We start from the raw sequence: 72,089 nt of genomic DNA, 5'->3' as shown, positions 1-72,089 counted from the left end.
TGACTGAATCACTTTGCTGTACACCTAAAACTAACACAATACTGTAATCAACTATATTTCAATAAACACAATTATAAACATAGAACAAGTTAGTTTTGAATAGTGGTTCAAGCTCTACTAAAATTTGGGTTGGAATTAGATCTGGGTGCACAGCTTTCCAAGATTAATTTAGTAAAACAGAGAGATAAATCTACCATATTTTCTCATTTGGGTGAAGAATTTTGTTTTTTCTAAAGATACTTCCTTCTCAGAGAATGAACTGAACAATAACATATAGTTACTATCTGGAAAAGCAAATTTGTACACAACCATTTTATTTTATTTATTAAGTAAAAAATTAAATATGAGAAATTTGTTTTCCAAGTGGCTAAGTGTAAGGAAATGGCAACCCACTCCAGTATTCTTGCCTAAAGAATCCCGTGGACAGAGGAGCCTGGTGGGCTGCTGCCCATAGGGTCACACAGAGTCGGACAAGACTGAAGTGACTGACCATGCATGCACGAATTGGAGAAGGAAACGGCAACCCACTCCAGTGTTCTTGCCTGGAGAATCCCAGGGACAGAGGAGCCTGGTGGGCTGCCGTCTATGGGGTTTCACAGAGTTGGACACGACTGAAGCGACTTAGCAGCAGCAGCAGCAGCAAGTGGTAAAGGATCTGTCTTCCAATGTAGGAGACAGAAGAGACATAGGTTCTATCCTTGGATTAGGAAGATTACCCTGGAGAAGGGCATGGCAACCCACTCCAGTACTCTTGTGTGGAAAATCCCATGAACAGAGAAGCCTGGTGTCACATGTTTCAATGGCTCTCTGATTTTATTTAGCCTAATGCATATAAGCATTCTAACAATTTTTACTCTTTGCAGAAAATATTTCCTTCAACAAGTGCTATATATGCATGTCATTTCCTCACAATTAAAGTTAAAATAAAAGCAAAAAGCCACTAACACAGGGCTAATTTTACAATGCAAGCAGATGTTGCTCTTGAAACATCTTCCACCATTAGCCTGTAGCTCCAGTGACTACCGTCCAAAAAACAGAGAGGAAGAAACGATTTGGAGAGCAAGATAAGCTGTTTGCTGGGGGCACAGAATGTGATAACTAGTTGGAAGTCATTAAATTATAAGTGCCTGTAAGTGCCACTCATAATCTCTTCATTATATGTGTTTCAACTACAGCTCACCTTTTATAAACATCATTTCTCATCATGGGATTACTTCAAATATTTTAGAAATTAAAGAAAATGTGATGTCCTTAACTAATTGATATAATTTAACCTGAACTTGAAGTTTTATTTAATTTAAAGCCTTCATTGGAATTTTTTTTTTCCATTTCACTAGAAAGAATATGCAGGTTTTTACATGTAAAATAATGAACAACACTCTTGAGATTTGTTTTAACTTTGCATACATGAGAAGAGAAAAGACAAAAATATTCCCCACCTTCGGGAACACATGCACAGATAACCTAAATTTTCAGTCCTATATGACTAGGTATTCCTCAGGATTGATAATTTATTGAATTAAACATTATATTCAAGTATGCATAGAAATAATAATAAATGATTCATAAATGCCATAGTCCATTGCAAGAGATGGCCACAGATCATTTTTACATCTATACACATATTTCTTTGTAATGTGTCTACTAGCACTTTTTTTCATCAAGTGGTAAAGTCTGTTTCCACTCTTCTTGAATTTGAGCTGGCCCTGAGAATATTCTTTGACCAAGAGAACATGGTGAAATTGATGCTGTGTGATTTCTGGATCCAGACTTCAAGAGTAATTGTAGCTTCTGCTGGAACTATCTTAGAACATGCTGAAACCTTGTAAACAAGCCTGAGATAAGTTCCTTGAGGGTGAGATACTACTGGACAGAGAGACCCAACCAACAAAACACCAGATGCCCAAAATGTGTAGGGCTATTAGTATTTTGGACCATCTGTCCTTCTGGAGCCACCAGAACACATGACTTAGGTGAGTCTAGCAGAAGAACTACCAGCTGAACCCAATCCAATTGCCAACTCACAGAATCATGGACAAACAGAGGTGCTCTTTTAAGCCACTATGTTTTCGGATGCTTTGCTTTGTAAAAATAGATTACTGAGACAACAGCATTTTACCAAAGGTGTAATGTATGGAATATCTTACAATCACCCTAAGAGATGACATTATGCATATTGCTTTTTACATAATTTATAAACAGTATATTTATAATGTTCTAATTTAGAATTCATTAAAGATATTGGTGCTTGTGGTAAAAAAAACAAACAAACAAATGAAACACTGCTTGCCAAAGCAGGAGATGTTAAGAGATGCAGATTTGACCCTTGGGTCAGGAAGATCCCCTGGAGGAGGGCATGGCAACCCACTCTATTATTCTTGCTTGGAGAACGTCATGGACAGAGGAGTCTGGTGGGCTGTTAGAACCCACAGGGACACAAAGAGTGGACACAACTGAAGAGACAGAGCACGCACACATGCAAAGATATTGTTCAGTTCAGTCGCTCAGCCTTGTCTGATTCTTTCCCACCCCATGGACTGCAGCACACCAGGCTTCCCTCGCCATCACCAACTCCCAGAGCCTGCTCAAACTCATGTCCGTCATGTTGATGATGCTATCCAACCATCTCATCCTCTGTCGTCCCCTTCTCCTCCCCCCTTCAATCTTTCCCAGCATCAGAGTCTTTTCCAATGAGCAGTTCTTTGCATCAGGTGGCCAAAGTATCGGAGCTTCAGCTTTAGCATCAGTCCTTCCAATAAATATTCAGGACTGATTTCCTTTAGGATTGACTGGTTTGATCTTCTTGCAGTCCAAGGGACTCTCAAGGGTCTTCTCCAGCACCACAGATCAAAAGCATCAATTCTTCAGCTCTCAGGTTTCTTTATGGTCCAATTCTCACATCCATACATGACTGCTGGAAAAATCATAGCTTTGACTATACAGACCTTTGTCGGTATATCATACTGGCTAATATATATATATATATACATATATATATATATAAGATACCATTTTAAAATCATATCTGAATGATTCTCATCATTAATTCTTTTTCTGATTTCCTTATTCACAACGAAGCTTTTTTCATATTGAATTTGTTCAGCTTTATTTTCTTCTGGTTAAGTATATTGTCCTGAACTCTACTTAATGAATTTCATTATACTGTTGTAGAATGTTGTTTCTAGGGTCATTTGGGACACTCCTGTCTTTCTTAGATGTGCTGCTCACACTCCATAGTTCAGTGTCATTGGCATTCTGTCATCACGTTCATTGTTTAAAACGTGAAATCTCATTGAGTATAATGTTAATTACAGAGGAATACTTCTTGGTTTTCTCCATGCAGAAGACACAGCTACAGTACTGCCTGCCCCAGCCCTGTCTCTATCAAGAATAATTTGTTCCTGTGGAGCACATTGTCAGACATGGTACAAAGGTATTGCCCTATATGCATTGTGCCTGTGGTGAATAGAGCCCCACATCATTATGTATATTTAGCAGAGACATATTACTTAATCTCTTTTAGTATTTCTCATATTATCTTGGATAGAACATTGATCTAAAAATATGGATATTCTTTATCCTAATAAAAGTCTCATCTCCTAGATAACTCACCACTAAGCCAGGTCTAAGACTACATGAAACACACCCCTTCATTAGGGATGTTGAACAGAATCAGATTCAATCATGTAAGGGTTTGAAATTTGCAGTTTTGCAATGTGCAGACAAAAATCTATATTTGTTCTTTCTTTGCAGCATGACTACACAAGCTAAAGTAAATAGCCGCTTCTTGGGAAGAAGCTTCTTGATTTATTCTAAAGGATTATATGTTAATTATGATCCTAGGAAGAAACAGGTTGTACCCTCGAAGGGATAATTGAAGGGAATTTAACAGAAGGATGCTTTTCAGAGCTAGAGATAAGATAAAGCCATTACTGTCCCTGAAGTAGTGAGTGTAGGCTGTGGCCTTACACAACTGGACTAGTTACAGTCATGGAAAGTGAACCACTGCCAAAACATTAGTCATTCAAAGAAGGAATGGATTTGAATAGTATCTTAGATATTATTTCCTTCACACTTCTCATCTTCAGTTGATTCCTTCCATTTTCCAAGTCCAACAGAAGTCAGAGGGCAAGACGGCTCTGGACTCTTGGGGCAGAGAACAGGGCAGTGAATGATAGAATGGATATGGGAGAACACAGAATATCCATCACAGCTGGGGTAGAAAAGCTATTTAATACAATGTTCTAGATTGAATTGAGGCTTTTTTCTCCTACTAAGCAGATCAAGTGTGCTCAAGTACTGTTAAAGAACAAGATGTCCTCTCAGTATACCAAATATGAAGTGTTAGAAGGGAATTTAGCTTCACTGTATATACAGAATAAATACATCACATTAATACCTTTGCTTCCCTGGTGGCTCAGAGGGTAAAGCAGCTGCCTGCAATGTAGGAGACCTGGGTTTTATCCCCGAGTAGTGAAGATCCCCTGGAGAAGGAAATGGAAACACACTCCAGTACTCTTTTTTTTTTCATTTTTTTCCCTTTATTTTTATTTGTTGGAGGCTAATTACTTTACAATATTGTAGTGGTTTTTGTCATACATTGACATGAATCAGCCATGGATTTACATGTATTCCCCATCCCGATCCCCCCTCCCACCTCCCTCTCTACGCAATCCCTCTGGGTCTTCCCAGTGCACCAGGCCCGAGCACTTGTCTCATGCATCCAACCTGGGCTGGTGATCTGTTTCACCCTAGATAATATACATGTTTCAATGCTGTTCTCTCGAAACATCCCACCCTCGCCTTCTCCCACAGAGTCCAAAAGTCTGTTCTGTACATCTGTGTCTCTTTTCCTGTTTTGCATATAGGGTTATCATTACCATCTTTCTAAATTCCATATATATGTGTTAATATACTGTAATGGTATTTATCTTTCTGGCTTACTTCACTCTGTATAATGGGCTCCAGTTTCATCCATCTCATTAGAACTGATTCAAATGAATTCTTTTTAATGGCTGAGTAATATTCCATGGTATATATGTACCACAGCTTCCTTATCCATTCATCTGCTGATGGGCATCTAGGTTGCTTCCATGTCCTGGCTATTATAAACAGTGCTGCGATGAACATTGGGGTACACGTGTCTCTTTCAGATCTGGTTTCCTCGGTGTGTATGCCCAGAAGTGGGATTGCTGGGTCATGTGGCAGTTCTATTTCCAGCTTTTTAAGGAATCTCCACACTGTTTTCCATAGTGGCTGTGCTAATTTGCATTCCCACCAACAGTGTAAGAGGGTTCCCTTTTCTCCACACCCTCTCTAGCATTTATTGCTTGTAGACTTTTGGATAGCAGCCATCCTGACTGGCGTGTAATGGTACGTCATTGTGGTTTTGATTTGCATTTCTCTGATAATGAGTGATGTTGAGCATCTTTTCATGTGTTTGTTAGCCATCTGTACGTCTTCTTTGGAGAAATGTCTGTTGAGTTCCTTGGCCCATTTTTTGATTGGGTCATTTATTTTTCTGGAATTGAGCTGCAGGAGTTGCTTGTATATTTTTGAGATTAATCCTTTGTCTGTTGCTTTGTTTGCTCTTATTTTCTCCCAACCTGAGGGCTGTCTTTTCACCTTACTTATAGTTACTCTTGCTTAGAGAATTCCATCGATGGAGGAGCCTGGTAGGCTATAGTCCATGGGACTGCAAAGAGTTGGACATGACTGAGCAACTTCACTCTCATGAATACCTTTGCTAGACTTGCCTTTCCTTACCTAGAGAAAGATGAGAGGAATAAGACTAGGCTCTGAACATAAAAAAATTTTGCTTTAAATCCTGGTATTGCCACTTCAAATCCTTGTATGACAAACTTATTTTTTTGTTCTTTTTTTCTTCACCTCTATAAAATGGAGATATCTATACCTGCTGTATAGAATTACTATAAAGATTAAACCAAAAGATGGTTGTAAAAAAATTGCAACATGCTCAGAATTTAGTAAGCTCTGAATAAATTTAATGCATTGATTTTAGCTGAAAGCCTGTTAGAGTTAGTAACCTTGATTATTGCTACTTTTTTTCTTACTTAATGACTGACAATGTTCCTGAATACGTGGGTCTCTGGACTCCTGCATGCACTAATAATTTTCTTTCAAAAACTGTGAGCTCATCTTTAAAAATAAATAAATAATTGACAATAATACACTTAAGAGCTATTAAACAAATAAAATTTCTTTTAATCTAGTGTTAAGTTAATAACATTAATAATAATATTATAACTATTAATAATAAGATGTATATTAGGCACATTGACCTGCCACTTGATAGAATTTTATGACTTAGGTCCTAGACCAAGATGGATTAGATTCTTCACTCATAAGCGTTACTCAGCATGTTTTAATTAAAATTCTTATGGCCAATTCCATAAGCTGGGATGGCTGGAGCAACATCTTACTAAGAAGATATTTATGGCAGCTGGAGACATAATGATAATATTACCAAGAAATTGATCAAAGCATTTATTACAATGAGAGTTTTTTCATCTGAAATTTTAGTAAAACAAACTCACATTTGTATAGACGGCATTTTTACAATCACAACTTCAATCAGATATTACTTTTTTCTCTTTCCTGAAGATTTTGAAAATGAAAGTGAAAGTCACTTAGTTGTGTCTGGTATCTGACTCTTTGCAACCCCATGGACTGCAGCCTGACAGGCTCCTCTGTCCATGAAATTCTCCAGGTAAGAATACTGAGTGGGTAGCCATTCCCTTCTCCAGGGGATCTTCCCACTCCAGGAAATGAACCCAGGTCTCTTGTATTGCAGGCAGATTCTTTCCTGTCTGAACCATCAGGGAAGATTGCTTTCCTATCACATCCACATGCTCTATTTTATGATAAGCTCTCATAGCTTTCTCTTTAAGAAGAATCAATGGTACAAGATAAAAAACATTAGATGAGTCCAGGACTAGAATAAAAAAGTGATGGTCCAAAATGTTATACTTCAAAAAAATCACTAGATTGTTAAATGATGATTTATAAACACAGCCAAGCTTTCAACATCAAAGAAAATCTGGGAAACATTTATCAAAACCAGTAAATAGTAATTTCTTCAGGGTACTTTTCAAATGGTATTTCATCACTAGTTTTATTTTGATCTATTTTTTAAAACTTCAGTTCCTCATGAAAACAAGTTGTATAGCTTATGGTATTACTCTAGCAAAATGATTTCCATAAATAAAGCAAGATGCAATGGAAAGGAACATATATAAAGATTAATGCATCAGACTTATAGGCTTATGGTGACTGACTATAATTCCTGAGCCTGAAGTTATTGGAAAGAAAATCTCTCTTAGGGAAACAGGCAACAAATACCAAACTATCTGGGCAGCACAAGCAATTTACTTTCCCTTGACTTAAAGAATTGTCATTTTATAGCCATTTTCCCTGAGTTTATTGATTTCATATGCAGTTTTGTACAATGACATAATGTATCTGGACTTCACACACAGAGACAGAAAGGATAACTAACATTTGTGTCATTTGTCAACCCAAAGTAATCAATGGGACCTGTCTCAACTTAGATGTGCAAAGCAACAAGGCAAATCCTCTTCAATCAAAGTGTCTCAGGGACAAGAAACGTAAGAGTACTGAAGAAAAGAAGCAAAAATAAGACAAAAAAATCCTAATGTTAAATGCTTGTCAGAAAATACGTATAAGTTTTTTTGGCATCTTTCATCAAATGTCACATTAGCAGCATTGTAAATGCTAGTCATTTGTCTGTGAATGTTTGCTCTATACACCAAGAAAAACTGTGGGTTTCTTAAGGTTATTAATGTGTGTACTCAAGGAATGTAGATGAACTTTAATAGAATATAATTAGACAGGCAAATCTGCTGCAACATCAAAGTGCTATTACATTTTATAAACTAAAATATAAAGTTTTTCAGCTCAGTTCAGTCACTCAGTCATGTCCAACTCTGCAACCCCATGCACTGCTCACACCAGGCTTCCCAGTCCATCACCAACTCCCAGAGCTTCCTCAAACTCAGGTCCATCGAGTCAGTGATGCCATTCAACCATCTCATCCTCTGTTATCCACTTCTCCTCCTGTCTTCAATCTTTCCCAGCATCAGGGTCTTTTCCAATGTGTCAGTTTTTCACATCAGGTGGCCAAAGTATTGCAGTTTAAGCTTCTGCATCAGTCCTTCCAATGAATATTCAGAACTGATTTCCTTTAGGATGGACTGGTTGGATCTCTTTGCAGTCCAAGGGACTCTCAAGAGTCTTCTCCAACAGCACCTTCAAAAGCATCAGTTCTTCAGCACTCAGCTTTCTTTATGGTCTAACTCTCACATCCATACATGACTACTGGAAAAACCATAGCTTTTACTAAATGGAACTTTGTTGGCAAAGTAGTGTCTCTGCTTTTTAATATGCTGTCTAGGTTGATTATAGCTTTTCTTCCAAGGAGCAAGTTTCTTTTGCTTTCACGGCTGCAGTCACCATCTGCAGTGATTTTGGAGCCCAAGAAAATAAAGCCTGTCACTGTTTCCATTGTTCCTCATTTATTTGCCATGAAGTGATGGGACCAGATGCCATGATCTTACTTTTTGAATGCTGAGTTTTAAGCCAGCTTTTTTACTCTCTTCTTTCACTTTCATCAAGAGGCTCTTTAACACTACATTATGTTTTATTTTTCTATATCAACAAACACATTCATCATGTCAGAAAAAATAATAAAATATTCAGTAGAAATGATAGCACTCAGAGGCAGACCTAGTCAGAATTCTAAAGTTGGTAAAATTGTTTTTTCTCCTTTCTAACCTTTTTCTGCCTGTGCTTTCTTCCATGACTCCACTGTGCCCAGGGTCCAGTGCCTTCATGTTATTTCACTGCTGCTCTCTTGTTATGGACTGAATGTTTGTGTTGTCCCAAAATTCATGTGTCAGAATCCCATAATGTGATGGTATTAGGGAGAGGTGATTAGGTCATGAGGGTGGAACCCGTATGAATGAGATTGGAGCCCTTAAAAAAGAGATCCCAGGCAGTTATCTAAGAATCAGGAAGTTGGACTTCAGCAGGCTCTAAATCCACTAGTACTTTGATTTTGAACTTCTCAGTGCCAGAGCTAAGAAAAATGTGTCTTGTTTAAGCCACCCAAAATAAGTATTTTTGTTATAGCAGCCCAAACATATTCTCTAGATTGCACAAAGTAATCTAGCAAAGATTCTCTCTGTGTTGTAAACTGCTCTTTCTACTCTACTTTTTCTCAAAGAACTTGCCCCTCGGCGTAGCCACTGTAAGTAGTCAGGGGACTTCTTGACCACATTGCTCCAGCTACAGATAATAAGACCGACCACTGAGGAAGTATGATTTAAATGGAGCTAATGGACAGACTGATGGTTCATGATTTATATGACCATCTTCATCATGAAGAACAAGTTCAACCAGATCCCTATCTCAGAAATTTAAAGCAACTGGTAGATAGAAGAGATTCATAGTGGTAAGTATCTGCTTGAGTTTAAAAAAGAGAAAAAATAAGAGTTAAAACTGCAAATATGAGGCATTGTGCACAAAAGGTTATGAGGAAGGAAAACAACTAAAAGAGAGATAAATAGGATAGACCAACAGAAATCAGAGCACTAAGAGAAACCCTATGACCCAAGAGATATGACAGAAGATCTTTAATACTTAGTTTTCATTCTAGTTCCTATTTCCATGAGACCTAAATTCTGATTATCACCTGAACTTTGAAATCAATGATCTTGCTATATTCAGAAAATGCCATTCCATATTTTTTTTGAAGCTAGTATTATTAGGTCTTTGTTCCTTGTTACAAAGCTATTGAATATATTATTCATCAAATTAACTTGGAAAACAATAATGCTTGCATTTGTAAAGCATTTTATAATTTATCAATCACTTTCATAAGCATTATTCTGTTTTATCCATACAACAATAAAGTGAGGCAAGCAGGACAGGCATTGACATGTTCAATTAAAATGAGAAAATACAGTATTTGAAAATAATTATATAAACTCTCAGGCCTTATAGGAGTAAAAATAGGACCAAAACCTTGAATTTACTGTGACAATTATGTCATTGAAGCATAGATGAACACACACATATACACACACATACACACACACTTGGCTTCCTAGATCATTTAATCCTTTATTTCTAAAATAAATTTGATCATAGTTATAAGCATAAAACTTCTTTGTAGCTCTTTCTCTTACATTATCTAAAAAAAATTTGGACTCTTCTTTAAAACCTCTGATTATCTCCATACATCAGTCCTACAGTCTTCCACATAACTTCTCAGTTTCCTCTCTTCTTCTTCTAACTTGCTTGTGGACATATTCTGTTGCCACTGATAGTGAAAGCAGCAACTGTACCAACAATGGTCCCTAATGGTGCAGCTGTGATGTGGATACTAGCTATCCAAAGCTCTACCAGCACTGCTGATGCCCTATGAAAATGACAATGTCCACAGTCATTCTGTAATATCTTCATGGTGGCTGCTCACAGTTTGAGTTTGAAGAAGCAAATACCTGCATGCATATGTGCATACATGCTCAGTCATGGCTGGCTCTTTGCGATCCCACAGACTGTAGCCCACAAGTCTCCTCTGTCCATGGGATCTCCGAGGCAAGAATATTGGAGTGGGCTTCCATTTCCTTCTCCAGGGGATATTCCTGGCCCAGGGATTATAACCACATCTCCTGCTTTGGCAGGCGGATTCTTTACCACTGAGCCACCTAGGAAGTCCAAATATCTGCATATTGGGCACCTATTGCCAGTGTTAAAACCTCTGAAGATGTCAATAAGCAATGAAAATGCTGTCATCAATTCCCTTTTAGTTTTTCTTGGAAACGGAGAGCAAGTCATAAAATTGGGACAGGAGTACACCAAGGCTGTATACTGTAACCTTGCTTATTTAAGTTAAATGCAGAGTATATTGTACAAAATGCCAGGCTGGGTGAATCACAAGCTGGAATCAAGATTGATGGGAGAAATATCAATAAAGTCAGATATGCAGATGATCCCCCCTAATGGCAGAAAAGGAAGAACTAAAGAGCCTCCTGATGAGGATAAAAGAGAAGAGTGGAAAGCTGCCCTGAAACTCAACATTCAAAAAAATTAAAATCATGGCATACAGTTTCATCACTTCATGGTAAATAGAAGGGGAAAAAGTGAATGCAGTGACAGACTTTATTTTCTTGGGCTCCAAAATCACTGCAGATGGTGACTACAACCATGAAATTATGACTACCACAGTGTATCTGGTGGGGGTATATGTGAGAAAGAACAGATAATTTAATAGAAAAATTAAGAAGCTATATAACATAACTTGGTGTAGTGGAAACAAATTTGTAAACCTCTATGTTATATTTAACTCAGAAGAAAAGAAATAAATTTGTGAAATGCGGATCATTGATTTTTATCAAAGTTATGTGTGGGCTTTTATTTCAAGTACATTCTCAAAAGTACTATTATTGCTTCATTAAAAAATTGAAGGCTAAATCATATTTGCAGCTAAACCACATAGTAATTAAAACTTTCAATCAAAACCATTTCAATATATGCCTGCCTATTTATACACTGTCATTATATAAGGTCTCTAATGCATATAGAGATTGCTCATGATTCCAGGTTACAGGTGATATTTATGGCATACAAAACTCTGAAATATTATGTGCAATTTTCCTTTTTGATGTCCAGTGGCCCTATATGCATCTCAGCTAGCTGGGCTACCTCCAATGGCCAGTCTCAGGTAATGGGTGCAAAAGCAGGACCTGAGCCCAAGGAGAATAGTTCCTAGTGTTTTTAATTTCCAAATTTAAGCTCTGAAGTTAAGGTTTTAAGAGAGCTGTACTAGGTAAGGCTCAAATGTCTAAGCCCTAGAATCTCTATGATGACAATCATATCACAAAAATAGAGAAGAGGAGCAGCAATGTCAGACTCCTACTTCCCTCATGCCCATAAGAAGCAAAAATTCTGAGAACCCAGGAAGAAATGACAGAGTACTATACAAGGTATAGAGCTATGTGGGCTTCTGCTGGAGAGAGAAAATTAACGATGTCGTGGACATGACCGAGTCTGCAGTGAGGGTCTGTGCTCCACGCAGGTCACAACCACTCATCGCAGGCTCCCAAGGAGAGATGTGGAGACAAGCCAGTTTCCCAGACCATTCCAGGAGCATCTATACCAAATCACCAGTGCTAAGGATGATATTATTCAATATTATTCAAAAAAGACTTCACATTTTGCAGCAGCCAGAATATCTCTTACTGTTCACATAGTAGCACTGACATCTTCCTGAACCCTGAAAATTTGCTCAACCAGAAATGAACTACCCTTCCAGAACAAATGGCCCTGTCTATTCAATACCTTGCTGCTGCTGTGCTGTCTTCAATTGTGTCCAACTCTTTGCAACCCTATGGACTATAGCCTGCCAGGCTCCTCTGTCCATGGAACTTTCCAGGCAAGAATACTAGAGTGGGTTGCCATTCACTACTCCAGGGGATCTTACTGACCCAGGGACCAAAGTTACAGCTCTGTGTCTCATGCATGGCAGGCAGATTCTTTACCACTCACCACCTGGGAAGGCTTCAGTGTCTTGGGACCCTCTTAAATTCTAAAGTAGGGAATGGAAGCCTGGAAACCTGTGCTTACAGGGATGTGCTGGTTTAAATCACTTTAAACCTCCCCTGAGCCTGATTCCATGATGTATCTTTACAAAATTAACTGTCTTTGGAAACAGAGCTGACAGCTTGACAACGGCATTTAGTGAGCAACAAACATGCCCCTCATATATGTAGGAAAGAAGAAAGTGTTAAAGAGAATTTTCTCCTTTTGGGGGGGAATAGTAGTTATCCTTCAAAACTTTAAGTAGATAGAGATAATGACACTGGGAAAATGAGAGCTTATAACCTTCTTTTGTAGCTAGTGTTAAAGTGCTCTCTCAATTCTTAAGAATATGATCCATCTAGACAGTTGTCTCCTTTGTGGGGTTCTTCCTTGCCTTAGGGTTTTCCATATGTATCATGGCTGACAAAGTGGGTGCTCCTCTCATATCTCTTGGTCCACCTTTGAAGTCAGATTCTGTTTTGGTGAACTGATTTTACTCATACCTACAGCTTTCTGCTCCCCTTTCCCTGAGGTCAGTCTTTGGCACTGGACTGTGTTTGGCAGGAAGTTATGCCACCCTGAGTGTCTATCAACCAATGAATAGCAGTAGGTATATAGCTTCTTGCTTTCCTCCCTTGATTGCAATAATTTTACAAAATCTCTTCAAGGGTCCAGAGCAGGACTGACCTCCAGTTCCCAACAGCAGTAATTCACTCATTAAGGAAACATTAATGATTGCCTTCCCTTTTGTTTCTTATTTGTTCATTCCTTCACTATCCAGATATATTTGTGTTAGTATTTGCTTTTGAGGGACTCAAACTAAGAAATAGGTAGTGTTAGTGGTAAAGAACCCACCTGCCAATACAGGAGACATAAGAGACACAGGCTTGATCCCTGCATCCAGAAGATCCCCAGGGAAGAGAATGGCAACCCACTCCAGTATTCTTGCCTGGAGAATCCCATGGACAGAGGAGTTTGAAGGGCTGTTGCCCATGGGGTTGCAATGAGTGGGGCACAACTGACGTGACTTAGCATGCATGCAACTAAGAAACGTACATTGTGGAGTCAATGTACTTATGCATCACAGTCCCTGATTACTTCAATTGTAAGAAATGCGATGTGCTGATACAAATTATCCCTAAAACAAAATATCATTTTTATAGCTTCATCTTCATGGATTTGCTTTATTATGAGAAAAAAGTTTTGCTCTTAACTTTGTAAGGAAATTACAGTGAATGTCAACTAAAGGAATTCTTTAAAAATTGGAATCTCAAATACAGATTAAGAGCAAACCTTTTGCTTGAGTACATCATTTTATAGTGTTTATTACTTGTTTCAGTTCAGGTTTATCTCTAAGCTGGGTGCCTATCATTTTTTATAAATAGCCATCAAAATTGTCCTCTGGATCCCTTTATAGCACTCCAAAGATATGAAGTTCTCATCAGAGTAAAGCACAAGGGGATGTGAGCTTGATTTTGTTCAGTTGAGAGATCTGTCCTTGGGAAATGTTTGTTATGTTTAATTATGTACCTGTGTGTCTTCATGAAGCACTCTCTCTGTGAAAGCAATATTGATCTACTTTCCCTTTCTACCTTGGCATTCTATTTCACAGATCATTGTAGACATGTCAGGCATTCCAAGAAATTTAAGTATAGAGAAAAGTATATAGGGCCAAAGGGGGAAAATAGAACTAGTTCCTGTTCTTATAGTTTTGCATTATTTTGTTGATCAAATATGATGAAGCAAGGGTTATTTTTCACATTGTACCCTCTAGAGTTCTTAGAGTTTGTAAGGTGAAATGAAAAAAAAATCAAATGAAAGCAGATAGTGCATTTTTGGATCAATTTACCTAGCTCTACACCTGGGACCAGCTTGCCGTGGTTATGATGGACAGGTGTCTGTTGGTTCTTTTTTGAATTCACCTTTGCTTATGGATCTGAGAAGGCACTTGTCATTCCAACCACATCTAATATCATTTGTAGACTATAACAGAAAATAAAAGAAAAACAAATACTGAAATAGGAAGGCAGCTGGCATAATTCAAGGTGAATCTCACACCTGGGGACAGTCTGCCTTTATAAGAAGGTAGTGTAAACAATAGCTATAATTTGTGTCAGGGCACATTCTTGAGAGATTTCAAATTGTCTGATGGCAAAAATGGGAATGATATTAATAAATATGATTAAGGTTTAACGGGAAAAAAACTGAGGGCAACTGGCTAGCTAAGACATTTAGTAATGGAATATGACACTGTTTGCTTCTAGGTCACTAGTTCCAATTCAGTCAAAATCAGAAGCAGCTGAAAGCTGTGATTATGTAACGTGTGCCTGGTGGCCTATGTGAAATAGTGTAATGGTCACAGTTCAGGGAAGATGTGCCCCCTGCAGCCATAAATATATCGAGCATCAGTTAAAGCTTTTCAACATTTTTAATCATTCTGCAATTATTATAAAAAGACCAAATATTACTTAGGACTAGACTCTATCTTGATATTTCTTACTGGAATCTCATTGTTGTCAAAAGTGGCTCCTCAGAATGTGAGTAGTCCATCCTCCCTATCTACAGACACAGATACTGATCTCACAGATACATAGAGACGTCTGTACTACGCCATTTTCTACAAGGGATCTGGGCATCCATGGAGTTTGGTATTCACAGGATGGGGGAGGTGCTGGAAGTTTTGGAACTGATCCCCTGCAGATATCAAGGGATTATTGGAACAATCTTTTCCCTTGGAGACTTTGGGAACTGACTGGTGACCTAAAAAGGTGCCATCAAACTCAAGAGAGAAATATTGAGTTCCTGACCCAGGTCTAGTGTTTTTAAAATTTTATTTTGATCATTTTTGGCTGCATCACGTGACATGCAGCATCTCTGTTCCCCAACCAGGATGGAACCTATGCCCCTTGCAGTGGAAATATGGAGTCTTAACCACTGGACCACCAGGGAAGTCCCCCAGGTACAGTTTCTGCTTTAAAGTGTGGAAATCACTTTACATCCCTATGCCTCAGTTTCCTTATCTATAAAGTGGACATGACTAAAGCAATATTATACAGGGCTATTTGGAAAATTACATGAGTTAATGTTTATAAAACTTTAGGAGTCACTGTCTTCTTACCTACATGTGAGAAGTGGGATGGGATGGGTACATATTTTAAGAGCTTAGATACTAGTGTAGTTCTTGGACTAACATAAATCAATAACCTTAGCTACAATGTTGAAGAGTATGTAAGGAGTGGAGAGAGAAGCTACACGTGTTCATATTCTTATTGCTCATTCCTGGAATAAAGCAGACCCTGAGCCCTCTAGTGAAAGAGGAGGAATGAAAACAGTGCTGCTCTCTAACCTCAAATAATCATGTCATCAACTTTCTGAAGTTCCAAGGTAAAAGCATGTCTTTGGGTATTGTGAAATACAGCACCTGAAATGTGTATCTGCCACATTCATCTCTCTATCCTTGGAAGAATAGAGAAATGTACACTTCAGAGAAAGGAGTCTAAAAAGAAACTGTTCCTGTCTGGGTGTTCCATTATTTATGAAAAAATTTAAAAAGTATCTCCATAAGATCTTCCAGAATGAAAATTTCATTTACATCCCAGAATCATGATTAAGTTTTTTTTTGAGTCTTCACTTTCACTTTTCACTTTTATGCATTGGAGAAGGAAATGGCAACCACTCCAGTGTTCTTGCCTGGAGAATCCCAGGGATGGGGTCACACAGAGTCAGACACAACTGAAGTGACTTAGCAGTAGCAGTAGTTTTTTTTTTTTTAAATAATAAAATTCATGGACTCAGTAACAGATCCAGATGAAGTGCTACATAACTGCATTATTTGAAAATGTGTACTTATAGAAATCACAGAAGACTAATGGGTTGAAGTTACAAATATTTTAATACATTGCATTTATAAATATTTAAGTATGTTGAATTTACAAATATTTGAATATTTGAATCTATGACTTATAGGAAAAAGTTAAATTCAAAGAGATTTCCTATAGGCAAAAGCTGAATCCTCCTGGTAGTAAAAGTTAACAGCAGTGACTAAGTTTTCAGATTATTTTATTATTTTACATATTATTTGATTATTCCAATAGCTTTGGGAGTTAGGGCACTGTTATTGTTTTTTCTTCTCTGCTGTTGCTGCAAGCATGAGAAATTTTTGCCTTAGATAGTTTGTTTTGATTGTCCTTGGTCACATAGCTAGAAAGCAGAAAAGACAGGAGTCAAACCACAGGGCTTCACATCTCTTGCTGGCTCACCATGCCACCACTAAGCAGTTATGATTTCACTTTCCATTTTATTGGGCATTGAGTTAGATGTAAATATCTCTCAGAAATTACAGTGCAAACTGAGAGAGGGTCATTCAATTCAACATATATAAATATATATATTAGGCTATTTCACCTGAAACTCTTTATAGTTTCAGGTACACAAAATGAGATCAGCCTACACTATACACTTGCCCGTGTAAAGAACTGTTACTTAGCATTTCAACTACTGCTGTTCCTGTAGCAAGCACGGATCTCAGGCTAAATGTAAGACCAGAAACTATAAAACTCCTAGAGGAGAACATAGGCAAAACACTCTCTGACATAAATCACAGCAGGATCCTCTATGACCCACATCCCAGAATTTTAGAAATAAAAGCAAAAATAGAAAAATGGGACCTAATGAAACTTAAAAAGATTTTGCACAACAAAGGAAACTATAAGCAAGGTGAAAAGACAGCCCTCAGATTGGGAGAAAATAATAGTAAACGAAGCAACAAAGGATTAATCTCAAAAATATACAAGCAACTCCTCCAGCTCAACTCCAGAAAAATAAATGACCCAATCAAAAAATGGGCCAAAGAACTCAACAGACATTTCTCCAAGGAAGACATAGAGATGGCTAAAAAACACATGAAAAGATGCTCAACATCACTCATTATCAGAGAAATGCAAATCAAAACCACAATGAGGTACCATTATACGCCAGTCAGGATGGCTGCTATCCAAAAGTCTACAAGCAATAAATGCTGGAGAGGGTGTGGAGAAAAGGGAACCCTCTTACACTGTTGGTGGGAATGCAAATTAGTACAGCCACCATGGAAAACAGTGTGGAGATTTCTTAAAAAGCTGGAAATAGAACTGCCATATGACCCAGCAATCCCACTTCTGGGCATACACACCAAGGAAACCAGATCTGAAAGAGACACGTGCACCCCAATGTTCATCGCAGCACTGTTTATAATAGCCAGGACATGGAAGCAACCCAGATGCCCATCAGCAGATGAATGGATGAGGAAGCTGTGGTACATATACACCATGGAATATTACTCAGCCATTAAAAAGAATTCATTTGAATCAGTTCTATTGAGATGGATGAAACTGGAGCCCATTATACAGAGCGAAGTAAGCCAGAAAGATAAAGACCATTACAGTATACTAACACATATATATGGACTTTAGAAAGATGGTAATGATAACCCTATATGCAAAACAGAAAAAGAGACTCAGATGTATAGAACAGACTTGTGGACTCTGGGAGAAGGCGAGGGTGGGATGTTTCAAGAGAACAGCATTGAAACATGTATATTATCTAGGGTGAAACAGATCACCAGCCCAGGTTGGGTGCATGAGACAAGTGCTCGGGTCTGGTGCACTGGGAAGACCCAGAGGGATCGGGTGGAGAGGGAGGTGGGAGGGGGCACTGGGATGGGGAATACATGTAAATCCATGGCTAATTCATTTCAATGTATGAGAAAAACTACTGTAATGATGTAAAGTAATTAGCCTCCAACTAATAAAAATAAATGGAAAAAAAAATAAAATAAAATAAAAAAATAAAACCTACAAAAAAAAAAAAACAAAAACCAAAATGTTCACCAAAATAAGTCTAGTTACTTGTCACCATAAGAATATACTACAGAATTACTGACTATATTTTCCACACTGTATTTTTTATATTCCTGACTCAATTATTTTACAACTTTTAGTTTGTACTTTTTAATCTCCCTCACCTATTTCTTTCTTGTGCCCAGTCCTTTCCCTCTGGCAACCACCTGTAAGTTCTGTGTATAAATCTGTTTTTATTATGTTTGCTTCTTTTGTATTTTAGACATCACATGTAAGTGAAATCATACAGTGTTTGCCATTCTGTCTGACTTATTTCATGTAGCATAATACATTGTAGGTTCATCCATGTTGTCACAAATGGCAAAATTCCAGTCTTTTTTCTTTTTAAGACTGAGCAATACTCCATTGTATAAATGAACTATATCTTCTTTATCCATTCCTCTATCAATGAGCATTTAGGCTATATCCATATCTGAACACTGTAAATAATGCTATATTGAACATAGAGGTGCATTTATCTTTTCTAGTTACTATTTTGGTTTCTTCAGAAAAAATATCCAGAAGTGGAATTGCTGGATCTGCTGGATCATATGGTGGTTCTATTTTTCATTTTTTGAGAAACCTGTGTACTGCTTTCCACAGTGGCTATACCAATTTACATGCCTATTAACAGTGCACGAAGATTCCCTTTTATTACCCACATTCTCACCAACAGTTGTTATATGTTGTCCATTTGATAATAGCCATTTTTACAGGTGTGAGATGATATCTCATTGCAGTTTTGATTTGAAGTTACCTGATAATTAGACTTCCCTGGTGGCTCAGAGGTAAAGAATCCACCTGCAATGTAGGGGACCCTGGTCTGATCCCTGGGTTAGGGAGATCCCCTGAAGAAGGAAATGGCAACCCACTGTAGTATTCTTGCCATGGACAGAGGAGTCTGGTGAGCTATAGTCCATAGGGTCACAAAGAGTTGAACATGACTGAGCAACTAACGCTTTCTCTGATAATTAGTTATGTTGAGCATCTCTGCGTGTGACTGTTGGCCATCTGTATTTCTTTTTTGGCAAAATGTCCATTCCCATCTTCTGCCCATGTTTTCACCAGGTTGCTTTTTGTTGTTGAGTTGTGTGAGATCTTTGTAAATTTTGGATATTAACCTCTCACTGGATATATCATTTGCAAATATATTCTTCCATTCAGTAGGAAGTTCCATCTACTGTTCAGAAGCTTTTTCGTTTTATGAAGTGCCATTTGTTACTTTTTGCATTTGTTGCTTTTGCAGTTAATTTCAAAGAAATCATCACCAAAACCTGTGTCAAGAAGTGTACTACCTATGATTTCTTCTAAGACTTTTATGGTTCAGGTCTTATGTTCAAGTGTCTAACCCATCATGGGTTAATTTTTGTGTATGTTGTCAGATAGCTGAGTGCCAAAGAATTGATGCTTTTGAACTATGGTGTTGGAGAAGACTCTTGAGAATCCCTTGGACTACAAGGAGATCCAACCAGTCAATCCTAAGGAAATCAGTCCTGAATATTCATTGGAAGGACTGATGCTAAAGCTGAAACTCCAATACTTTGGTCACCTGATGCAAAGAACTGACTCATTGGAAAAGACCCTGATCCTGGGAAAGATTGAAGGAAGGAGGAGAAGGGGATAACAAAGGGTCAGATGGTTGGATGGCATCACTGACTCAATGGACATGAGTTTGAGCAAGCTTCGGGAGTTGGTGATGGACCCAGGGAAGCCTGGGTGCTGCAGTCCATGGGGTCTCAAAGAGTTGAACACGACTGAACTGAATTGTCAGAAAGTGTTCCAGTTGTATTCCTTTGTATGTGGCAGTCTAATTTTCTCAACATTATTTATTAAACAGACTGTTTTCTTCCTTGTATATTCTTCCCTCGTCACAGAGTAATTGACTCTATATGTGAGTTTATTTCTGAGCTCTCTATTCTGTTCTAATGATCTATATATCTGGATTTATAGTAGTAGCATTCTGTTTTAAATACATCATTGTATTATAGCTTAAAATCAGGGAGCATGATGTCTCTAGCTTTGCTCTTCTTTCACAAGATTTCTTTGGAAATTCATGGTCTTTAGTGGTCCTATACTAATTTTAGGACTTTTTGTTTTATTTCTATGAAAAATGCTATTGAAATTTGAGAGAAATTGCATTGAATCTGTACTTTGCTTGGTGTAGTATAAAAATTTTAACAATATTGATACTTCTAATCCACAAGGCTGAAATTTCTTTCCATGTATTTGTGTGTTCAGTATCTTTCAATAGTGTCTTATATTTTTCAATATACATGTCTTTCACCTTCCTGGATAAATTTATTCATAGATTTTTTTTTCTTTTTGATGTGTTTGTAAATGGGATTGTGTTCTTAAATTCTCTTATAGTTCATTATTAGTGTATAGAAATGCAAGTGATTTTTGCATAATGATTTTGTATACTGCAACTTTACTTAATTCATTCAGTAGGTCTAAAAATTTTATTGACTGAGTCTTTAAGGTTTTATATCTATAGTACCATGTCATCTTCAAATAGTGACAGTTTTCAATTCTTTCTTCCCAACTTGGATGTCTTCTGTTTCTTTTTCTTGGCTATTTGCTCTGGTTAGGACTTCTAATAGTGTTTTGAATAAAAAGCCAAGAGTGAGAATTATTAGGGGCTTCCCAGGTGGCACTGGTGGTAAAGAAGCTGGCTGTCAGTGTAGAAGAGTCTTAAGAGATGTAGGTTTGACCCCTGGGTCAGGAAGATCCCCTGGAGGAGGACATGGCAACCCACTCCAGTATTCTTGCCTGGAGAATCCCATGGACAGAGGAGCCTGGTAGACTACAGTCCATGGGTCACAAAGAGTTGGTCACAACTGGAGCAATTTAGCATGCATGCAAGAATATCCTAATCTTGTTCTTGATCTTAGAGGAAAAGCTATCAGTTTTTCACTGTTGACTATGATATTACCTGTGAGCTTGTCATATATGACCTTTATTATGTTGAGGTACATTTCCTCTATACCTGCTTTGTTGAGAGGTTTTTTTTATCATTAAAAAATTGATGTTTAATTTTGTCAAACATAGTTTCCCACATCTACTAAGATGATTATCTGATTTTTTTAATCCTTCATTTTGTTGCTGTGGCATATCGCACTTACTGACCTATTACTAAAAACATCCTTACATCTTTGGGATAAATCCTGCTTGATCATGGTATATAATCTTTTTAACATATTGTTGAATTTGCTAAAATTCTATTGAGAATGTTTACATCTATGATCATATCGCCTGTAATTTTCTCTTCTTGTGGCATTTTGATCTGGTTTTAGTTTCAGAGTAATGATGGCCTTGTTAAATGAGTGGAAAATTTCCCTTCCCTTCTATTTTTTGTTAAAATTTGAGAAGGATTAATGTTAATTCTTTTTAAAATTTTGGTAGAATTTATGGGGGAAGTTATCTGGCCCTGGACTTTTGTTTTTCTGGATGTTTTGATCAATGATTTAAACTCCTTAGTAGTAATCTATAAGTAAAAGTTCAGATTTTTGACTTCATCATGATTCCATCTTAGTGGGTTACATGTGTCTAAAAATTTATCTATTTCTTCTAGACTGTACAAATTTTTGGATACAGTTGTTCATAGTAAGCTGTTAGATAGTTTGTATTTCTATGGTATCAATTGTAATATATCCTCTAATTTCTTATTTTATATATTTGATTCATCTTTTTTTTCCTGGTGACTCTAGATAAATATTTTTCAGTTGTATCTTTTTAAAAGTGATAGAGTTGATAGGAGTATTGTTTATTATTATCATCATCATCATAACATATATGTGTCCTGGGTTCCTGACACAAGAGGCTTCTAAAATACTTAAGATCCCCAGAAAGGATGAAGAGAATCATTTGTATGCTAATCAGATGACTCCTGCTGGGAGGCCCACAGATAGCATCCTGATGAGGACTTGTCTCTAGAAAGACCAACATGTGATTAGAGGGTTGGAACTTTCAAAGCTAATAATTCATTTTCTCTAGGAAGGGGAAAGGGGCTGGAGACTGGCTTAGTCAGCAATGTCCAATAATTTAATCAATCATGTCTACATAATAAAACCTCAATCAGTTCAGTTAAGTTCAGTCATGTCTGACTCTTTGTTAACCCATGAATCGCAGCACGCCAGGCCTCTCTGTCCATCACCAACTCCCAGAGTTTACTCAAACTCATGCCCATCGAGTTGGTGATGCCATCCAGCCATCTCATCCTCTGTGGTCCCCTTCTCCTCCCACCCCCAATGCCTCCCAGCATCAGGGTCTTTCCCAATGAGTCAACTCTTCGCATGAGGTGGCCGAAGTATTGGAGTTTCAGCTTCAGCATCAGTCCTTCCAATGAACACCCAGGATGGATCTCCTTTAGGATGGACTGGTTGGATCTCCTTGCAGTCCAAGGGACTCTCAAGAGTCTTCTCCAACACCACAGTCCAAAAGCATCAATTCTTTGGCGCTCAGCTTTCTTCACAGTCCAACTCTCACATCCATACATGACCACTGGAAAAACCATATCCTTGACCAGACGGAACTTTGTTGGCAAAGTAATGCCTTTGCTTTTTTTTTTTTTGCAATTTTAAGCTTTTTTTTTTTTCATTTATTTTTATTAGTTGGAGGCTAATTACTTTACAATATTGTAGTGGTTTTTGCCATACATTGACATGAATCAGCCATGGATTTAATTGCGTTCCCCATCCCGATCCCCCCTCCCACCTACCTCTCCATCTCATCCCTCTGGGTCTTCCCAGTGCACCAGCCCTGAGCACTTGTCTCATGCATCCAACCTGAGCTGGTGATCTGTTTCACCCTTGATAGTATACTTGTTTCAATGCTGTTCTCTCAGAACATCCTACCCTCGCCTTCTCCCACAGAGTCTAAAAGTCTGCTCTGTACATCTGTGTCTCTTTTTGTTTTGCATATAGGCTTATCATTACCATCTTTTAAAATTCCATATATATGCATTAGTGTACTGTATTGGTCTTTTTCTTTTTCGATGATCCAGAGGATGTTGGCAATTTCATCTCTGGTTCCTCTGCCTTTTCTAAAACCAGCTGAACATTTGGAAGTTCACGGTTCACATATTGCTGAAGCCTGGCTTGGAGAATTTTGAGCATTACTTTACTAGCATGTAAGATTAGTGCAATTGTGTGGTAGTTTGAGCATTCTTTGGCATTGCCTTTCTTTGGGATTGGAATGAAAACTGACCTTTTCCAGTCCTGTGGCCACTGCTAAGTTTTCCAAATTTGCTGGAATATTAAGTGCAGCGCTTTCACAGCATCATCTTTCAGGATTTGAAATAGCTCAACTGGAATTCCATCACCTCCACTAACTTTGTTTGTAGTGATGCTTCTAAGGCCCACTTGACTTCACATTCCAGGAGCTACCCCATGCCTGAGGCCGGGGGTTGTGGCCGAGAGGAGCAAACCCAAGTCCAAGGATCGGTGGCTGCACGGGTGCAGGAGGGCCGAGAGGAGCCACTCCACGTTCAAGGTCAGGAGGGGGGCCGTGAGGAGATACCCCTCGTCCAAGGTAAGGAGCAGCGGCTGTGCTTTGCTGGAGCAGCCATGAAGAGATACCCCATGTCCAAGGTAAGAGAAACCCAAGTAAGATGGTAGGTGTTGTAAGAGGGCATCAGAGGGCAGACACACTAAAACTACAATCACAGAAAACCAGCCAATCTGATCACAGGACCACAGCCTTGTCTAACTCAGTGACACTAAGCCATGCTGTGTGGGGCCACCTAAGATGGATGGGGCATGGTGGAGAGGTCTGACAGAATGTGGTCCACTGGAGAAGGGAATGGCAAACCACCCAGTATTCTTGCCTTGAGAACCCCATGAACAGTATGAAAAAAACTCAGTAAAACCCCCTAAACTGTGTTTGAAGAGCTTCCAGACTGATGAACATATCCACTTGTTAGGAGACTGGTGAACCTCAAATTCCATAGGGTCATAAGTATCCCCTTGGGACTCTTCTGGACCTTACCCTATGCTGGTCATCATCTGGCTGTTCATTTGCATCCCTTATAATAACCATTATAATAAGCCAGTGAATATAAGTAAAGTGTTTCCTTGAGTTCTATAGACCATTATAGCAAATTACTGAACTTAAGGAGAGTGCTCTAGGAATTCTCCCCCCAGTTAATAAGTGGATGCTTAGAAGTATAGTTGTTAACCCATGATGTGCGACTGGCATGTGAGGGGGTGGCAGTCTTGTCGGATTGAGACCATAACATGTGGGATTTGTGCTATCTCCAGGTTGTTAGAGTCAGAATTGAATTTAATTACAGGATACCTGGTTGGTGTCCAGAAATTTGGGGAATTGATTGTTACTGTGGAAGAAATACACGTTTGTTCTCAGAAGTGCTAAGAGTAAAAACAGCTCACAGACCTTGAGATTATATAGCTAAATTCAATAATGATTAAAAACATCTCCAAAGAGAAGGATCTCTGTTAAATTCAGATGGTTAATCTCCAGCCTATTAATCTCTTAAATGCTGAGGCAGCCATGGAAGTAACAATGTGTAATAGAATTGCATCTGATATTAAATGTGAGAATTGTTATTAAGACTATGTTGAGAGACTTCCCTGTGGTCCAGTGGTTACGACTCTGGTACTTCCAATGCAGGGGGTGTGGGTTCGATCCCTGGTCAGGAAACTAAGATCCCACATGCCATGCAGCTGGCCAAAAAAAAAAAAAAAAAAAAAGAGAGAGAGAGACAGTGTTTCTTAATGCATTTTATTTTAAGGTTTAGGTTCAGAAAGGCCAGATATATCCTTGCATGGGCTTACAGAGCATTGCCTGGGCTTACTGAGTGTCATCATTTCAGTAAAACCGGTTCTCCTCTCCCATCCTCTATCCTCACAAATAATGTTAGAGAAGAACTAAGAGGGAGAAAGAGTATGGATAATGCATTTTCATGAAAGGAAAGAAGGGGTAATTCACAGGAACTGCTCATAAAGCTTGAGATTAAATAATGTAGTAGTGGAAGTCAGTATTATCCATCTACTCCACTTAAATTTCTAACACCAAGAAACATATAGATTAGAATCTAAAGGTACCTATCAGCTCCAAGTCTAGAGGACTTCAAGTGTTTGAGTTCAAGAATAGAGGCATCAAAGAAATGTCTCTAGAGGCCTTTAGCTATAAGTCAACCTTAGGTTAGCAGGGAAAATATGGCCAACCACACCTTTTAAAGGATCACTAGTATTTAGAAGAGCAATTTGGGAGTAATATCTCCACCAGTGGGGCTTATTCTAATCACCATAATTTTACACCATTTCCAACAGCAGTATGGTAGGCATGGTAATATGATTTTCACCCAGTTCTTTCTTCAAGGAAGAACTTGTTGCCATACCTGTTGGGCATTGCTGTATGTAAGCAGCCTTCAGCTGTCAGGCCCTTGAGGGATTGTTGCAGATGCAGAGTACTACCTCTGCAAAGATCAGGGCTGCATTCTAACGATGTTCAAGGCAAGGTGATAAAGGCCCAATGCAAAGCAATTCTAATTCCAGCCCACTTTAGGTCCAGAGCTTTCTATGGAATATGCAGTAGCTGTTCCTGGGCCGAAATTGTTGTTCAACTTCCCTTTCTGTACAGCTATGCTTTCTTTTTGAGAGCATTTCCAGATAAACTTTCTGTAAGTTAAATATCTAATTCTGCTTTCCAGAAATACAATCCAATTCTGCAGGTTGGAGACAAGATGGTCGTAGAAGGACGTGAGCTAACCTATCTCAAGAAAACATTGAAATTACAACTAACTGCTGAAGGACTTTCAATAGAAAAGACCGGAACCTATCCCAAAAGATATTGTGCATCCAAAGACAATAAGAGGCCACAATGAGATGGTAGGAGTGCCACATTTGCGATATAATCAATTCCCATCTGCCCTGTGTGTGACCCACAGATTGGAAAATAATTATATCGCAGAGGTTCTTCCATAGGAGTGAGAGTTCTGATCCCCATGTCAGGCTCCCCAGACTGGGGGTCTAACATCAGGAGGAGGAGGAGCCCCCAGAGCATCTGGCAAGGGGGGTTTGATTGCACGGAGTCCACAGGACTGAGGGCAAAAGAAACTCCACTCTTGTAGGGCACACATAATGTCTTGTGCACACTGGGATCTGGGGGAACAAAAACAAAAACAATGACTTCATAGGAGCCCGGGCCAGACCTCCACGGTAGTCTTGAAGGATCTCCAGAGGAAGCAGTGTGCATCTGGGCTCACTGTGGGGACAAAGACACTGGCAGCAGAGACAGCAGTGAGCACTCCTCTGTGAAAGTTCTCCTGGAGGCTGACATTTTGTCACCAAGACCTGGCCCCACCCAAGCCCTATCAAATGACTGCGGGCACTCTTCCCACACCTAGAACAAAAAGGTCTTAAAATTTGCATGGAGACCCAAAAGACCCTGACTAGCCAAAGCAATCTTGAGAAAGGAAAATAAAGCTGCAGGTATCAGACCTCCTGACTTCAGGCAAAACTAAAAAGCTACAGCAACCAAAAGAGTATGGTATTAGCACAAAGAAAGATTTATAGATCAAAGGAACAAGACTGAATGCCCAAAATAAACCTATGAATCTATGGCCATTTAATCTATGACAAAGGAAGAAAGAACATACAATGGGAAAAAGGTAGTATCTTAAATAAACGGTGCTGGGAAAACTGGACTGCTGCACTTAGAAGAATGAAATTAAAATGTTCTCTAACACCATACACAAAATTAAACTCAAAATGGATTAGAGACCTAAATGTAAGACCAGATACTATATCACTCCTAGAGAAAAACATAGGCAGAACACTCTTTGACATAAATCACAGCAAAATCTTTCTGGATCCCCTTCCTAGAGTAATGAAAATGAAAGCAAAAATAAATAAATGGGATCTAATTAAACTTAGGAGATTTTGCAGAGAAAGGAAACCACACACAGAGAGAAAAGATAACCCACAGGTACCAGCAAGCACTCCTCTGTGGAAGCTCTCCTAGAGGCTGACAGAATGAGAGAAAATATTAACATTTGCAAACAATGCAACTGACAAGGGATGGATCTCTAAGATATATGAACAGCTTATGCAATTCAATATAAAAAGGAAAATCACAACCCAATCAACAGCCTATAGGCAGAAGATATAAATAGACATTTCTCTGAAGAAGACATACAGATGGCCAAAAAGTTCATGAAAAGATTTTCAACACCTCTAATTGTTAGAGAAATGCAAATCAGAACTACAGTGAGGTATCACTTCATTCAGAATGGCCATCATCAAAAAGTCTGTAAACAAATACTCAAGAGGGTATGAAGAAAAGGGAGCCCTCCTATACTATAGGTAGGAATATAAGCTCATACAGCCTGGAGAAGTGTTTGGAAGTTTCTTAAAAAACTAAAAATAGGTCAATATGATGCAGCAATGCTACTCCTGGCATATATCCAGAGAAAACCCTACTTTGGGAAGATACATGCATCCCAGCATTCATGGTAGCACTGTTTATCGTAGCCAAGACATGGAAGCAAAGTAAATGTCCAATGATAGGTGAATGGATAAAGAAGATGTGGTACATATTTACAAAGGACTATTACTCAGCTATAAAAAGAATGTAATAATGCCATTTGCACAACACAGATGAGCCTAGAGATTATAGTATACTAAGCAAAATAAGTCAGGCAGAGACAAATATCATATGATATAACTTATATGTGGAATCTTAAGAAAATAAGCTTAGTTACAAAAAAAGAAACAGGCTCACAGATATAGAAAATAAACTGGTTACTAAAGAGGAAAAGTGGTTGGGAGGGATAAATTAGGAGTTTGGGATTGAATATATGTACACTACTATCTATAAAAGATAACCAAGAAGGATCCACTAATGCATAATACAGGGAGCTCTACTCAATACTATGTTAACAACCTAAGTGGGAAAAGAATCTTAAAAAAAAAAAAATGTGGAGCACTGATCATATCAAACACCCTCTTCCAACAACACAAGAGATGACTCTACACACAGACATCACCAGATGGTCAATATAAAAATCAGATCGATTATATTCTTTGCAGCCAAAAATGGAGATGCTCTATATAGTCATCAAAAACAAGACCAGGATCTGACTGTGGCTAGACCATGAACTCCTTCCTTATTGCAAAATTCAGACTTAAATGGAAGAAAGTAGGGAAAACCACTAAAAAAAAAAAAAAAAAAAAAAAGGAGGCTTCCCTGGTGACTCAGATGGTAAAGAATTTCCCTGCAATGTGGGAGACCTGGGTTCAATACACAGGTTCAGAAGATCCTCTGGAGGAGGGCATGGCAACCCACTCCAGTATTCTGGCCTGGAGAATCTCCATGGACAGAGAAGCCTGGCGGGCTATATAGTCCATGGGGTCGCAAAGAGTTGGACATGACTGAGCAACTAAACACAGCACACAGGGAGAACCACTAGAACATTCAGCTATGACCCAGATCAAACCCCTTACGATTATACAGTGGAAGTGAAAAACAGATTCAAGTGATCACATCTGATAGACAGAGTGCCTGAAGAACTATGGACAGAGGTTTGTAACATTGTATAGGAGGCAGTGATCGAAACCATCCCCAAGAAGAAGAAATGCAAAAAGGCAACATGGTTATCTGAGGAGACTTTACAAATAGCTGAGAAAAGAAGAGAAGACAAAGGCAAAGGAGAAAAGGAAAGATATACCCGTCTGAATGCAGAGTTCCAAAGAATAGCAAGGAGAGATAAGAAGCCTTCCTCAGCAATCAATGCAAAGAAATAGAGGAAAACAATAGAATGGGAAAGACTAGAGAACTCATCAAGAAAATTAGAGACACCAAGGGAACATTTCATGCAAAGATGGGCACAATAAAGGACAGAATGGTAGGGACCTAACAGAAGCAGAAGATATTAAGAAGAGGTGGCAAGAATACACGGAAGAACTATACTAAGATCTTAATGACCCAGATAACCATGATGGTATGATCACTGACCCAGAGCCAGACAACCTAGAGTGTGAAGTCAAGTGGGCCTTAGGAAACATCACTATGAATAAAGCTAGTGGAGATGATGCAATTCCAGTTGAGCTATTTCAAATCCTAAAAGATGACGCTGTGAAAGTGCTGTACTCACTATGTCAGCAAATTTGAAAAACTCAGCAGTGGCCACAGGACTGGAAAGGCTCAGTTTTCAGTCCAATTCCAAAGAAAGGCAATGCCAAAGAATGCTCAAACTACCACACAATTGCACTCATCTCACACACTAGCTGGAGAAGGAAATGGCAACACACTCCAGTATTCTTGCCTAGAGAATCCTGTGGACAGTGGAGCCTGGTGGGCTGCCATCTATGGGGTCGCACAGAATCGGACACAAGTGAAAAGACTTAGCATGTATGCATAGCATGCATGCATGCACACACTAGCAAAGTAATGCTCAAAATTCTCCAAGCTAGGCTTTAATAGTACATGAACTGAGAACTTCCAGATGTTTAAGTTGGATTTAGAAAAGGCAGAGGAACCAGAGATCAAATTGTCAACATCTGCTGGATCATAGAAAAAGCAAGACAGTTCCAGAAAAACATCTACGTCTGATTCAGTGACTATGCTAAAGCCTTTGAGTGTGTGGATCACAGCAAACTGTGGAAAATTCTTCAAGACATGGGAATAACACATGCCCTTACCTGTCTCCTGAGAAATCTATATACAGGTCAAGAAGCAACAATTAGAACCAGACATGAAATAATGGACTGGTTCCAAATTGGGAAAGGACTACATCAAAGCTATACACTGTCACTTTGCTTACTTAACTTATATGCAGGGTACATCATGCGAAATGCTGGACTGGAGGAAGCACAAGCTGGAATCAAGATTGCTGGGAGAAATATCAATGGCCTCAGATATGCAGGTCACACCACCCTTATGGGAGAAAGTGAAGAGGAACTAAAGAGACTCTTTATCGGGGAGTGTTTGGCGGAAGGATTCCTACGTGCAGTCTCTCATGAGTCCTTTGTCCCTCTTCAAGCGGAACAGCACGCTGCATCCAGGAACTGAGGTCACTGTGTAAGACAGGCTTGGGTCTCCTTTAGTAAACATTCTCTTTGCGACAAAACTGCTTAGTCTCGCTCCCCTTTCTTGAGATATGGATTGTCTCCTGACCTTGTGACCATTATTATCCCTTGTTCCCTTGGTAGCAGTTTCTGTACGCTTGGTTTTCTGATCTCTATCATTGTCAAAAGAAATTTTTTGTACCACAGCCTATATATGCTCACAGAAAAATCATTAAAGCACATTTGCTCCATCAGAGCTTGGGTCCCCGTGTCTTTTTTGTTTCTCTCCCTCTCTCTCTTTCTCTCTCCCTCTCCCTCTCTCTCCCCCCGCCCTCTCTCTCCCTCTTTCTGTCTCCCTCTTTCTGTCTCCCTATCTCTCTCTCACCCTCCTTTGTCCCCCCTTTCCCTCCTTCTCTCCATTTCCCTCTCTCTGTCTTTCTCCCCCCCTACCCCCAGCTGATTCTCTGGAACGTGGAGACCCGTTGTCATGCTCACTTTCCTGCCCGGGGTCTAAGACCCTCTCGAGAAGGTGCTCTGTGCCTTCACTCCCTCGAGAGGGCACCTGGTTCCTTCGTGAGTGATGCAAGTCCTGTGTCAAGGGCTTTATTTGTTTTCTGCGTAAACCAGGGAATATCAGTCTCTTTCTCTCTTTTACTTTCTTATCATTGACTCTGGACCACCAGGTTCCGGTCCATTAAAGGACCCCAACACCTCTTGATGAAAATGAAAGAGGAGAGTGAAAAAGCTGGCTTAAAACTCAACATTCAAAAAACGAGTATCATGGCATCCGGTCCCATCACTTCATGGAAAATAGATGGGGAAACAATGGAAACAGTGAGAGACTTTATTTCTGGTGGCTCCAAAATCACTGCAGATGGTGAACTGCAGCCATGAAATTAAAAGGTGCTTGCTCCTTGGAAGAAAAGCTATGACAAACCTAGAGAGTATTTAAAAAGCAGAGACATTACTTTGTCAACAAAGGTCCATCTAGTCAAAACTATGTTTTTTCCATAGTCATGTATGGATGTGAAAATTGGACCATAAGGAAAGCTGAGTGCCAAAGAACTGATGCTTTTGAACAGTGGTTTAGAGTCCCTTGGACCACAGAAGATCCAATCAGTCAATCCTCAAGGAAATCAGTCCTGAATATTCATCGGAAGGACTGATGCTGATGATGAAGCTCCCATACTTTGGAAAAGACCCTGATTCTGGGAAAGATTGAAGGCAGGAGAAGAAGGATATGACAGGATGAGATGGTTAGATGGTAAAACCAACTCTATGGACATGAGTTTGAGCAAGCTCTGGGAATTTTTTTTTTTTTTTTAATTTTTATTAGTTGGAGGCTAATTACTTTACATCATTACAGTAGTTTTTGTTATACATTGACATGAATTAGCCATGGATTTACATGTATTCCCCATCCCACTCCCCCCTCCCACCTCCCTCTCCACCCGATCCCTCTGGGTCTTCCCAGTGCACCAGGCCCGAGCACTTGTCTCATGTACCCAACCTGAGCTGGTTATCCGTTTCACCCTAGATAATATACATGTTTCAATGCTGTTCTCCTGAAACATCCCACCCTCACCTTCTCCCAGAGTCCACAAGTCTGTTCCATACATCTGAGTCTCTTTTTCTGTTTTGCATATAGGGTTATCGTTACCATCTTTCTAAAGTCCATATATATGTGTTAGTATACTGTAATGGTCTTTATCTTTCTGGCTTACTTCGCTCTGTATAATGGGCTCCAGTTTCATCCATCTCATTAGAACTGATTCAAATGAATTCTTTTTAATGGCTGAGTAATATTCCATGGTGTATAGGTACCACAGCTTCCTCATCCATTCGTCTGCTGATGGGCATCTGGGTTGCTTCCATGTCCTGGCTATTATAAACAGTGCTGCGATGAACACTGGGGTGCATGTGTCTCTTTCAGATCTGGTTTCCTTGGTGTGTATGCCCAGAAGTGGGATTGCTGGGTCATATGGCAGTTCTATTTCCAGCTTTTTAAGAAATCTCCACACTGTTTTCCATAGTGGCTGTACTAATTTGCATTCCCACCAACAGTGTAAGAGGGTTCCCTTTTCTCCACACCCTCTCCAGCATTTATTGCTTGTAGACTTTTGGATAGCAGCCATCCTGACTGGCGTATAATGGTACCTCATTGTGGTTTTGATTTGCATTTCTCTGATAATGAGTGATGTTGAGCATCTTTTCATGTGTTTGTTAGCCATCTGTATGTCTTCCTTGGAGAAATGTCTGTTGAGTTCTTTGGCCCATTTTTTGATTGGGTCATTTATTTTTCTGGAGTTGAGCTGGAGGAGTTGCTTGTATATTTTTGAGATTAATCCTTTGTTGCTTCGTTTGCTATTATTTTCTCCCAATCTGAGGGCTGTCTTTTCACCTTGCTTATAGTTTCCTTTGTTGTGCAAAAGGCTCTGGGAATTTGTGACAGACAGGGAAGCCTGTCGTGCTGCAGTCCATGGGGTTGGAAACAGTTAGACATAATCGAGTGACTGAACTGACTGAAACTGAATGAATGACTGTGCTATGAACTTGAAACTAACATAACATAATAAATCAACTTTATTCTAAAATAAAATAAAATAAAGAAACCTGACACAGATGTATAGAACAGACTTTTGGACTCTGTGGGAGAAGGTGAGGGTGGGATGTTTCAAGAGAACAGCATCGAAACATGTACATTATCTAGGGTGAAACAGATCACCAGCCCAGGTTGGATGCATGAGACAAGTGCATCCTGGTGCACTGGGAAGACCCAGAGGGATCCGGTGGAGAGGGAGGTGGGGGGGTGGGGGGATCGGGATGGGGAATACATGGCTAATTCATGTCAATGTATGACAAAAACCACTACAATATTGTAAAGTAATTAGCCTCCAACTAAAAAAAAAGAAAAGAAAAGAAAAGAAACCTGACTACTGAAAAACAGTTACAGCTAACTAGGGAAATGACAATAACCTCTCTTGGGTAGTTTACTAAGCATGAATATCCTTCTTTATCCCTTTCTAAGGTATATGCTAGTGTTATTTGCTGAGACAGGGAAAGAAGAAAATGTGAGAGAACTTTCATGTGGGGTAGGAGAGGAGGTTTAATATATGCGAGAGAAATTTTGTAATGACTAAGTCTTCAGGGTAGTAATGAGAATTTTTTCAAATAAGAAATAATTATTGAAAAGCCATGGTTTCAGCCAGGTATACCATTAAAATGCCCAGTCCCACATAGGAACATGTGTATTTCTGTGTATGTTTTGTACATGTGGTTGGTATAACTCCAACTGTGATGAAAATCAATTTTGTGCCATCCTATTTAGAAAGGCCATATTCCAAATAAGGATGATGTATATCCAATATAAATCCACAGTCATAAAATAACTGCTTGTTTACTTCAATGAGCTTAATAACAGTAGCATATTTATTTGTTTTTTAACCATTAAACCATGCGAGATATTATATACACATAATTTTAAAAATTCATTACATAGAAATAGGCATCTTTTTACCAAGAATACCATGGAATCTTTAGTTATGAATTGTCCAATACCACTGAACACAAATTTAAAAGGAATTTAGAGTCTCAAAATTTAAAAGACATGTTAAATACTGATAAAGTGTAAACTACAATTCTATAATGAGGGCACTTTGATTTCCCTTTAGTAGATTTTTCTCAGAGTCTTTCTCTCTTTCTTAAAAATGTCAAGTGTGCTACTAATTTATAGCAGCCCAACATGCAAAAGTAAATTTTGATATGGAGATAATGAAAAAGCATAAAGTCAAGTAATAAATAAAATATTATAATCAATGATGTCCATGAAAACACATTATTCTGAGATCTAACTTTCTGAAAAACTTAAAAAATCCAAGAAAAAGAAAAAAAATGATTAAGACTGAGAAAAATGGGACTGCTAAATAAAAATATATAAATGAATAAAGAAAACAATTGAATAATGGGTGAAGTAATCAGTAAGAGCCTCAAACCATAAAAAAATAAGAATTGTTATATGTGTGTGTATACATACACCATATGTCTATAAGATTTATTTGATTTATACGTTAATCTCCCAGGTATATTTGATTGTAGGATTGTAAGTTGAAGACAAAGTCACCAGTGGAAGCAATATCTTAGATTTAATTATTTGTCTCTTCTAATAACATCCAATAAATACACAGATTAGAACACCTAGTTATTTAAATAACTTTGCAAAATACACAAAGATCAAATAAATATAGGAAATATGTGATTAGTATTTCAGAGAAAACAACTTGGAATAAGGCAGATGCTGGCATATGGTAGAATTAGAGAGTTACATATTTCACATCCAGAGGGATCCAAATAGGGAATGTGATTGCTTCTGGGATATGGATAAAAATGCAAATAGAGCCACTAGACTAAATCCTCAGAGTGAGATAAATACTCCAGAAGATACAGATGTCAATTTGAACAGTAATGGTGATTAGTGTGATTTGGTAATTGAAAAGAGACAGCAAAGCAGAATCTGAAATCTTCCACATTTAGGTTCTATGACATGTTGTTATTTGACTCAATTAAATTACTGAGATATAACTGAATAAGTTTTATCATGAGGCATGATTCATCTAAGCACATGCTAGTTAGTTAGTAATGAAATTCAGAGTTTTGTTAACGTAAATTGAGTTAATGGGAATCTGCAAACAATATTTGATCACAAGAGCACAGCTTTCTATTTTCTTAAGGAGGACATGACTTAAAATGGCATCCTACCTCACTGGTTAAACAACAGAATGAGTAGACAGACTGAAATCTAATTTTGAATAATGATTCATCTCACATTAGGCAAAGTAATTAAATTTGGTTCACTTGGGTATAAAATGGAACAAATAATACCCAAATACCTTGTGGAAATATTTTAATGAGAAACTCAAGAAGCATAAATAATCTAAAAAATATAGTTCTAGATAAATAAATAATAATATTTTCAAATTCACCAGTCATATGCAAAATATATTGGTAGTTGATGCTACATTATTAAGTTAGCAACATAAAATAGTGCAGGAATGCATAAAGGTTGCCTTTATTTTCTAGATAAAATGACTATGAGGCAAAATTTAATTTATTCAAGGAATTTCAAATTTACAAAATTTAAGAAATAATGGCACTGATCCATAGAAATGTATCACCACATTTCAAAAGCATCACTTCTTCGGTACTCAGCCTTCTTTTGAAAAAACTGACCAATGGAAAAGAAAAGTGTGCAGAAAAAGAGCCATACATATATAATTACTGAATGAAGTGAAATAAAGTGAAGCTACTCAGTTGAGTCCGACTCTTTGAGACCGCAAGGACTGTAGCCTACCAGCTCCTTCATTCATGGGATTTTCCAGGCAAGAATATTGGAGTGGGTTGCCATTTCCTCCTCCAGGAGGTCTTCCCTGACCCAGGGATTGAACCTGGGTCTCCTGCATTATAGGCAGACACTTTACCATCTGAGCCACCAGGGAAGTAATACATCAAAATAATTACTGAAATAGAGTGAGGAAAGAATGGTATTTTTGATAAATGATGCTGAATAATTAAAGATGAGCTCAATAAAGGACAGAAATGGTATAGACCTAACAGAAGCAGAAGATATTAAGAAGAGATGGCAAGAATACACAGAACTGTACAAAAAAGAACATGACCCAGATAATCACGAAGGTATGATCACTCACACTCACCTAGAGCCAGACATCCTGGAATGTGAAGTCAGGTGGGCCTGAGGAAGCATCACTACAAACAAACCTAGTGGAGGTAATGGAATTCCAGTTGAGCTATTTCAAATAGTAAAAGATGATGATGTGAAAGTGCTGCACTCAATATGCCAGCAAATTTGGAAAACTCAGCAGTGGCCACAGAACTGGAAAAGGTCAGTTTTCATTCTAATCCCTAAGAAAGGTAATGCCAAAGAATGCTCAAACTACCACACAATTGCACTCATCTCACGTGCTAGTAAAGTAATGCTCAAAATTCTCCAAGCCAGGCTTCAGCAATATGTGAACTGTCAATATCCAGATGTTCAAGCTGGTTTTAGAAAAGGCAGAGGACCCAGAGATTAAATTGCCAACATCTGCTGGATCACTGAAAAAGCAAGAAAGTTCCAGAGAAACATCTATTTCTGCTTTATTGACTATGTCAAAACCTTTGACTGTGTGGATCACAATAAACTGTGGAAAATTCTGAAAGAGATGGGAAGAGCAGATCACCTGACCTGCCTCTTGAGAAACCTGTATGCAGGTCAGGAAGCAAGAGTCAGAACTGGACATGGAACAACAGACTGGTTCCAAACAGGAAAAGGAGTACATCAAGGCTGTATATTCTCACCCTGCTTATTTAACTTATATGCAGAGTACATCATGAGAAATGCTGGGGTGGAGGAAGCACAAGCTGGAATCAAGATTGCCGGGAGAAATATCAATAACCTCAGATATGCAGATGATACCACCTTTATGGCAGAAAGCAAAGAAGAACTAAAGAGCCTCCTGATGAAAGTGAAAGAGGAGAGTGAAAAAGTTGGCTTAAAGCTCAACATTCAGAAAACTAAGATCATGGCATCTGGTCCCATCATTTCATGGCAAATAGATGGGGAAACAGTGGAAACAGTGGCTGACTTTATTTTTCTGGGCTTCAAAATCACAGCAAATGGTGATTGCAGCCATGAATTTAAAAGATGCTTGCTCCTTGGAAGGAAAGTTAGGACCAACCTAGATAGCATATTAAAAAGCAGAGACATTGCTTTGCCATCAAAGGTCTGTCTAGTCAAGGCTAAGGTTTTTCCAGTGGTCATGTATGGATGTGACAGTTGTACTATAAAGAAAGCTGAGCACTGAAGAATTGATGCTTTTGTTTTTGTTTTTTCCACTTATTTTTATTACTTTGAGGCTAATATCTTTACAATATTGTAGTGGTTTTTGTCATACATTGACATGAACCAGCCATGGATTTACATGTGTTCCCCATCCCAATCCCCCCTCCCCCATCCCTCCCCATCCCATCCCTCTGGGTCTTCCCAGTGCACCAGCCCTAAGCACTTGTCTCATGCATCCAACCTGGGCTGGTGATCCCTTTCACCCTTGATAGTATACTTGTTTCAATGCTGTTCTCTCTGAACATCCCACCCTCACCTTCTCCCACAGAGTCTAAAAGTCTGTTCTATACATCTGTGTATCTTTTTCTGTTTTGTATATAGGCTTATTGTTACCATCTTTTTAAATACAGCCACTATGGAGAACAGTGTGGAGATCCCTTAAAAAACTGGAAATAGAACTGCCATATGACCCAGCAATCCCACTCCTGGGCATACACACTGAGGAAACCAGATCTGAAAGAGACACGTGCACCCCAATGTTCATCGAAGCACTGTTTATAATAGCCAGGATATGGAAGCAACCTAGATGCCCATCAGCAGATGAATGGATAAGGAAGCTGTGGTACATATATACTATGGAATATTACTCAGCCATTAATTCATTTGAATCAGTTATAATGAGATGGATGAAACTGGAGCCCATTATACAGAGTGAAGTAAGCCAGAAAGATAAAGACCAATACAGTATACTAACGCATATATATGGAATTTAAAAAGAATTAATGCTTTTGAACTGTGGTGTTGGAGGAGACTCTTGAGAGTCCCTTGAATGCAAGGAGATCCAACCAGTCCATCTTAAAGGAGATCAGTCCTGGGTGTTCATTGGAAGGACTGACGCTGAAGCTGAAACTCCAATACTTTGGCCACTTGATGCGAAGGGTTGACTCATTGGAAAAGACCATGATACTGGGAAAGATTGAGGGCAGGAGGAGAAGGGGATTCCAGAGGATGAGATGGTTGGATGGCATCACCAACTCAATGGCCATGGGTTTGGGTGGAATCCGGGAGTTGGTGATGGACAGGGAGGCCTCGAGTGCTGTGATTCACGGGTTCACAAAGAATTGGACAGGACTGAGCGACTGAACTGAACTGAATTAGATATAATATGGGAAAAATCTGACTGCATCACACCTACTACTATACACTAAATAAAATCAAGTACAGTTGGATTATGGACCTAACTCTGAAATGTAAAGCAGTTAAGTTTTTAAGGAAAATAGAATATTTTTGTGACTTGGAGAGGATTCAGAAATTTCTTACATAGGACAAAATAAAAATTTATCCTATAGGAAAAAATTGATGATTTGGATTACATTAAAAATAAGAGTTTCCATTTTTCAAAAGATTCTAATCAGATAATATAAAACAAGTGACAGAATTAATAAAAATATCCATATCATATTTGACAAAATGTCATGTCCAGAAAATATAAATAACTTCTAAAATTAATGAACAAAAGAAAACATAATAGAAAAATGGGCAAAGTAATTAACTCTGAACTTGACATAAAAGGTTATATAAAGCACTACTAAACATGTAAAACGATCCTTAACCTCATTGGTCATCAGGTAAATGTAAACTGGAACTATAGAGGGATAATTTCTACCAGGTAAGTTAAAATTGAAATCACTGCTCTTACGGGCTGATTGAGTCCATCAAAATTCATAAGTTGAAGTTTTAATTTTCAGTACCTCAGAATGTGACTATATTTGGAGAGAGGGTCTTTAAAGAGGTTGTCATTGTTGTTCGGTCACTAAGTTCTGTCTGACTCTTTGCGACTCCCTGGACTGCAGTACACCAAGCTTTCTTGTCCTTCACTATCTTCTGGAGTTTGCCCAAAATTATGTCCCTTGAATCAGTGATGCCATCCAATCATCCCATCCTCTGTCATCCCCTTCTCCTCCCGCTTTTGATATTTCCCAGAATCAGGGTCTTTTCTAATGAGTTGGTTCTATGTCTCAGGTGGCCAAAGTATCAGAGCTTCAGCTTCAGCATCAGTCTTTCCAATGAATTATTCAGGGTTGATTTCCTTTAGGACTGACTGGTTTGATCTCCTTGCTGTTCAAGGGACTCTCAAGAGTGCTCTTCAGCACCTCAGTTTAAAAACATCACTTCTTCAGCACTCAGCCTTCTTTATGGTCCAAATCTCACATCCATAGATGAGTACTGAAAAAAAAAAAAACAAAACAAAAACATAGCTTTGATTATATGAACCGTCACTGGCAAAGTGATGTCTCTGCTTTTTAACATGCTGTCTAGGTTTGTCATAGCTTTTCTTCCAAGAAGCAAGCAGCTTTAAAATGAGGTGATTATGGTAATCTGAATCCAATATGACTGGAGTCTTTATAAGAAGAGGAGATTTGGACACAGACACACATGCTAGCAGAGAGACAAGATGAGATCACAGGGAGAAGAAAGGACACTAACTAGCCCAGGAGAAGAAAATAACCCTGTGGATATCTTGATTTCAGACTTTCAGACTACAGATTTATGAAATAAATAAATTTCTGTCGTGTGAGCCACTCAATCTGTGATGTTTTGTTATGGTAGATTTAAGAGATTAATACAATAACAATACCATCTATTGGTAAAAACTGCATCCTCATACACAGCTAATGTATATACACCAAGCTTGCTGTCACTTCAGGGCCTTTACATAATATTATGACTTGCTTCCTCACTTATATCAGGTCTTTGAACAGATATTTATCTCTTGTGAAGTCTTTCCTGACCTCTCTACCTAATACCTTATCACTCTTACACATATTCTTTATTTTCTTTTCTTGCTTCATTCTGAGTAATTATTTATCACCCATATTTATTAGATATTTATTACACATCTCTCACACAGCTAACATGTAAGTCTCTTGAAGGGCATAGATTTCATCTGCTGGTTTTTTCTTTTTTTATTCACCTTACTTGGAATACTGCCTGGTATGTAGTTGGCAGTCAGTAAAAACTTGCTTGAAGGGGATAAACAAATCAGTTTTCTCTTAATTTTAATTATTAGGCTTCAATATTACTCTGTCATTAGTAACTTTCAGTAAATGGATAATTGTTAAGTGAGAATAATTCATGGGTTACCTAAATTATGAATGAAGGTGTGAGGCAGAATCCAGGATAGAAAGCATTTACTAATATTAATCAAATGGTTTGATTTAACACTTTTCATTTTAACAAATCACAATGATCTCTGCAGTGGTTTGGTATAAAATCACCATATCAGAGGGAAAAATCATTCCATTGTTTATTTCTTCTCAAAGTAGCTGTCTCTTATTATGTAATTTACAAATTGCTAAATATATGTCTTTCAAAAAACAAGAATTGTTTAAGCAATGTATTTGGAGATCAATGATGCAAATTAAAATTTAATGTAATCAGTGGGACACATGAAATGCTGGAACAAAGTGGTTTTCAGTGTTGGTCTCATTTCTGTCATGCACAATATTTTATTTTCCCACATATATAACTATAATTAATAATTATAATTACTTAGCATGATTTAGATACAATTTCCCCTCTATACACTCAGGGCAAGTGTGAACTGAGTTATTCAACAGAAAATTACTTTCTCCAATTCTACATATTTTTTCCAAAACAAATCTTATTCCTACTGCAAATATATGTTGTTTACTTTTTAAAATGATACTATAAATTATGTGTTATTAACACAGATGCAAATTCTAAGTTTGGAATTAGAATTTCCCTTTTTTAAAGACTGATTAAATGCTCTAGCCTAACCACTTGCTTCATGAGTTACTGTCCATAGATATTTCTCATTCATAGCTGGCTGATTTGTTTCTTCATTATAAACACCCTACCATAAACACTCAGACTGTCCTTTTTCCCCTTCATCAGAATTGGCCCACAACCTGCTTGAAAGCATTTCCACAGAGCTACAGATAAACATCAGCAGGTCACCTTCCACTGATTTATTATTTTTATTAGGATTTGAAATCACTACCATGGAAGAAAGCATGCAAGTTACCTTGTTAAATCAAGATCAAAATTGAACTCAGTAAGGCACTCTTATGTGGTTCTAAACTTGTCATTTCAATCTGTTTTGTTTTTTTGCACTTAGATCTCGAACTCAGAGCCCTTTTATCTCATTTTTTTTTGCTGTCCTTTGGGCACTCCACCAACTTCTCTTACTTCTGTGACTAGATTTGTTTTTTTCTTTTGCTTCTATTGTCTTTTACATTTTGTTATTGTGGTTGGTCTTTTAGAGTGTAAGACGGAACTATTCCATAAATGTTGGCTATTTTCAAGCTTCTATGCCAATATTTGGTGAATCACAATCTACTGAAAGGTCAGAAGAACAATAATCTGTAAGATTAAGTAACTAGTATTAGATATTTAGCATATGGCTCTATCACAGACAATGATCCTTATGTGAACATGATCATCTTTGTATTGCTCATGATGAAATCTCAGTGACTACCTCAGTGCTTGTCATGTAGATAGTGCTCAATAAATGTTTCTAAATGGATACTATTTGCTTGCTTTTATTTGACACTCACATAGCCTTATCTATTTATTTCAAAGCCTTATCTATTTAACTCTATTTAAATCTCTGACTAAAATAATTTCAATTGAAATGCATTCTTTGAATGCTCTTCTGGTCAGAGTATGGAGCTTTAAATAATGGGACTCTACAGTTTTATTTTCATTAAAATATATATTTTTTCCTACAATATAATTCTCAGTAAACTAAGAGAAAAATCATCATTTCCTATTCATCATTTCAACCTCTTACACAAGTGAAAATATAATTGTCAAAGAACTAATATTGACATTGGAGAGTATTATGAGAGAAAAAGTGAGTTAAAATTGCATGATGCTTACATGTACATGTAAAAAAATCACTTGCAAATACTAAAGCTGTCTTACTGAGAAAAGAGGCAGGTTTCATTAACCTAAATGAAAAGATGCTTGCAAGGTCAAATTTTCAATGATTTGTCCAATAGCATTCCCCTAGGTTCTTTTAGGAAAATTGACCTAGGCTGACACACAGCATTAAAAAGTACAGAATTTCTGTATCTATTTAACTACCCTGAGATATGTCAACTAAAAAGTGGCACTTGCTATCTGCCTCTGCAAAGATTAGGTCACTAGCTACTGCAGCCACTGACCTTCAAAAACACTCTGAAAGGAGTTCAGAGTGGAGATCAGGAATGAGGCACTCTGTGCTCTGGGAAAAATGGGCAAAACTGTCTTCAGATAATTAGGTACTATCAGGAGATTTTACAAGCCCAGTTCTTGCATTTCTTCATAGAACAGCACCAAAATCATTAACCGAGACATCTGCTCCTCCTGAAGAGAAGCAAGCCTCTGCCAAAATGAATGTCTGACTGCATATACCCCCATCCACTAAAATCATACATAATACTGACCTCCTCCCTACTTTTTGGTGCAGTTTCTCAAAGTTGTTTGAATGCTGCCTTTCAAGCTCTAGTCCTCATTTTGCCCCAGATAAAATACTTAACAACTCTCATGTTCTACTTTTCATTTTAGTTGACAAGTAGATGTATAAACTTTGCCAACAAAGGCCCATCTAGTCAAAGGTGTGGTTTTTCAAGTAATCATGTATAGATGTGAGAGTTGGACTATAAAGAAAGTTGAGTGCCAAAGAATTGATGCTTTTGAAATGTGGTGTTGAAGAAGACTTTTGAGAGTCCCTTGGACTGTGAGGAGATCCAACCAGTCCATCCTAAAGGAAATCAGTCCTGAATATTCATTGGAAAGACTTAGGTTGAAGCTGAAACTCCAATACTTTGGCCACCTGATGTGATGAACTGACTCATTGAAAAAGACCCTGATGCTGGGAAAGACTGGGCGCAGGAGGAGAAGAGGGCAACAGAGGATGAGATGGTTGGTTGGCATCACTGACTCAACGGACATGAGTTTGAGTAAGCTAGAGGAGTTGGTGATGAACAGGGAGGCCTGGTGTGGGTCACAAAGAGCTGGACACAACTGAGCAACTGAACTGAACTGAACTGAGATGTATAAACAATATGAAATACTTTTCTCCTTTATGAAAATCATTTCAACACAAGAAGAAACAAAGAGCCCAAGAAAGGGCTTCAGAGAATTTGTACACTCCTTTTGCCCTTTTTAGTTAATTAAGTGACCTCAATAAAATGGAGGGCATCCATTTTTAAATCTCAGGATCTCTGAACAGTAGATTATATCTGAAAATCAAAACACAAAACACCATCTCTGCTGTCAAGGGAAAGGCAGATTCATGGGTTGATTAATTTAGCTTTATGTTTCATCTATTTATATCATTAACTTTTTGTTTTTGTTCTATTTATTGCTTTTTAATGAGAGATATTGAGAGAGATGATATTTTAAACTCATGGCTGAAATTATGTTTTTTGATGGTCTCTTTTATGTTTTTTCTCCCAGCTGACAAACTATAAAATCAATTATTTTAGAATTAAATAAATTAAAGACATCTATTATGAAAAGGTACTTTTAAAAATTAAATATGGGAAAAGATTTTTGATGTTTTATCATAAAGTGGAAAATCAAGTATCCTACAAGCCACATCTAACAGATGTCTCCATAAACCTGGCTCTTAAAGAGGCCTGTTTTTTGAATCTCAAGACTGCTAAAAGCATCTCCCATCTGTGGGAAGTTATAGGTGGTGCAGAGGAAAAGAACCTGACTCCAAGTCTACAAAGATGTGGAGCCTGCATGAAGAAAGTTTGCAGAAGTCCAAGGAGATTGAAGAGGAAGATGAGATTGAAAGACTAGAATAAGGACATAAAGAATGGAAGGTTTTGGCATATGACAAAGTAGTGCAAAGTGGTTCAGTAGATCACCCATAAATCTAGCTTTATGTGCTTGCATCTTTTAGGCTTCCCACGTATTTTTTAAAGACCTGAAAGTGGGTGTTTTATTATTACTACAATAAAGCCACTCTCATATTTAGCTTTATGTTGCCCTTGGTGTTTTATACATAAGTACTCATTCAATATATGTTTAGTTTAATTTAATTATAGATAGAATCTCCCAGTAGTCACAAATCACAACAGAGAAATGATTTTCCTTTCTTTTTTTCACTTTAGGATAACACTGAAACTTTGTGGGAAGGTGGGTTTACTTAAAAAGCATTTCTTTAGTTATTCAATTAAATATAAGAATAATAGCAAACCTTTCCAAATGTAATTTTTTAAAGTGTCTTAAAATTGTTGCCTTAGTTAATTTTGTTATTTAACTAATTTTGCAATTAGGTTAATTTTGATTGGTGTTAATATAGTATTACTATATATTAAGGCAGCTTTAATTCTAGATAAAATTTTATCAGGCTTAAAAAGATAATTGTGATAGCATTATTTATCTGCTTACTCAGAAATAGGAAATGGTTCTCCATATTAATCTGGAATATCTAAGAAAAAAGAAATATCATATGCTAATTTCAATGTCTCTGGCTGTCTGAAAAAAGACAATTTTATAGTCCGTGCATGCTAAGTTGCTTCAGTTGTGTCAGACTCTATGGTCTTCTTTCCATGGCTCTTCTCTCTATGGGATTCTCCAGGCAAGAATACTGAAGTGGATTTCCATGTCCTCCTCCAGGGGATCTTCCCAACCCAGGCATCAAACCCGTATCTCTTACATCTCCTGCATTGGCAGACAGGTTCTTTACCACTAGAGCCACCTGGGAAGCCCTGATTTTATAGTACAGTACCATAAAAGTTAATTTTAGTACGTAAATATTTGGCATAACTTTTCTGCTGGGAAACTTAAATCATATTGCTGATGCATTGCATCATTTTTGAAGATCTTTAAAACTGTTTTTATTGTTTAGAGTGGTAGCAAAATAGCTATTACTGTACATAAAATAGAAAACATTGCTCTTTCACAAAATCTAAATGTTGTTGGTATGACTCAGTTTTAACTTATATTTTCTCTTATTGCAACCTACCACAATGCATAAAGTGTTATCAGGTAGCTATCACATAATTAGACTATTTTATTATAATACAGCAATATCAAGAAATTCATGTAAAAGCAAACATAATTCAAAAATTAAAATACCCTGTTACAAAGTTTTTTGCAAGCCTGTCTTTCAATCAGAACAGAATTATTTGTCAAAGGCTTAAACAATACACGCATATTGACTACTCTTGAGAAACCTATTACATTTCATTATTCAGAAAAGTGAGCATTGACTAGGAAGAATGTTGCATTTGGATTACATTTTGTCCTTGGGTCATGATTTTCCCTGTCCCTATCTACAGTATTTTTAACTACTTAATGCACATCATCTTTTTGCTCCTAGTAAGTAAAATGCTCTTGACTGAGTCTAAGGATGATTGATGTCAGCAGAGTATAAAGATATATGAATGTATAATGGTTTTGGACATAAAACTTGACCTTCGTTTGTTTTTCTGCCTGCTTTTTTTTTTTTTTTTTTGGGGGGGGTCTACTTTATTTGAAGTCAATTGACACATCGTGCCCCTGGCCCACCCTTCCCTCAGGATTGAGTGCCAAATTTCTCCCTCTGAAAAGTAGTAACCAGGCATTCCCCCCCACCCCCAACAGAAGACCTTCCTAACTAGGGGAAAGAGAGAGAGAGATGGACAGAGAGACTAATTTTAGTGTTTTGTTCTATTTCTTTTCTTTTTTTTTTTTTAGTAGACTAAGGAACAGGCCTCGCACAGGGTGACTCCCTGGAGGTTATTCTTCATTGTCTCAGAGACATATCAGGGCTAATGCTGGTGTGGGAATTTGATTTTGTTACATAGCACGTCCTTACCCGTTGACAGCAATAGCAGGGATAGTAGATCCACATTACCAAACTTTCTTCTCACTGCCTTATTTATCAGTGAAAATCATGTCCAGCAATGCATTTCAAGATTTCCATAACACCAAAGCATAAAGCCCCATTCCAAGTTTTCATTTCCGCATAAAGTGGCTGTTGTTTGAACCATATGTGTAAAGTGGAATCCACTTGTGCTAGCATGACTGCAATTAATTACATAAAGTATCTGACCAATAGTAGCTATAGTTTCACCTGAATATAAGAACAACAACCAACAGAGTGTGACAATTTGTTTCAATAAAATAAACTCTTACACAGTATGAATGCTGGATGCACACTTTAAATGAGGTGGGTCATTTAAGCTCAGGCCATATCACAGCCATCTGAGCTCCATTTATGGCTCTCTACCTGGCTTTCTCTGCACCCCAGTGTTGGATCTGAGTTGGCCACATGATACATATTGCTATGAAGGAGATGATATCCAAATACTTTAGTCTTCAAAGATAGTAATGGCAAGGACATCTCTCCTGTTCTGACACTTCTGTTTCTCTCTTCCCAATTTAAGAGTCCTTGTGATTTCATAAGACCTATATGGATCATCTACAACAAAATTCTAATTTTAAGATCAGCTTATTGTGTGATGTGAAAGTCACTCAGTTGTGTCCAACTCTTTATGACGCCATGGACTATACAGTCCATGGAATTCTCCAGGTCAAGAATACTGGAGTGGGTAGCTTTTCCCTTCTCCAGGGGATCTTCCCGACCCAGGAATTGAACCAGGGTCTCCTGCAATGCAGGTAGATTCTTTACCAACTGAGCTATGAGGGAACCTTAATTTTACCTGTAACCTTAATTCCTCTTTGCCATGTAACACATTAGCATGGATTAGGGATCAGGATGTTAACATCTCGGAAGAGCATTATTCTGCTTACTATAGAAAGGCATTTTATAAAAACTGAGATAACATTTCAGATTTCTAAGAGAAGTTGCCATTTATATAGTACACAGATGAGCAACTCAAATCATGTAAAATTCCTGGTAGCTTGAGACAGTAATGCTAATTCTAGACCCAACCAGGCTATTGTGGATGTGATTTCTATCAACTATTACACATGGTGGCTCCAGGATTGGATGAGGTTTGAACTTTAGGGAGACAGTCTACTGGTTAATAGCTGGAGAAAGTGGGGCAGTCAGAGAATAAGATTTTCTCATTATTAAATAAAATACATCCTAGCTATTTTATTTCTGTTATCTCTTCCACTAATTTTTTCTTTTGAAGGCTTTTGTAGGATTAAAATAAGCCCTCTCTTATCTCTAAGACTTAAAAATGATTCTTTCACTAAACCATTCAAAACACTGAATAACTGAGCTTAAATTATTTAAGATTTCTAACTTTTAAGTATTAAAAGTGATTCTTGCTGTGGAATGCTCTGAAACAATGAACAACAGCGTTTAAAAGATTTAGAGTCAGGTGTTTCATGTGCTGGTGAAACCGAGTACGGCCCTACGGAGCTCCTAGACAAGGAAGACTTTCTGTCCCTCATTTTCTTGTTGGTCGTGAACAGACCTCAGCCTTCATGACCTTCCCTGAGTTCCAAAGGGTAGATTCAAACAGTTGCTAGTCAAGGGAGAAGCAGCCAAGAAGCCACCTAAGGTGAGATTAAAGGGACCAGAGAAGCTCATCAAGATTACCTAGGACGTGAGGAACGCAGGCCCTGCACACAATTAATCTTAGAGCAACCCCACACTTTAACTATTGCTGTAAAACTCCTCATCAAATCCTCCAGGATTGGATCACATAGTTTTCAGGGCAGAAGCCTGCTGTGCCCCACTTTGCCTGGCAAAGCATTAAGCTATTCTTTTCTACTTCATCCAAAACTCTGTCTTTGACATTTGATTTGGCACCAGTACACAGAGGTCAAGTTTCTGGCATCACTGATGCATCTGCTCTATTCCATCATCAGTTACATAATTAAAAAAGAGACACTGTTAGCCTCTTCTTAACTTCCTAACTACACACACACACACACACACACACACACACACACACACACATATAAAATGATAACCACAGCACAAAATTTATCCTGTTTTTGGAACACTGAAGTATGCTTTAGCTTTTCTGCTGTGAGGCTGTGGGGATACTTTTTACCAGGTTTTTCTCTACAGGATGTTCATACACCCACACACACACACACACACACACACACACACTTTCTTCATATATATCTTTCTTTAATACATCAGGCTATAATAATAAATGTAGATATTCATTACCTTTGGTTAATATTCTTCTGTGCTTTTAAGATAGCCAGAGTTTAGTTTTCTTCAAGGAAAACACAAAGCAACTGCCAAAATATTATTTATAGGTGAACTATTAATTATATATTCCATATTTTATAAAGATTTAAATATTACAGAGAAGACATATTTATTTTGTGAGTGTTAGACAATAGTTTAAAGCTTTTTTTCCTTCATGTAAATATTGTCGTCAAGACTATTCCTTATATTTTATACCCCACAATCTGCTTTTTTGTGGCATCTCTTCCTGTCTTTATCAGTGGCTCTATTGTTTCACTTGAAATGAACACTTATTTAGGCTGAAGACTTTTAAGTGAATCAAAATGTTCTGAGTTCATCTACATTGAAAATACTGAATTGTCAGAAAATAGATCAGTGTTGGGACAGAAGGCATTATCTGTGCAAAAAAGGGCAGGATGATTTTGCCATGTAATTCCTAGTTCAGTCTATATCCAGGAGAGAATCCTGATTTGTCAATGACAACTGCATACTCCAAAATTTCTACGACCACCTGCAGTTTAGTGAGCCTCAGAATACGGTTCCTAAAACACTCCCTGGTCACTGAAAATGCTCTGCAAAATAAATGAAACTTTGGTGAATAAAGGTTAAAGAACATTCTCATCTACAGCACAGGTTAGCCTCTAAAGTACACTACTAATTCTATCCATGTATTTGGTATTCTTTGCATACATGAAGTCCACAAAGGCAGGTGCGATACCTGTTACTCTCAACAGTGGCACTGTGTCTGTGACACAGATACTTCTCAGTAGATACTTGGTAATGAATGAGTTTACATTAGTTAAATGCAAATGTTGGTCCACAAATTCCAATACTCCAATTTTAAGTTAACTTTATATTACTTGCGTGTCAGTCCTATTAAACTAATTGCATTATGCCATACTTAGAATAGAAGAATTCTTCTCAATAATAAGCTAAAATATAGTTACACACAAAGATAGAGGTAAAGTGGAAAAAAGGAAGAAAGGGAGAAAAAGAAAAAAAAAAAAAAAACCTTCTCAGAACTTACTTCTCTTCCTCTGTTTGCCCAGATGATCAGTGATTGTGGAGTTTAGAAAAGCTTTTCCTACATATCCAATGGCTAATACAAAATTCTAGCAAAATTGCAAAGAAACTGGGTGACTTACACAATACCGGTGGAAATGCAAAATAGTACAGCCACTCAGGAAAAGAATTCAACTGTTCCTAATGAAACTAGCCATGCAAATATTATATGATGCACCAATGTCACTCTTGAGCATTTACCCCAGGAAAATAGAAACTTAATGTTCATGCAAATACCTTTACACAAATATTCACAGCAGCTGTATTCATAATAGTCAAAAGCTATAAATGACCAGATATTCTTCAATAGGTGATGTTTAAACAAACTATGTTCTATCCATACTATGGAATACTATAAAAAAAGGAATGAACTATTAAAACACTCAACAACTTGAATGACGTGTCAGGGAATTATTTTCTGTGGAAACAGACGAGCCTAAAAGAAAATATGCTGTAAAATTTATATATTTAATTTAAAATGTAAAAATAAATGTTATCTTCTCTCACTACCATTACATAATGGGTAACAACAATTACAATAACAATCAAGTTTTATGAGACTTTCACAACACTGTTCTTATTTTTCTCATTTTGATTACCCAACAGTAATCTATCTATAGGCCTTTAGACAGTGCTGATTTGTAATAATACATTACCCAGAAATTCCAAAATTCAATGAAGAATTTTACTAATCCTAAAACACTGAGTATATAGGAACCAAAATGATCTTAATCAAATCTGTATCTATTTACTATGAACAGGCACTACTGGCTGCCTCTCAAAGTCTCTTCTCAGTCCTTTTCCACCTCCCATCACTCCCACTTTCTTCTTTTGTTCCTTCTTTTCCATAGAGTATAGATTGGGCAGATTTGCACAGCTAGGAGTCATACAACTAAGTTCTGAAAACCCATTGGGACAGATATTATAAATAATACTTATAATATATACTATTATGTATTATATACAATAATAGTAATAACAAAAAGAGCAGAAAATAACAATTGTTGGCAAAGATGTGGAAATATGGAACCATTGAGCATTGTTGGCAAAATTGTGAAAAATGGTAAGTCATTATGGATAACAATAAGGTGGTTCCTCAGACTATTATACATAGAATTATCACATGATCCAATAATTCTACCAAAGAATTGAAAGCAGGGACTCAAGTAGGTATATCTATATCCATGTTCATAGCAGAATTACTTTCAAGAACCAAGAGGTGGAAGCAATCCAAGTATCCTTTGACCAATGAAAGAAAAACTAAATGTTCAAAAATGTTATATATGTGTGTGTGTGTGTGTATGTGTGTATACACATATACGTAAGTATACATATACATAGATATAGATATAGATATAGGCTTCCCATGCAGCTCAGCCAGTAAGGAATCTGCCTACAATGCGGGACACCTGGGTTTGATTCCCAGGTTGGGAAGATTTCCTGGAGAAGAAAACGGCAACTGACTCTGGTATTCTTATCTGGAGAATCCCACGGACAGAGGAGCCTGGCAGGCTATAGTCATATACACACACAAAAACAATATGGAATATTACTGAGTCTTAAAAAGGAAAGTAATTCTGATAAATGCTGCAAAATGGATAAAACTTGAGGATACTTTTCTATGTGAAATAAACCAATTGCAAAAGGATAAATACCATGGTTCTGCTTATATGGGCCTTATAATAGTTCATAGACATAGAAGTAGAATGGTGGTTTCTGGGGGCTGGGGAGAAGGTGGAATGTGGAGTTATTTAATGCGTATGGAGTTAAGTTCTGGAGATCAATGTGGCAATTTTTTCATAACAATATGAATGTACTTCACGCCACAGAATTGTATATTTTATAGTGGCTAAAATGGTTATTTTTATGTACTTTAAATCATAGTTTAGAAGATAAATAATGTTTCCTTTATATGAATTGAATTGAGCGACATTAGAAGTTAAAGACTGAACCACACAAATTAAGGACTGAGGAAAACAAAAACAAAAGTACTGAAGAGAATGAGAATATGGTCTTCCGTATTTATAGGGACAACAAAGATACTATTTCTAATTTCTTTTTCAGTCTGTTATTAGGTTGTTAGAGAATAATATATATTGAATTAGTGGTTTTCAGAGTACACATGGTAGAACAAAGTGAAATAATCATGTGTGAAACATTTTTTGAATAATGGTACAGTTGTTATAAACTGGTATAAGGAGAACCCACCTGACATAGATGTCCTTAAGTAAATATAAAAGGCATTTGCCATCTTTCAGTTATCTGTACTAACTCATTCAGCACTTCTGAGATCTAAGGGATAATGAATAACCACTCAGTTTCAGTAATTTTGTAATCACGCAGAATATTACTCACATTTCAATTTCATCATCTGTTGTCAACAAATTTAGAGAAGAATACACCATAAAGTAACTGAAACCTACAGTTATATATATAGTATATTTTTTTCAACTTTGAATATCATTTAAGTTCAGTTGCTCAATCATGTCCAACTCTTTGCAACTCCATAGAGTTTTAGCACGCCAGGCTTCCCTGTCCCTCACCCACTCCTGGAGCCTGCTCAAACTAATATCCATTGAGTCAGTGATGCCATCCAACCATCTCATCCTCTGTCATCCCCTTCTTCTCCTGTCTTCAATCTTTCCCAGCATTAGGGACTTTTTGAACTAACGAGTCAGTTCCTCTCATCAGGAAGTCAAAGTATTGGAGCTTCCACTTCAGCATCAGTCCTTCCAATGAATATTCAGGACTGATTTCCTTCAGGATTGACTGATTGGATCTCCTTGCAGTCCAAGGGACTCTCAAGAGTCTTCTCCAACACCACAGTTCAAAAGCATCAATTCTTTGGAGCTCAGCTTTCTTTGTGGTCCAACGCTCACATCCATACGTGACTACTGGAAAAGCCATAGCTTTGACTATACAGAACTTTTACAGTATGAAAAGGCAAAAAGATATGACACTGAAAAGTTTGAACACACAACAGATGTTTTCAAGAAAACAGGATGAACTATTCTAACACGTCCCTTATACTTTGCTTTCCCCTCTTCCTTATAGTTAAAAATCTGGAACATCTCCAGTGACTTTTATCACTTCATTTTTGCTTTTATTTTTTGTTTCTCGATGTCAAATATATAACTGATGTGAAGAGAAATCTTATTGGGTAAGATTTCAACTCTTTTGATACTCAACTTTAGAAAAAAATCAGTTTCTTTCCTGTGGAGATATCCCCTAAAGCTTTTAAAACTTTTTATTTGTTATTCTTTTTAATGATAGTTGATTTACAATGTTGTGCCAATTTCTTCTGCTTAGGAAAGTGACTTAGTTATACACATTTACACATTCTTTTTTTAATATTATTTTCCATTATGGAGACTGCATATAGTTCCTTGTAGTAGGACCTTATTGGTTTTTCATTCTAAATGTACAGTTTGCATTCACAACCCCAAACTCCCAGTCTATCCCTCTCCCTTCCTCCCTCTCTCTTGGCAATCACAAGTCTGATATCTATGTCTGTGAGTCTATTTCTGTTTTGTAGATAGGTTCATTTGTGACTATTTTAGGTTTCATATATAACTGGTATCATACGATATTTGTCTTCACTTAGTATTTAGGTCCATTCACATTGCCACAAATGGTATTTTTTTATGGCTGAGAAATATTCCATTGTATACATGTACCACATCTTGTTTATATGTCCATCTGCTAATGAACATTTAGGTTGTTTCCATGTTTTGTTATTGGGAATAGTGTTGCTATAAAAATAGGTAACCCTATATGCAAAACAGAAAAAGAGACACAGATGTACAGAACAGACATTTGGACTCTGTGGGAGAAGGCAAGGGTGGGATGTTTCGAGAGAACAGCATTGAAACATGTATATTATCTATGGTGAAACAGATCACCAGCCCAGGCTGGATGCATGAGACAAGTGCTCGGGCCTGGTGCACTGGGAAGACCCAGAGGAATTGGGTGGAGAGGGAGGTGGGAGTGGGGATAGGGATGGGGAATACATGTAAATCCATGGCTGATTCATGTCAATGTATGATAGGAACCACTACAATGTTGTAAAGTAATTAGCCTCCAACTGATAAAAATAAATGAAAAATAAACAAATAAATAAAAACAGAAGAAAAAATAGGGGTGCATGTATCCTTTGAATGATCGTTTTGTCCAGGTATATGCACAGGAGTAGGACTGATGGATCATATGGTAATTCTGTGAGGCACTTCCATACTGTTTTCCACAGTGGCTGCACCAACATTCCCACCAACAGTGTAGGAGGGTTCTCTTTTCTCCACACCCTCTCCAGCATTACGTGTAGATTTTAATGATGGCCATTCTGTCTGGTGTGAGGTGACACCTCATAGTAATTTTGATTTGTACTTCTCTGATAATTAGTGACACTGAACATTTTTTTTATGTGCCTACTGGCCATCCATATGTCTTCTCTGGAGAAATATCTATTAAGGTCTTCTGCCCAGTTTCCGATTGGATTGTTTGTTTTTTTCTTGTTGAGTTATATGAGTTGCTTGTATATTTTGGAGGTTAAGCCCTTGCCAGTTGCAATATTTTCAAATATTTTCTCCCATTGCATAGGTTGTCTTTTTGTTTTCATTTATTATTTTTTATGGTTTCATTTGCTGTGCAAAAGCTAGTTTGATTAGGTCCCACTGGTATATTTTGTTTTATTTCTATTGTTTTAGGAGACTGACCTAAGAAAACATTACAATTTATGTTAAAGAATCCTTTGCCTATGTTGTTTTCTAGGAGTTTCAAGGTGTCATATCTTACATTTAAGTCTCTAAGCATTTTGAGTTTATTTCTGTGCATGGTATGAAGGTGTATTCTAACTTAATTAATTTATATGCAGCTGTCCAACATTCCTAGCACTACTTGCTGAAAAGACTTTTTCCTATTTTATATTTTTTGCCTTCTTTGTCAAAGACTAATTAGTGGAAGGCGTGTGGGTTTATTCCCAGGCTCTCTATTCTGTTTCACTGATTCCTATGACTGTTTTTGTAATAGTACAGTGCTGTTTTGATTTTTTATTACTGTAGCTTTGTGGTATTGTCTTAAGTCTGGGAGAATTATGCCTCCTGCTTTGTTTATTTTCTTCAGGATTTCTTTGACAATTCTGGGTGTTTTTATGTTTCCATATAAACTTTTTGGATAGAAATTTGTTTAAAACAGTTACGTTTTACTATGAAGGAAATTTTAAAAGTAAAATCTACTTTAATTTTTCTATTTCCTCATTATTAAATATCAGAAAACACATACATGTTGAAAAAGGAAACCTCATGAAAACAAAAGTATGCTTCAATTGAGATATTTACCAAGTATGAATCACCTGCTGCCGCTGATGCTCTTCAGTCACCAAGTCATGTCTGACTCTTTGCAACCCCATGGATGGTAGCACGTCAGGCTCCAAGGGACTATTCAGGCAAGAATACTGGAGTGGGTTGCCATTTCCTTCTCCAGGGGATCTTCATGAACAAGGGATCAAATCCACATCCCTTGCATTGGCAGGCAGATTCTTTACCACTTAGCCTCAAGGGAAGCCCCATGAATCAGAATGCTTAACTCTTACTTTCCTAGTTTGGCCCTGTGTCATAATAACTGTCCTGATATTAGAGTATTAAATATTTGGTTTTTAAAGAAGATAGTTTTAAAGCAAAATTCAAAAATCTATGAAAAGTTACAGACAGTAAATAACAAATGTAAGCTCAGTCTGACACATTCAATCTTTTGAATGCACAGAGTAATAGACTTAAATCACTTCACATATGGAAATTCATTTGAGGACCAGTGAGCTGTGAACTTTCCCCATGTATCAAAATTACTGCAACACCTGGACCAAATTTCTCTCTAATGATGCACTGCAATTGCATTGTGAAGTGTTCAACAGTTTTCAGAATCATTCTTATTCAAATTGATTTCCACTGATGAGGTACTGCACTGTATTTCAGAAGTTTTTTCAATTGACTCAATTTTGAATATTACCCATAGAAGGAATCATATATGCATCTACATTTATAAATGAATATTTCTTCTGGTTTTCTGCTTTATCTTGAGTACTCCTTTTGTATAGAGTATTGAGTGTACTGATTATAAAAATATATTTAAAGTTCATTTATATATTTGCAATAGAAGTGATCTTTAGGAATTTTAATTTTACCCTAGAGCATTCTGAAACAAAAATAGAGATATGGAAAGAAGACAAAAAATTTTGAAATGATGCATTCTATTTCTATTTGTTAATTAAAACATGCTCACATCAATTAAGTAATAAAGCAAAGATTTGAGAACAGGAGGCTAGTCTAGACTCAGTATTGCTAACTATAAACTTGAACATGTCTTAACCAAAGTCTTCTAGCTCAAAATGTCTAAGCCTTAGCCACAGGCACTTGAGTAAATTTTCTCTATTTTAACAGCACAGCAAAGCAAAGGGACCCCTTTACTGGTTTCATAGAGATATACATTATCAGGCTGGCGACAGGGAGAGCAGCTTTCCCACACTGCTACTTGTTATTCAGTTGCTAAGTCCTGTCTGACTCTGCGACCCCATGGACTGCAGCACACCAGTGCTGTCCTTCACTATCTCCCCAAGTTTGCTCAAATGCATGTGCATCTCGTCCCGTGCTGCTCCTTCTCCATTTGCCCTCGAACTTTCCCAGAATCAGTCCCTCCAATGAATATTCAGGTTTGATTTCTCTTAGGATTGACTCGTTTGATCTCCTTGATATTGAAGTGTCTTCTCCAGCACCACAGTTAAAAACCATCAATTCTTCAGCATTCAGCCTTCTTTATGGTCCAAATCTCACATCCATACATGACTACTGCAAAAACCACAAACTACACAAACCTTTGTTTGCAAAGTGATGTCTCTGCTTTTTAATATGCTATCTAGATCTGTCATAGCTTTTCTTCCAAGGAGCAAGCATCTTTTAAAATTGTGGCTGCTGTCACTGTCTACAGTGATTTTGGAGCCAGACTGAAAGTGAAACTGTCTGGCTGTTTCCACTTTTTCCCTATTTGCAATGAAGTGATAGGATCAGATGCCATGATCTTAGTTTTTACAATGTTTAGTTTTAGCCAGCTTTTTCATTCTACTCATTCACCTTCATCAAGAGGCTTTTTAGGTCCTCTCCGTTTTCTGCCATTAGTGGGGTATCATCTGCATATCTGAGGTTGTTGATGTTTCTCCCTGCAATCTTGATTCCAGTATTTGGAAAATAAGTGATGCCATAGGAGCTACATTATGATGCGTTTCTCCCTTTGGCTACTGACTAGAATCTGCATCTGCCCTTTGAGTGGTAGTAGATAGGACCTCTTTACTGTGGCACCATACATTTCTAACAGAGGAAATTCCTTCCGAGTGATGCTACAAAGGGATACTCTCCAAATGTTATCAAATAGTAGTTGAGTAGGATTTCTTTTTTAATTTAATATATTTGAATCCCTTAAATGTGTCCAGCTAATTATTATTACTTAAAAAGAAAATTAGGATAAAAATAAATATCTTATTTGTCTGAATCTTATTTTATAAGCAAAAGTTATAAGAAATGCTATCAATTTATAAATCAAAATAAACTCAGTTTTGGGCTACCCATCTTGACAGTTTGGCAGAAAATTCAATATTAGTCATTATTAGGGTCTCTCTACTTCTTGCCTACAATCTGAGATTGTACAAGAACACAAGAAGTTTAGAATGCTCTAGCAAAAGCACGATCGCAGACAACCTTACTGGCTCAGATCATGTGATCTCATATGGCAGGCTTTTGTGCCCAGCCTGGGTGACATAATTTTATTTTTTTCTCTATCTAAAGTTGAAGGCCCTGGAACCTAGGGTCCTACCACATAGCCATCGCTCTCTAGGTTTTATCAACTGTCAAGATGATGACACAAAACAAGAATTCATCCCTATTATATACCCAGGTGGAGAAGGAAATGGCAACCCACTCCAGTGCTCTTGCCTGGAGAATCCCAGGGACGGGGGAGCCTGGTGGGCTGCCGTCTATGGGGTCACACAGAGTCAGACACGACTGAAGTGACTTAGCAGCAGCAGCAGCATATACCCAGGACTTTGCTGATTTCAGGACTGGTTCCCAGTCCAGGGAAATTTCTCATTTTTGTCTCTGTTCGGAACTCTCTCTTTCCCCTTTAGATCACTATCATTCTTTCTAAAATAATCTTAGGCTTTCACAAAGAGAAAAAGAAGAGAAATTGAAGAATTGTTTGCTTTCGGCCAAGACACAACAAAAGACAAAGGGTTTTTGGCTCTTTGCTTGAATAAGGAGAAGAGGGCCTTGCAAAAAATTTTAAAAATGAGATAAAACCTGAATAAATTATTCTGTCACCAAAATTAAATACCTTTCTTTCCTACATTACTTCTTAGAATATTTAATCTCAAAAAAATTTAATCTCTATGTATTATAAATCTAAAAAGAGGATTCATATGTAGTATTTTCAAAATATCTTTGTCCACAAAAATTTTGACAGTTTTTCTACTCTCTGAAGAGAATCTCTCAAGAACTAGTTTGGAAAATGCTTCTCTTGGACAATGTCCAGACCTCTAAGATTCTTCACATTTGGGTTTCTCAAACCCCACAGATTCCTACTGCCTCTATTCCCAGAGAACATAAGAAACAATAACTTGTTATATAAGACTTAATCTCTATATATTTTATATTTAAAAAGGAGCTGAAATGTTACAAAGAAAGTTAATGTATGCTTTTTCTGAAGTTCCTTCATAGGTAATTAATAACATATTTTTTTCTAAACTTGCTCTGTACAGAGGAGGGTTCCAAATCTTTTCAGGATGAACAAAGGAACAGGTGAGGGAAATTGTTATTTAATGATTCTGCCATTAATTTTGCCCTTAAACAATGATACCAATAAAACTGAGTATGGGCAAGGTTCCTTCTTTTGAATCACTGGATTTCTTTAAAGTTAAGCGACAGGGAAAACAGAAACATTTCTCTTTTCCTACAATCCAAGGAAAATAAAGCTGAAAAAGAAAGCACAGAAGAAATCTGTCAGTATGTAGCAAAAGGAAGTCATCTTGGCATTCCTTGGATTAGGACTTGGTAATATATTGAAATGTTGGAAAATTGGATATATTGAAAAATTGTATAATATTCTCTAAAATGCTTTGCATCAATCATTTGAATTCAGAAGTGTGTTTTTGTTTCTTTTTTGGTGGTAATATTATTTCATATAAAAAAGAGTTATATGAAGGGCTTATAGTATGACTTTGGTCAATTAGTAAATTGTGGCCAGTTACTTTTTTACATAAAGGAAAAAAAGAGAAAAATATCATTTGCCTAGTGACTTTTCGGTCAGACACTGCATACTATTTTATATTATTATTTATATTATATTTATTTTATTATATATTATATAATATATATTATGTATTTTTATATATTTATATTATACTATATTATACTATTTCATATTATTTTGTATTGTTGGGTATAAAAGGAACTTAACTAGCCCATAGAACATAATATCTGTCTGGTTAGACAGATAAAATCTCACCTTCATGTATCTCACAGCCTTATTTAGGGCAGATAGACTTCATAAAATCTGGAATAAATTGATTCCAGTGTATAAAATGGTATGGAAACAAAAAGTATATGGCAGGTTAAAATGGGGTCTGGAAGAAAGCTAAACCAAGATTTAGTTTAGAAAACAGTAAGTCAAGGACAGGAGAACATCCTGGTAAGTCAAGAACATCCAAGGTTAAGTCAAGAACTTCTGTTATTAATGCTGGAGAAAGAAGCCAAACCTTATGTGTATGTCACAAATACACAGAGCACACTCATTTCCATTTCTACTCAATTTGTTCTGGCAAAATATTTGGTAAATTGAAAAGCTACTGGTCTTATATATTTCATACTTGTATCCTGTTTCACAAAACTTCTACCATACATGTTTAATTTCTCATAAATAAATTAATGAAAGGATATTTATATCTTTTCATTTATGCCAGTGCTTTTATAATACACTTCTTCCTAAATGCCTAAGTAAAAATTCAAATATATTGATAGATATTACCATCACAAAACAAGCAAAAAGATACAAGTAAAAAAATAAACATAGGTAACTTAGAAATGCTTGAAGGTTTTATAAATTTATAAAAACTCTTTCTTACATGCACCAGTTTTTTCATTTTTTCCACAAAATATATAATTCAAGTCTTTGTAGACTTCTAATGACACTGGGACTCAGTTGACTTTCTCACTTCACCTTTGGAGTCTCTTTCCCCTTCTCCTTCTCAGAATTAATTAAGAAGGTACAATTTGGGTCTCTGGACTTAATTCACAATCAGAATGACTTTGTGTTTCAACTTCATCTCCCAGTTCAGTGGCACATGCACAGATTTCCTCCTTTTCTCACCATCCCCCGCTCCCCCAGAGAAGCAGTGTGAAGTCCTTCTTAAGGGCTGTCTCTTCCTTCCTCAGGTGACTAAAGGTAGGGGCATCTTGGTGTCACCATCTTGTAGGGGAAGTTCCGAGAATCCCAAGGGTATTTAGAAAATCATCCAGAGGATCTGAGATGCTTGCTCCTAGCAATGTATTGGAGAGAAATAATGGCTCTATCAGTCACATCCCATCAATATTGAGTCACTGAATTTATCTGCCATAGAACAGCCCATGGCATTACTGCTGTCAGAATAACAGGGAAGAAATGCTGCACTGAATTGAATTAACTGGGAAACTTTTCTCAGTACTAGTAAATCCCTCTTCTTAAACTGCCTCTTGTTTATATCAGAACCAGGTAACTAAGGTGCTAATGATTGAAAATGTTCAAATAATTAATCACATGTTAAAATAATATGAGTTATGCTGATATTACTGACTATAGGAACTGACTCACCCAACTAGGAGTCTCAAAATATTTTCTTAATTTTCCTCAGATAATAACCTAAAATAAAGCAAGGTTAGCACATCTTCCCTTAACAATTTTCTAATATTGAGGAAAATCTGAAATATGGGGCAGACAGTCTTAATACCAACTTATATTAGTGAGTGAAGTGAACCTAAATTGATATGAATTAGGTTACTGGCACAGCAAGCTGACTATCCTCTAAATTAAAGAATTTCTATTCCAAGCAAGTGATACTTGAAGGTATGTAGATATCTTAAATATACTTAGGCTTCCTTATCCTGTGTCTGTCTATTGTCTTTCTTACTGTTCTATGTTTTTCCATTGTCTTCATGAAGATACTCATCTTTAGAGGGCCAGCAGTGAATTTGAGTTGATGGTCTCAATTGTGAGTGGACATCATCTGTTCCTAATCTGTAGCTTACATTGTTAATATCCAAAGATAAAATACGAGACAAGGTTTTTTTTTTGCTTTTCTTACTGCCTTTTCCTGTCTTCATTCCTGGAAATCTCTGCTCCATCTACTAGTTAGCACATCATTTTTAGTCTCTTTTGGTGTTATTCTACTCAATCAATCCATTGAGTCTTTTCATCTAGTAGCCTCTAAAAACAAAGACCACGATGGCTTTTACTTTAAGTCTTTTGGTTTATTAGTTTATACTGATTCAGTTATGCAGATTCTCTTCTTCATATATCTTGTCCTTGATGAGTCTTAATGAGATGACATTTAATGATATGACTGAAGGTCACATTTTCTTCTGGACACCTACACTAATGGTAAAGTATCCTGGTTTAACAACCTGTTTGCCAGTCTTTGAAGGAAAGCAACAGAAAATTAGTTATATTTGTGAAGATTTTGGAATTGCTGTTATTGCTTCTCATTATTTACTAAATAATAAAGAATCTTTGGTTTATGATTGTAGAGATGTTCAATTTGTTGCTATGGCAACAAATTATTTGCTGTTTTAAAATTCTGCATTTATATTTGAACTGTAGAAAATGTAAAGCTAAAAACAGAAATTAGATGGCCAAGAACTATGGATAATAAATATTAGTTAAGTTTATCAGGAATGAAAAGTTACATAGTATTTTCTTTGATGATATTTTAGCAGGATTTTTAAACACTTAATTTGTACCTAAGTATTTACAGTCTATATTTAAATATATTTGTGGATTTAATAAAATATGTAATTAAAATTTTCAATTATTTCTCAAAATATTTGAATAAATGATTAATGATAATTAAGCTAAATACATGTCATTTGTAGACAGTGGAAATGATTGTCACTGCTGTGCTATTAAAATGTATGCAAAATTATACACATTGAAAAATAAGCCAAGTTTAAGGCAGCAAAATGCTACCACATTTCATTCACTTTTCTGTTTTGTTCTGCACTGTTTAGTTGTCAGGGCAGTATAACATTTAAATACTACCTGAAAATATCCTTTATATCAGTACAAATGTATTATATTATTAGAACTGAATTTTCTATTATTTTCTCAGATGAAATCCCATCCTTTGAGAGAAATCTTGCTTGTGTAAAATGAGGGTAATTTACAATAATCATATTAATATCTATGGACACAGATTTCCTTATAGAGCAAATTAAAACTCTTATTTTCCCACACCATAGTCATAATTCTTAAAACTTCTTTTCTGATTGTTGTATAATATACTGAAATGCTAAAAAGATAAAACCTCATATTTGTGATGTGAAATGCTTTCTCTACTTTAAATAATGAAAAAGTATGTCTTTCCTACTTTAGAGTTTATGACAACTGCCATGTTACTCTGATAGTTTTCATAATAAAAGCTTCTTCCATTAGGTAGTGGTTTTTGTATCATTTAATCCAATAAAACAGTGACGTTTAAGTGTTTTTGCTTACGTACAACCTGAGTTTTCAAAAATGATATACTCCACAGATTTTCAAGTTATCTAAAATTTTACATTTAAATAATTTCCAGGATCCATTTCCCAGATTGTTATATATTATAGCTATGGTTTAAATGTATTTTCATCAAAGCCTTTTGAGGTATAAATTTAACACATTCAATTTACTTAAAATAAGTGGTAATTTTCAGTCTTTGTTATAGAAAGCAGTCAAATGGGACTATTCTATCTGAAATTGTGTGCCTTTATTTTAAAATCTAGATTTATGTTTTGGCATGCATTACTGAGAAGACAATCTTTTCTCTAGAATGCTAATTCTAAGATAGGGAGATTATTTGTGTACGTAGATGGAATGTTGTTCTAAGTCTGCAACATATATGGGATTTGGTGCTTATTCCTTTCAATTTTTTAGAGACTCTATTTGCTATACTCTCACAGAACTCCTCTTGGTGGCACTGGCATGGTATTCTTAAAACACACCTTGTTTTGTTCCCTAGAGCTAGTTGTGAAGAACTTTCTGCCTGCATTGTAGAAAACAGATGAGAATGAATATAAGACCAGACTGAGAAAAACAGTTCGATGGTTGCTGCAGTGATGATGGGCTGAAAGATGCGATGCTCTGGACTTCGATACAGCAGTAAAGATGGAAAGAAATAAATATACCTAGAAATATACAAAAAGGATGATCAACAGAAAATACTGATTGCTTGGATGAGTAAATGTTAACACCCAGGGCACTGGCTTGGGAAACTGAATTGTTGATGGTAACATTTATGAAATCAGGAAACAAATGATGCATTTGGGCCAGTCAGCAGGAAGAAGAGATGATGAGTTCAGTTTGAGAAATAGTTTTGAGGTCCTCTCTGACATCCAAGTGAAGATCAAAGAAGACAGTTAGTCATAAAATTCTGATCCTCAAATACATCTTACAGGGGTGAATAATTCCTGTCTTTAGTCAAGTAATTTCAGAAATTGGCTATTCATATCTTTCTTGATTAATTATAAAGATGATGATACTGGTTTGAAAACATACTTTCTATGATTTCTCCTCTACCTTCTACTCCACATATTGAACATCACTGTTTATTACATGTCAAAGTAAAAGTAATTCATTTAGCTTTTCATCTTTCCTTAATACACTTTTTTGATGAACATATACTGAGAAAATTATGCAACCATGCAGATACCATAAATGAATTTCCATAATCTAAATACATCTATGCAACCACCGCCCAGAAAAAGACAGAGACTACAGCCAATGGTGCAAAAGTCCTACCATATTCCCTGCCAGTCACTTCCATGTCTTCAAAACAGTAACCATTATGTTTACTCTTCACTTTATAAATGTGCCTGTTTCTTTGTTGCTGTTGTTGTTTTTATTTTCTTTTAACTTGATATTGCAGGGCTTTGCCTGGAAACTCAGAACTGGTATGAATATTATTTTCACCTAAAGAGATTTGAGGATCAACAGATGCAGAAAGAAGCCTTCTTGGAGCTTCCCTTGTCTGACTAAAAATGACAACTGAGAAATGAATAAATCCCACCTAATGGGAAGTTTCATGGCCATGTGCAAGACTGAATGACACTCACATCTACATAAACAAATAGCACAATCTTTCTTATCCCCATTATTGGTCTAGAAACTCATTTATCTTTCCTGAAGAAACCTATTCATTCTTACCACAGAAGACTTTTCTACCCCATTCCTTTTCCCAACTAAGTTAGGTATATAAACCTCTCTCTTTGACCATTCAGCTAGGAGTTACTTCTTTTGTTAGCTCCTGTATGCATATGAGTAAATCTTTCCTCTCTTTATTTGTATTTTGTCAGTTTAATTCCCAGGTTCCTGAGAACTAAATCTAAGAGAAAAAGTTTTTTTTCTCCCCTACAGTATCAATGGAAACAGATACTATGTTCCTTTGTGTGCAGAGCTGTAATTATTGCTCAAAACTATATTTGAATGATTATTTTCATTGCTTAATAACATTTCCTTATATATGAAACTGGACTTCCCTGTTGGTTCAGTGGTGAAGAATTCACCTGGTGCACTGGGAAGACCCAGAGGGAAGGGATGGGGAACATATGTAAATCCATGGCTGATTCATGTCAATGTATGGCAAAAACCACTACAATATTGTAAAGTAATTAGCCTCCAAACTAATAAAAATAAATGAAAAAAAAAAAAAAGAAACAAGAATTCACCTGCCAATGCAGGAGATGCAAGAGATGTGGGTTCTATCCCTGGGTGAGGAAGATTCCCTGTAGAAGGAAATGGCTAACCACTCCAGTATTTTTGCCTGAAAAATCCCATAGACAGAGGAGCCTGGTGGTCTAGAGTCCACAGAGTCACAAAAGAATCAGACACAACTTAGCAACTAAACAAAAATATTCTTGTTGTCGTTGTTCAGTCACTCAATCATATCTGACTCTTTCAGATCCCATGGACTGTAGCACGCCAGGCTTCCCTGTCCTTTAGCAACTCCTGGAGCTTGCTCAAACTCATGTCCATTGAGTCAGTGATGCCATCCAACCATCTCATCCTCTGTTATTCCCTTCTCCTCCTGCCTTCAATCTTTCCCAGCATCAGGGTCTTTTCTAATGAGTCGGCTCTCAAGAGTCTTCTCCAACACCACAGTTCAAAAGCATCAGTTCGTCAGCATTCACCTTTTTTTATGATCCAACCTTCACATCCATACATGACTACTGGAAAAGCCATAGCTTTGACTAGGCAGACCCTTGTTGGCAAAGCAATGTCTCTACTTTTTAATATAGTTTGGTTATAGCTTTTTTCCCAAGGAGCAAGTGTCTTTTAATTTCATTGCTGCAGTCACCATCTGCAGTGATTTTGGAGCCCAAGAAAATAAAATATGTCATTGTTTCATTTTTTCCCCATCTATTTGCCATGAGACTATGGGGCCAGATGCCATGATCTTAGTTTTTTGAAGGCTGAGTTTTAAGTTAGCCTTTTCTTTCTCCTCTTTCACCTTTGTCAAGAGGCTCTTTATTTCCTCTTTGCTTTCTGCCATAAGGGCAGTGTCAAATAAAAATATATAAAACTATAATTTATTCATTCTGGGATTGAAACAGTTTTGGTTTGTTTCACTTATTCACTAATGTATCAATAAGTATGACACACACTTTGTGGTTTAGTTGCTAAATTCTGTCTGACTCTTTGTGACCCCATGGACTGTAGCCCACCAGGCTCCTCTGTCCATAGAATTTCCTAGGCAAGAACGCTGAAATGAGTTGCAATTTCCTTCTCCAAGGTCTTCTCAATGTGAGGATTGAACCTGTGTCTCCTGCATTGGCAGGTGGACTCTCTACTATTGAACCACTAGTGAAGCCCATGATCTACACTTATTATCAATTTAACATTAGGCGCTGTACTAATTAAAGACAAAAAATATTGATAGTATTGGTAAGATATACTTTATGCTCTCAGGGAATTTACACTTCAATATCAACAATAAAATATGAACAAATATAATAAACTGTGATATGAAATTCTATGAACAAAATAGGGTATACCATGGCAAAGAATATAGTTAACAGTGCTCAAGAAATGATTATAGAATCACTAAGGAATAAGAAATGTTTCATCTAGAAGCCTGAGAAATTAGAGGGTAGAGGGAACAGCATGTGAAAATAATTTTAGAAGAGAAAAAATATAGCAGATTTAGATACAGTAATTCAAAATGAATATTAATTTTAAAACTGTGATTATAAAGATAAGTATTGATAATTATGCTGCAAATGAAGACTAGGGCTAAATAATGAAGTTATATCTACTCTGTAATCAGATTTTTGTTTTAGAAAGAGTATCTGTCACTATAGATGACAGAAATGATGCAGACAGAGGAGAAACAAAAGAAATTAGTGCTAGAGGACCATCAAAAGATGAAAGTGGAGCAGATGTGTAGCAATGCAGTATAAAGAGAATAGGATTTGGCTCTTGATTGATGAAAGACTCTAAGGTAGATCTTTCATTTCTTAGCAAATAATGATGATCTGAGTATTTAGGCTGAGGAGGAAATTTTGCAAACAGATGAAGTTCAGATTTGTCTTACTTAATTTGAACTGATCTAATTAACTAGTAAGTAATTTGTTCCACAGGACTGGGAAAGGTCAGTTTTCATCCCAATCCCAAAGAAGGGTAATGCCAAAGAATGTTCAAACCACTCTACAACTGCACTCATTTCACATGCTAGCAATGTTCAAAATCTCTTAAGCGAGGCTTCAACAATACATGAACTGAGAACTTCTAGATGTACAGATGGATTTAGAAAAGGAAGAGGAACCAGAGATCAAACCACCAACATTTGTTGGATGGCGGAAGAAGGACATTCCAGAAAAACATCTGCTTCTGCTTCATTGACTATGCTATATCCTTTGAGCATATGGATCACAACAAACTGAAAATTCTTAAGAGATAAGAGTCCCAGACCAACTTAACTGTATCCTGAGAAACTTGCATGTGAGTCAAGAAGCAATGGAACTGGACATGGAACAACAGACTAGTTCAAAATTGGGAAAGGACCATGACAAAACTATATATTGTCACCTCGCTTATTTAAGTTATATGCAGGATACATTATGTGAAGTGCCAAACTGAATGAATCACAAGCTGGAATCAAGACTGTCAGAAGAAATATCAACAACCTCAGATATGCAGATGATATCACTCTAATGGCAGAATGTAAAGAAGAACTAAAGTGTCTCTTGATGAAGGTGAAAGAGGAGAGTGAGGAAGCTGGCTTGAAACCCAACACTCAAAAAACTAATATCAAGGCATCTGGTCCCATCACTTCATTGTAAATAGATGGGGAGACAATGGAAATGGTGGCAAACTTTATTTTCTTGGGCTCCAAAATCACTGTGAACAGTGAACAGCCATGAAATTAAAAGATGCTTGCTCCTTGGAAGGAAAGCTATGACAAACCTACACAGTCTATTAAATAGTAGCGATATCACTTTGATGTCATCACTTTGATGACAAAGGTCCATATAGTCAAAGCTATGGTTTTTCCAGTAGTCATGTACAGATTTGAAAGTTGGACCATAAAGAAGGCTGAGTACTAAAGAATTTATGCTTTTGAATTGTGGTGCTGGAGAAAACTCATGTGTCAATCTTAAAGAAAACCAACACTGAATATTCATTGGAAGGATTGATACTGAAGCTGAAGCTCCAATACTTTGGCCACCTGATGCAAAGAGCCAACTCACTGGAAAAGACCCTGACGCTGGAAAGACTGAATGCAAATGGAGAAGAGGGAGACAGAAGATGAGATGTTTAGATAGCATCACAAATTCAGGGGGCATGAGTTTGAGCAAACTCTTGAGAGAAAGTGGAGGAAAGAGGAGCCTGGGGTGCTGCAGTCAATGGGGTCACAAGGATTTGGATACGACTTAGGGACTAGACAACACTAGTTTAAATTCCAATCAAATATGTGATCTTGTGATCATGTGATTTTGCACAAAAAAAAAAGAGTCATGGACAATAATTATCTTTATAGTGTACATACTTATCTCCAATCTATATAGCACACATACACAGCTTGTGCATTTTTTAATGCTAATCAGTCATTTTATTTTCTCTTTCTGATATTAGGTGAGGAAGTGAGAAATTCAATCATTCTTCTCATGCCCTAGAAAAATATCACTTATCAGCTCCTGAAATATCAACATAAGACATCTCTTTGGCTTTAAACCTTCATTTCCCTTCCTACTATAGACAAATTTTTGTGCGTGGGCTTTTGCAAAATACATACGATTTTTCATTTAAAGGAACTAAGTGATTTATCTATCAATTCTGTTTTCTATGGTCTATTTATGTTCATTTGGATATCTATTTCATTGCTTATAACTGCTAAACAGTACACTGAGATATACATCCACTGTATTTTCCCACTTCTTTTCCTAATAAGGGACATCTTTCAACTACTTACTACAAACAGGGAAATCAGAGGTTGCATGGATTTCTGTGGCCTAGATATACTGAGGATCAGAATTGCTGAGTTACAGTATAGGCTTATACTTAATATGGCTAAATAATGCCATGCTGCTCTTTGGAAGCTTTTAGCCAATCTGGAGTATGAAAGAAGTGTTGAAACCACAGTACTCTCTTAAAAGAAGGGACAAATACAAAATAAAGTATCAAAGTGAATATGAAATTAAAGAAAGAATAGAAATAAGAACAGACTCCAATCTAGAAATAATTGACAAACATGAGGGTATCATGACATCTAGGAAAAAAAAAAACAACAACCTTTATTACTTAACTACTTAGCCTACTCATAAAATACACTTTGCTTAGTATTTTTTTTAATTCATTGCCCTTCTTCATCTGTCAACAATTTTAAAATATCATTTTCTCTAGATAATGGAAACATCATTTAGATCTCCTCTAGAATTAGGTTGAGTGAAACAACAGTTGAGATGCATAAATCCTATAATATGTTCAGTAATGAAAATGTATTATTTTCATTTCTGTAGTAATAACATAATTTTAATGTATATGTTGGTGTAGAACAGTATCAAGACAAAATAATGCTCTTAATAAATAAAGAAGCTAACTAAAGAAATGAAGATAACATATAATTGAAATTGGTTGTGGTATTCATTACTTTTTAACTTCATTTTAACAAATCACACTTTTCTCAGTCGAAATAGAAGGTACAGTTGTAACAACATACAGGTATACTTGTATATATTTCAAAACTTAAATAATGTTCGTTATTTCAGCATGGATTTTTGCCCTCAAACTTCTCCTACTTTTGATGATATAAATTGGGTGAGTGTATTAGCCAAAGACAATAAGCAATAAATAAAACCAAAATACTGAAAAGTGAAATTTGTAGTTTTCATGATGTTCCATTAAAAAGATACATGCCATTATTTTATGATATTTACTTCTAGTCATTCTCAATTTATTTCAGATTTCAACAGGTGACTCTGGGTAAAAGATGCCATCTTCTGTAATCTCTAATACAGCAAACTACCCCATACACTAAAACAACAATTTTAAATGAGAAACAATAAATCAGCTTCCCCTTTGGCACAAAGCTTGAGCTTTTGCTCCTGTACTAGTCCTCATAAATGTATCAGCCCCTCAGAATGAATTTCTGCTCTACTTTAGAATATATATACATTTTACGACTTACTTAAGGAATTCCTGACCTGTTATTTTACAAATTATAAAAATCCATAATGCAGTTCTGAAGATAAATGCTGCTCAATATATCAAAGATCTGAAGAAAATGAGGGTTGGACTATTAAGATTTGGACTACAGCCAAAAGAACTGTAACAAACTCTATTTTCATTGTACCTTAGTTTTATGGATATATGACTATCTTTTAGAGCTGTAAGCAAAAGAATATTTAGTAGAATTCCGGCAAAATTTACCTTCCAGATGGAACTGACCTAGACAAGTGATTTTTTTTAACTTCTGCAAGACTAAGTAAAGTGAAAACTTGTTAATACATATATTTTTTTTCTGAGTTGAATTTTACACCTGAAGTAACTTAATGGCTTTTCACTTGAAGTTGGGAGCAGAGAGATAATAGAGAAGTAATGAAGATGAAGCAAATACAGGTGATAAAGGACGTGTATAACTTAAAACCAGCTAAAACATTTGCCACGGTGTTGAAAACCTCTACTGAAATTCAAGCTGATTTCAATGACTCCTACCCTCTATATGAATCTGTTTTGTGTTGAGAGCCCCGGCCTCAGGATCCAAACCTCGAGCATATTTCCATCCATGGGGCATTTTATTGACCACAGCAGATAATAGTTATACCATCTCTAAATAATGATAATATCAGCATGACACCTTTAGGTAGATTTTTAAAAGCACCTTTTTAAAGCAGCAGCTTGAAGAGTTAGAATGTAATGCAAACAAATTCTAAGTGCACCGTTTTCCTTGTGTATGGGCAGTTAGTTCTAGTGTAGTTGGAAATTTCCGAGCTGGTAGGTAATTTAGCAAAATATCTAAAAATACTACATTTTATTATGGAATATTATAGGTTTTCCTCTTCAGTGATTAAACAGTGAATTGTGGCTGTGAGTGATCATAAATTAAAATGTGCTAACAGTTTTAAAGCTCTTATAGATTACATAGAGGACTCTACTCATGTATGAGTGTGTGTGTGTGTGTGTGTGTGTGTGTGTGTGAAAATAAATGATAATGTAGCAACTGACCAGAATAGGTTTTAAATAGCTTTTATAATATGAAAATGATAGGAATTTTGAGAGAAGAATTTAATATCCTTTTTAGAGACACATAAGATTGTGAATCATTCACTCACAATTATGCGTGAGTTTACATTTTCTTCTCCTGGCATTATGGGGCCACCTAGATACTTTCATCCAGTGTACCACCTGGTATTCAGGAGGAAGGGATAAAACTTTGCAAAATGCACCCAGTAAACAGAGTATCAGATAGAAAAAGGGAGTAAAACAGAAATCAGGATTCTGTGCAGAGGGCTCCTCTCAGATATTTGTAGGATATTACACTTGAAAATGGATGTTAAGAATTCATCTAGTTTTGTCAATTCAAATCCAATCTTCAGTTAAGCTGTTGTCAGTATTACTAATTTGCACATCAGTGGTCTTTTTATATTGTGCACATAATCACTTCAGTCGTGTCCAACTCTTTGCGACCTCATGGAGTGTAGTCTGCCAAGCTCCTCTGAACATGGAATTCTCCAGGCAAGAATACTGGAGTGGGTTGCCATTCCCTTCTCCAGGGGATCTTCCTGACCCAGAGATCAAACTCGCGTCTCTTCCATCTCCTGCATTGGCAGGTGAGCTCTTCACCATTAGAACCACCTGGGAAGCACAGTGGCCCTGAGAGGAACCCTTAATTCTATTCTTAACTCGATTTTATCTCTGAATTTTCATCTCCCCTAGGCTTCTCCAAATCAGCCAATGGCTCCATAATTAATGAAACTTCTCAAGCCTGAAACTCATCCTGATTCCTCTATTCCTTACCTTCCATATCTAATCAAACAGTGCCAATTATAGTCCACCAATATATTTTAAGTCTATCCACTTATCTCCAATTTGACTGCCATCATGGTAAACCAAATCATCACCAATTCTCACCTAATAAAATTACCCTCTAATTGATCTCAGCATGTCTACCTTTACTTTCCTTAAACTAACTGTACACAAAGCAGCCAGCAAGATTGAACAACTTGAACTAGGCCTTGCTTAAAACCTTCTGATGAGGGACTTCCCTGGTGGTCTAGTGGTTAAAAATCTGCCTGCCAATGCAGGGGACATGGGTTCAATCCTTAGTCTGGGAAGATTCCACATGCTGCGGGGCCACTAAGCCAGTGTGCCGCAACTACTGAGCCTGTGCTCTGGGGTCAGCCAGCCACAACTACTGAAGCTCATATGCCTAGAGCCTGTGCTCCAAAACAGGAGAAGCCACAGCAATGAGAAAGCCACACACCACGTGAAAAGCGGCCCCTACTCACTGCAACTAAAACTGCACACAACAATGAAGACCCAGCACAGCCAAAAATAAACAAACGGCCATCTCATTGCAGTTAGAAGGAAACGCAAATAACTAGACATGTCCTATGTAATCCTTCCTGAAGTGATGCTGCCAACCTCTCCATCCTTCTTCATACCTCGATAACTTTCACTCGCTATACTAATGCCCCATTGCTCTCCTCAGTTTTTCAAACATACTAAGTTCTTTCTCTGCCCAGGGTCTGTGCACATTTCAGTTTTTGTTTGTTTTGCTT

At 37.0% G+C, this 72,089-nt stretch overlaps 1 non-coding gene across 1 annotated transcript; it reads right to left on the bottom strand.

Annotated features, from left to right (window-relative positions):
- Window positions 1-35,945: 35,945 nt before the first annotated feature.
- On the bottom strand, window positions 35,946-36,018 carry TRNAY-AUA (transfer RNA tyrosine (anticodon AUA)). The gene has a single exon. It is a non-coding gene; the product is annotated as a tRNA-Tyr (tRNA).
- Between the last annotated feature and the right edge of the window lie 36,071 nt (window positions 36,019-72,089).

The sequence above is a fragment of the Odocoileus virginianus genome, chromosome 21 (genome assembly GCF_023699985.2).
Source record: "Odocoileus virginianus isolate 20LAN1187 ecotype Illinois chromosome 21, Ovbor_1.2, whole genome shotgun sequence".
NCBI lineage: Eukaryota > Metazoa > Chordata > Mammalia > Artiodactyla > Cervidae > Odocoileus > Odocoileus virginianus.
The sequence above is the reverse complement of the archived record's forward strand: the minus strand, read 5'-3'. Positions and strand labels throughout refer to the sequence as shown.